General features: G+C 36.5%; 6 protein-coding genes and 1 long non-coding RNA gene across 12 annotated transcripts; 5 read left to right on the plus strand and 2 right to left on the minus strand.

Moving 5' to 3' along the window:
- The first annotated feature begins 6,474 nt into the window (after positions 1-6,474).
- LOC147548885 (meiosis-specific protein ASY1-like) lies at positions 6,475-8,877 on the plus strand. Of its 4 annotated transcripts, none has more exons than XM_086670138.1 (6): positions 6,554-6,892; positions 7,009-7,105; positions 7,657-7,781; positions 8,044-8,087; positions 8,217-8,341; positions 8,602-8,877. In XM_086670138.1, the coding sequence occupies exons 4-6, from the start codon at positions 8,072-8,074 to the stop codon at positions 8,734-8,736; spliced, it is 276 nt and encodes a 91-aa protein (XP_086526264.1). In that variant the 5' UTR covers positions 6,554-6,892; positions 7,009-7,105; positions 7,657-7,781; positions 8,044-8,071; the 3' UTR covers positions 8,737-8,877. The 4 variants fall into 3 exon arrangements, 3 of the variants coding, with proteins under 3 accessions (XP_086526263.1, XP_086526264.1, XP_086526266.1); XM_086670140.1 differs by having other exon boundaries at positions 6,595-6,892; positions 6,998-7,105; XM_086670137.1 differs by having other exon boundaries at positions 6,475-7,105.
- Positions 8,878-10,326: 1,449 nt separating this feature from the next.
- On the plus strand, positions 10,327-13,905 carry LOC147548886 (phosphoglycerate/bisphosphoglycerate mutase family protein). The gene is made up of 10 exons (XM_086669158.1): positions 10,327-10,535; positions 10,586-10,926; positions 11,014-11,119; positions 11,209-11,425; positions 11,712-11,830; positions 11,980-12,078; positions 12,266-12,319; positions 12,413-12,511; positions 12,614-12,721; positions 13,005-13,905. Exons 2-10 carry the CDS (start codon positions 10,601-10,603, stop codon positions 13,359-13,361), a joined length of 1,485 nt encoding a protein of 494 aa, XP_086525284.1. The 5' UTR covers positions 10,327-10,535; positions 10,586-10,600; the 3' UTR covers positions 13,362-13,905.
- Positions 13,906-14,878: 973 nt separating this feature from the next.
- LOC147548887 (uncharacterized) lies at positions 14,879-26,670 on the plus strand. 2 transcript variants are annotated; one of them, XR_015237605.1, is made up of 8 exons: positions 15,042-15,439; positions 21,244-21,398; positions 22,278-22,320; positions 22,403-22,496; positions 22,584-22,651; positions 22,853-23,004; positions 23,414-23,549; positions 26,511-26,670. It is a non-coding gene; the product is annotated as an uncharacterized LOC147548887 (long non-coding RNA). The 2 variants fall into 2 exon arrangements; XR_015237606.1 differs by lacking the exon at positions 26,511-26,670 and having other exon boundaries at positions 14,879-15,439; positions 22,845-23,004; positions 23,414-24,178.
- Positions 26,671-27,876: 1,206 nt separating this feature from the next.
- Positions 27,877-28,410, minus strand: LOC147548888 (uncharacterized). The gene has a single exon (XM_086668143.1). The coding sequence runs from the start codon at positions 28,408-28,410 to the stop codon at positions 27,877-27,879; it is 534 nt and encodes a 177-aa protein (XP_086524269.1).
- A 3,987-nt stretch (positions 28,411-32,397) lies between these two features.
- Positions 32,398-35,037, plus strand: LOC147548889 (uncharacterized). Its single transcript, XM_086671937.1, has 3 exons — positions 32,398-32,816; positions 33,346-33,842; positions 34,417-35,037. The coding sequence occupies exons 1-3, from the start codon at positions 32,652-32,654 to the stop codon at positions 34,853-34,855; spliced, it is 1,101 nt and encodes a 366-aa protein (XP_086528063.1). The 5' UTR covers positions 32,398-32,651; the 3' UTR covers positions 34,856-35,037.
- Positions 35,038-35,395: 358 nt separating this feature from the next.
- APE2 (Glucose-6-phosphate/phosphate translocator-like protein) lies at positions 35,396-40,144 on the minus strand. 2 transcript variants are annotated; one of them, XM_086671936.1, is made up of 12 exons: positions 38,877-40,144; positions 38,716-38,781; positions 37,969-38,034; positions 37,809-37,887; positions 37,117-37,237; positions 36,864-36,959; positions 36,593-36,705; positions 36,411-36,488; positions 36,211-36,327; positions 36,019-36,118; positions 35,838-35,938; positions 35,396-35,635 (listed from the first exon to the last, which is right to left on the minus strand). In XM_086671936.1, the coding sequence occupies exons 2-12, from the start codon at positions 38,718-38,720 to the stop codon at positions 35,618-35,620; spliced, it is 894 nt and encodes a 297-aa protein (XP_086528062.1). In that variant the 5' UTR covers positions 38,721-38,781; positions 38,877-40,144; the 3' UTR covers positions 35,396-35,617. The 2 variants fall into 2 exon arrangements, with proteins under 2 accessions (XP_086528062.1, XP_086528061.1); XM_086671935.1 differs by having other exon boundaries at positions 38,882-39,806.
- Positions 40,145-65,005: 24,861 nt separating this feature from the next.
- LOC147548891 (uncharacterized) lies at positions 65,006-68,923 on the plus strand. Its single transcript, XM_086668144.1, has 7 exons — positions 65,006-65,603; positions 65,891-66,198; positions 66,292-66,525; positions 67,633-67,768; positions 67,826-68,194; positions 68,371-68,603; positions 68,777-68,923. Exons 1-7 carry the CDS (start codon positions 65,006-65,008, stop codon positions 68,921-68,923), a joined length of 2,025 nt encoding a protein of 674 aa, XP_086524270.1.
- The last annotated feature ends 1,839 nt before the right edge of the window (positions 68,924-70,762 follow it).

Consider the following 70,762-nt stretch of genomic DNA (forward strand, 5'->3'; position numbering starts at 1 on the left):
CGGATGGTCCGGATTAACTTTGGAATTATTTGGTTGGAATCGGAAGAAAATTTGGCAAAAACTCCCAGTCGAATGATGATCTCTTTTTGTCGTACGAAAAGCCTTGAAAAAGTCTGGGACAAGTCTTAGACAAGTTCCGGCCAAAGCCCACAAAAGGGCTCAGACAAGGTCCGGACATGGCACGGCCCATAGGGGCGGCATGTCCTGGCCGAGGCCTACCAAGGTCTGGTCTCGTCCTGGCCGGAGCCAGACGCTAGTCCATGCACCGAACGTGTCTGGTGCTAGATCGGATCCGCACTAGGTGTCTCGGACCTAGTCCGAGACACCCAGACGCGTCTCCAAGAAACTTAGTTTCCAATTTTTTTTTTCTTTTGCAACTCTAAGTTGCTAAATTTCCAATTTTAAAACTCTTTCTAAATTTTTGAAATCTTTTTAGAACACTTCTAAAATTTTTCAAAACTTTTAGAAACTTAAAATTTTATAAATTTTGTTTTTGGGAGTTTCCTAAACTCAAAACAACTCCTTTTAGAGAACTTCTAAAATTCTAAATTTTTGTTTTTGGGAGTTTCTTCAACTCAAAACAACTCCTTTTAGAATACTTCTAAATTTCCAAATTTTGTTTTTTAAAAGTTTCCAAAAACTTAAAACAACTCTTTTAATCAAACCAATTTGGATCAAAATTTTAGGTTTTGAAACTCTTTTCAAGAACAAATTTTGAAATCTTTTGACAAATACTTGAATCCTATTCAAAATTAATCAAAAGTTTGTATTCAAAACACTTTTAAACACAATAATTTATCTAGAAAAGCATGGAATTGGTCCAAAACTTAGATAAGATAGGCTAATTGCAAGAGGCTCTGACGCCACTGTTGGGTTTTACACCCTTCTACTAGTGTTTATAGCGGAAATAAGACATCTAATGTCTACACTAGTATTCCCAGGATCACATGCATAAGCCCATAATAATACTAAGTAAAACTAGAAAGATAAAGAGTTAATTCTTATATGGCCCCCTACTTTGTGACCAGCTTCCTTTATGACCCCCTTTTTTTCGTAAATTCAAATATGGCCCCCTATTTTCAAGTAATTGTCAATACTACCCTTATTAATTCTAAATTTAAAACATTTAAAAAAACTTATTTCCACCTCACCCCTCTCCCTTTCTCCACCTCATCTCTCTCTACAACTCACCCCTCTCTCTCTCCAATTCACCTCTCTCTCTTTCCAACTCACTCCTCTCTCTCTCCAACTCACCTTCATCTTCTCCGATTATAGTCGCCGGCCGGAAAATTTTCCGGCCGGCGACCTCCAAAAAAAAAAAAAAAAATTTTTTTTTCCTCTCATCCCTCTCTCTCTCTAAAAACTCCAGCGAAGGGGGTTTCCCTTCGCCGGAGCCGTGAACAGACCGATCTGGTCTATTCACGGCAGACCTTCAAAGGTCTGCTCGTGAACAAACCAGATCTGGTCTGTTCACGAGCAGACCTTCAAAGGTCATAATGTATATCATGTTGCTCCGGAAAGTGATCTCCGGTAGAGATTATACTGAAAAGATTGATATATGGAGTGCCGGTGTCATAATGTATATCATGTTGGCCGGAATTCCTCCGTTTTACGGTGAATCTGCTACTGAGATTTTTGAAGCTGTTCTTAGAGGAAATCTTCGGTTTCCTACTCGGATCTTTCATTCTGTTTCTTCTTCGGCTAAAGATCTATTACGAAGAATGCTTTCTAAAGATGTTTCTAGAAGATTCTCGGCTGATCAAGTTCTAAGTAAGCAATCTCTTCATCTTCTATTTCCATTTTACTCTGTTTCAATTACATTTGCCCTAAAATTACACTCACAAATCATGTACTGATATGACCGTGGAGGAGAGACCAGATCCATGACTGATATGACCTGAACAAAGACTAGGGTTTTGCTACGAACAGTACTGTGTATGTGGGAGACTACTACTACTACAACAAATGGTTTTAGGTCCTGGTTTTTGTCTGGATTTTTGTAAATCACCATGACTAATGAGCAAGGAAGAAGGAAGCTTCACCACCACCACCACCACCACCATATCCACCACCATCAAGAGAGGTTGTTGGGTTTTGGTTTTCCTTTTCAATGAAGAAAAGGGTATGAGAGAGATTGTAAAAATAGTTACTACTACTACCCATAAATAGAGGGTTTATGATAGAGAGAGAAGATGATGGATCATCATCATATCTCATAAGTCTGACCCACTGTTTGTTTTTTTTGTTGATCCCTGTTTTTGAAGTGTTGTGGTCTCAGTTTGAGAAGCATTTTATGAATGGAAAAGTGGTTTATGTGTTTTTTCTTCTAAAATGGATCTGTTCACAGGCAGACCTTTGAAGGTCTGCTCATGAACAGACCAGATCAGTCTGTTCACGGCTCCGGCGAAGGGAAACCCCCTTCGCCGGAGTTTTTAGAGAGAGAGAGAGGGATGAGAGGAAAAAAAAATTTGTTTTTTTTTTTTTTGGAGGTCGCCAGCCGGAAAATTTTCCGGCCGGCGACTATAATCGGAGAAGATGAAGGTGAGTTGGAGTGAGTTGGAAAGAGAGAGAGGTGAATTGGAGAGAGAGAGGGGTGAGTTGTAGAGAGAGATGAGGTGGAGAAAGGGAGAGGGGTGAGGTGGAAATAAGTTTTTTTAAATGTTTTAAATTTAGAACTAATAAGGGTAGTATTGACATTTACTTGAAAATAGGGGGCCATATTTGAATTTACGAAAAAAAGGGGGCCATAAAGGAAGCTGGTCACAAAGTAGGGGGCCATATAGGAATTAACTCAAAGATAAATACCTTATTCGTTAGTTTTCCATCGAACCTTTCCAATTGCTTATGAGAATACCAAGAACTTCAAGCGTAGCTCCTCTACTTGGGACACGAGCAATCAACTTGATCTCCCACCTTGTTGTTTAGCTAGCACACCAATGGTGGTTTGAAGAACTCCTTTCTTCTTGACTAGATAGATAGTTATGGGAATTAACTCACTTTCTCTTCTCTACTTGATATGGTAGAGTAAGAAAGCTTAGAGAGAAATTCCACACCTTATTCTCTGCCCTAAAAATGTTTATATAGAACCCGAATGAGAATACACCTCCTCAAAGGTTTCCTAAACACCCTTTAGAATAGGTGGCCAATACGCGGACAACCGTTTTTCTTATATGGACAACGCAAAAAAATTAAATTTTTATATAGACATCAGTTTCTAAGGGGACAACTCTCTATTATTTTCACTCAAGTCCTCTTAGAATCAGATGTATTATTTGATGACATCTCTCTTTCTCCATAAACCCTAAGTTAGTTTAGTCTTCATCTCTTCTATTACTTGTTCTTCATCATCACCCAAATTTCTAGAGAGAGAAACTCCTTGGAGAAGCATTGGTGGTTATGGCATCAAACAAAGGCAATGGAGTTGTTGTAGAGTCTCCCCAAAGACAAAGGTTAGAACCCTAAAACTCTAAAACCAACCATTAAAAAGAAGATGGTACTGATGGTAGAGAAAATTAGAGAAGATGTGGAAGACGAAGATGGATCTGTTGGTTCCGACTCTGAAAACGATGGTGAAGAGGAAGATGAATCTGGTAATTCGTTGTGCAAAAATATGGCATAACAGAACATCACTTGCGACGAAAATCTTGCATAATCAGAAAACTTGCCAGATTTTCGTCGCAACTTAGCTTCTGTTATGCAATATTTTCGTCGGTTTTCTCCGAAAATACGGCATAACAGAAGCTAAGTTGCTACGAAAATCTGGAAAATTGTCTGATTTTGCCTGATTTTCGTCGCAAGTTATGTTCTGTTTTACCTCATCAATGTCATTAATGCCTATTATAGAAACGCCCGGAAAAACTTCTTCAGGTGCAGATTGAGGGATTTTGTCTTCTTCATCCATCTAGGGTTTGATAAAAAAAAATGGTAGAAACTACAGTTTACTTTTAGTAGAATTGAAGAAAGAAGAATAAGACTAAGAAGAGATTTTGTCTTCTTCATCCACCTAGGGTTTGATAAAAAAAAATGGTAGAAACTACTGTTTACTTTTAGTAGAAGTGAAGAAAGAAGAATAAGACTAAGAAGAAGGAAGAAGATGAAGAAGAAGACAGTTTAGGTTTTCAATCTTTAACTATTATTTTTGTTAGTAGTCCACAAGTTACTAATTATTAGTATTTAAGACTTTATGGAGTTGTCCCCTTATTAAATCAAAGTCAACTAAGTCAAGCATAGTTGACTTGCATCGGGCCCGAAAATAGTTGTCCATATAAGAAAAACGGGTGTCCGCGTATTGGTCACCTAAGAATAAGATTTAAGGAAATAGTCGAAAATAACATCTAATGATATTTTCTCAATTCCCTAATGAGGAGGTGTCCAAACACCACGAAATTTTTCATGCATACTACTGAATATGTCAGAAATATCCCCTCAAAATTTCAGCCCAATCCGAGCCTTAGAAGTGCCCGAATCGGCTAAGGCCCAAAAACCCTGTTTTTGGCCTTTTTGTACTATCTTTGCCTAATTCTTTTTTAGGCCTATGGGATATATTTATGGGACATTCTCATTGTTATATCTCCCTCCCAATAGTCATATCCTAGATCAATTTGACACTCTTATGTGTAACCCATTGTAGGATCCGATCGAAGTTAGCAGCGAATTACTTTGTAATTCGACGATCGTAGTTGGTCTCTAGCTACAACTCTACGATCTCTAAATCAATCGGACTTGATGATCTTCCACATCAATTGTCCTATCCGACAAATTGTTCGCATTGTCACCTTGGTCGAAGGACATCTCCTTCAACTCCTTTAGAGGTCCCAAGTTCGATTCCCACAAAAGTGGGAACCCATGATTTACTAACTTTGGTATAAATAAAGTAGAAGTAGGAATAAATTGGCTCTCATACCCCACGTCTCAATCTCATGACCTATTGAATGGTCTTCAAGGTTTTTACAAGATCCTTAAAGCCCAAGATGTCTTTGTAGTGGTATTTATTGAACTTATTGAATTTTATTCATGCGATGTAATCACTCTTGATTAAAGAAAATTTAAAAGAAAAAAATGGAGAGGTCCCGTACTTGACGACTTCATATGATATCTAATATAATTAGTAGATAAAAATAATTAAATTTCTGAAACAAAATGTTCACTTAACAATAACAATAAACTCATTATCAATGAATGATAATGATCATAAAAAATCAACAAAGTATAATTAAAACAAATCATAGGGGTGAACAAAAATAAACCGAACTAGTTGAACTCACCAAACCAAACTTCTTTTTCCAGTCGAGTCGAACTAGACTTCATGAATTTAGTTAGAATTTATCTTTAATAAACCAAACGTAGTGATTACATGTCATAAAACTAATGTAAAAAAATATTTTGACTAGGTTGTAACACTTTTACCTAATGAATTTCGGAAAGAAATAGATTATTTACGTATTCTAAGATATATCCATCTTTTAGTAATAACACCGACATATATTGACATAAAACTATGAAATATACAATAATGAAAATCATGGGACATCATATAAATTTAAAAAAGAAATTACGTTTTCAAATAATTAATATTTTAAATTGGCTGGACTGGACTAACTAAGCCAAACCAAACCAAACCAAATTAGACCGAACTAAGTCTATATTTCGTCCTAAGTCAACCCGAATTGGACTGAACCAAGTATATTACATCTGCTTTGTTATTTAAAAAAGACACAAGGACTTTTTATTTGTTGCAAAAGACACAAGGACTTGAAAAGATACCAAAAAGATATGGATACGACCGATGGAAAGATGGGAGGTAGAGCAGGGAAGCTTTGCTATGCTGAAATGGAATGGAGAGTTTAGATCATATATGTAGAGGCAGACATTTATATAGGAAGAGGGAGGATGGATGATCAATTCGGCCTTAATATTGGGGGCCATTAGCTTAGATTGAGGGAATCAGTTTTCTGGGCCCACTTGCTAAGATTGGAAGAACTAACGTGGGCGAGATCACCTTTGAACTCCTATTGCCTAGAGATGTTTTTATTCTTTGTGGGTTGGGCTTATCTACAATACAAAAATTTCTGATCGTGGCCCTTTATTTGTGGTGGCTCAAAGCGAGCAAACCATGGAAATGGGTTGTATAGTTAGGTTTAAATCTAAATAAATTCTTAGGCAAACTTACTGTCCCACACTTTGGAAAGTGATGCAGCTAAAGTTTCTTATTAACGATAGCTGTATCTTCTTGTCATCAAAGGCGACTTCAGAGGTATACTTGTAGCACCATGTATTTCCCCAACATGATATTTACATAATGCTAAAACATGCTAGCAATACTTCGATACCGTTACTTAAATAATGGGAATATGACTATTTGAGTTCAAAATATTATCATAATAATAAAAAAAGCCATCATTTTTTTCTATTAACTAAAAGTTGCCATAATAATATCGGGAATGATACATAAGGTTTCAAATAATATTAGTAATTATCAATCAAGTCATTTTCTATCATTTTATTTCCCAAAATACCCTTAACCTTAAAACTCTCTTGCTCCCGAGAAAAAATCGAGAACCATTTTAGGATTTATTGTTCTCCTCCTTAATCGCAGTCAGATCTATTTTTCTTCAAATCACCTTCTGTCCTTCTCCAATCTCCATTAAAATGTTTCATTCCTCTTCAATTTCCTAATCTTTCTCTCTCTAAGATCTTCTTCTCCTCTTCCAATCTTCCTTTCACATCCATAAACAATTGAATCAAGATGTATATGGCATACGGATAGCCTCAAGTTATCCCTCTCGAACCAGGACTTTGTCATGTTTCTCAGAAGATCGTCTACCTTAAACTCATTAATCGTCTCTTACTTGTTGTTGCTCCCTCTCACATTGAACTATGGAGCTCCTCTCAGGTTCTCTCTTCTCTCGATCGATCTGTTGTTATAATTCAGTTGTTTGATTTCAATTTGTTGTTTTTAAACTTGTTTTTTTTAGATTTATACTAAATTTTGACTCAGCATAAGATCAGATTAGGGAAGTACAAAAGAGATTCAGGTTCAGTACTACGAGAAGGAGCGTATTTGCAAGCTGTTTGGAGTCCTGACTCCAAATTGATCTTTGTTCTTGTAAGATTCCCTCTTTCAGTTTGTGCAATTTACTTTTTCCTAAGTAATTATACGTTTTCGTGATTGGGTTTTGGGTTTTAGGTTTCTGCTGTTAGTTGTTTGATATGGTTAACTAGTGGTATCTCTATATCAAGAACAAAAATCAGTGTTTTGTTTCCGTACAAGTAGAATGAAATCATCATTAATTTCATAAATTGCTCAATGTTAACTTGGTTAGTAATCAGTAAGGTTATGCAAAACCTCAGCTTGATTTGATTATTACACACATGGAATTATGCTTCCTGAATGTTGAAAACGACTCCGATTAGTTGTTTTAGTTTCGACAAGCCTTGAAATGTTGAAGTAAGGACTAAAATATCTGGTTTCTGCTACTTAAATATATTACTTACTGTTTGATTGAGATAGAATATGGAGGATTAAAGAAATAAGTAACTTGGTCGAATATATCACCTGTATTGGTATATCAGCTAAGATCCAATACAATCTCCCATAAGGCGTCTTACTAGAAAAAAACAGGTGTACTTAAGTAATTTAGGTTGTTCATTATGCAGGTTAAAACTGCCCTTGATCGGTTGATCCGTGTCAGAATGAAAACACTAACAACGAAGATGATCATGAAGTCAACTTGGGAGTTGATTCAATGCAAATGGATGATTCTTCAGATTCGGATAGCGAGGTACAATGTATTGTAATTTCTTTGTTACGAAAACTAAGATTGTGTATTCACGGTAATTCCGTCTCTATTTTTATACATTCTTATGAAAGCGTACATGAAGCTAAATAGCGTAACTCCAAAACTCTGACCAGGTTAACCATTCAATTGAGGAAGACCGATATATTGTGGCACCCGTTGATAATTATACCATTTTTAAGCTCTTCCCCGGCCACACTCTTTCCATTCCATCATTTTTCTTAACTAGAGATACTTATCGTGACAGGTAAAAAACTGCCTAATGAAGATAACGGATGGTTGATCATGAAGGTAACCATTAAATTCTGTATTACCCAAAATGAAGCTGGTAAAATTTGCTACTTCTCTTCGGGCAACGAAACAAGTTTCAAGACTCAAGCATAAATTTCACTTCGATTGAATGGTTTGATACCTTTGCAGATGATACTCAAGATGTCGAAGAGGACGAAAAACAATTGGCTCGAGTGAGGGATTGGATCGTCAGCCGCCATATTGACATTGTTGAGCTCACTGATGTCCTTTCAAACTTCCCAGACATCTCAATGGTAAATATAAACATCATCTCGTGTAGTCATTTAAATGCACTATATGGTTATACGAACTGCAAATCAGGATCTAGCCTGAAACATCTTTTTTTGAGGCTGACGCAAGTTCCTGCATCTAACATGAACTTGGGCTTGAATAAAATAGTTATGTAAGTAGTTTCCTTGTCAGGTCAACAAAATGGGTTATGAGATTTGGGTTTAAACAAAATACTTTTGTAAGTAGTTCTCTTATTAGGTGAACTCCATGATTTTTTTTTCAGGTTATGAGAGTTGGAGTGCTTGTACTCAGTCTGAATAGTGGACTTCAGGTTGTTATTCGAAACACAGAAAAATTGCTTGGGCTAGATTGCTTTTCAATGACACAGTTTATATCCAACAGATTACACATTTGCTAGTATTTTAAATGCTTGTGGGAGTCTTGCAATACTTTAAAATGGAAAACAAATTAATTCTTTGAATACAAAAACGGATTCGGATAGAAATGTATTTGTTGTTAGCTCTTTGCTTGATATGTATTTAAAGTGTGGTGAAATCGATGAAGCTCGTAAATATTTTTTATCAAAAGCTTGAAAAAATGATATGTTATGGACTTCCACGATTACATTTTGGTCTTAAAGTAGAAAACAATAAAATTTTTGAAAGTTTGATCTTGAAGTCGACCAAAAAATTTCTTCATGAGTTTTATATGATGAATGATGAAATCTATTCTAAACTCAAGATTTCGTAGACACGTATTCTTAGTTTATTTTCTCGATTTGCAAATCGAGTTTACAGGATATGCAACTCAAGATGATATTCTTCAGAGTTTGCAAGTTATGTGTTTGCAGAACAGATTGTTGCAAACACGTTTGCCGAACAGATTGTTGCAAACACGTTTGCAGAACAGATTGTTGCAAACACTTGTTTGCAGAACAACAACCACATGTGTTTTGTTACAATGGTCATTTTCTAATATTTTAGTTTTTCATAATTCGATTCTTGTACTTACACAGATAATGTGTACTTCGACAGATCTTTTTCTCCTTAAAGTGTGGTAATTAGATCTATCATCTGTCTCGAAGTTGTTTGAAACTCAACTTGTTCAAACATCGAAATAGTCAGAAATAACTTCGAGTGTTCAAATTAAACAAAAACAAGAATGCTCTAAAGAAAGATAGTCACCTCATTCAATAAATCCAATAGGTCTACATAGTAAGGCTTGTCTCGGAAGCACGTTTGCAGAACAGATTGTTGCAAACACGTTTGCAGATGAGATTGTTGCAAACACTTTTGCAAAACATGATTGTTGCAAACACTTTTGCAAAACATGATTGTTGCAAACACGTTTGCAGAACAGATTGTTGCAAACACGTTTGCATAACAGATTGTTGCAAACACGTTTGCGGAAAAACGTAAAGGAAAAAAACGCCGTTTTTTTCTGATTTTTTTTTTTGAAAAAAAAGTATTGAAAGTGGATCTTGTTAGAAAGCTAATGAAAAATCATTTCTAAATATATAATTTTTATAGAAATCCAACATCTCAAACAAAAGTTATATCGATTTAAAGTTTTAAAAAAAATAAAAAATTTAGTTACACAAAATGACAAAAAGAAGTATTTTAGTATTTGCACACTTTTTGACCTGAATAATAATTTCCAAATATTTTGTGTTTTTCTACTCATTTTCAATATTATTTTGACCTTTCTAGAAATTACCCCTTAAATAATAGTAACACATATCGTTTTTTTAGTTACCACTATAGTAAATGAAGCTGACGACCGAGGTATAGATGGTGTAAAATTTGATAAAAAATCCTCAAGGCAAATTCAACAACTAGCAATGCATTTGAGTTAAGATGGACTTGGACAAGTCAAAAGTCGTATGGGCCGCACGACCTAAGAATTATAGAGGCCCAAAGGCTTAACAACAGCCCGTGAGTAATTTAGGACAACCTGGAGTGTTGAGGATGGTAGTATTTAACTCGCCAATACGGCCGGGGTCTTCTTTACCCTCATTAGTTTTGGGTGTATAAAACTTCCGATTAGTACCCTGTTTGGATTTTTAAACCAACGGTAATCAGCGAGAGAAATATCATCCGAATTCTGAAAGACCAGCCGAAGCCGTTAATAATTAAGCGGGAGAGATAGAGAGAGAAATCTAGAGAGAGAAAGAGAGAGTTGGAGAGATTGGAAGTATCTTGAACTTAACTTCTTACAGTTTATACGACATGATTCATACTCTGATTCAATTCTAAAAGCGAAATCAGAATTGTTTCCCCAATATGATTTCTCTTACCTCGAGCCTAATTAGCCATGAATATTTACTCCAAATAAATCCAAGGTTTCATTTACCTACTAAAAGAAACCCTAGTTTTTTCATAGTTCATTCAAGCTTGGAAGAGAAAGAACTCAACTCTTCTATTCAACTCCCTCCGATAAAAACATCTAAAAGGGTAGTATTAGTCAGACACGGGCAGAGTACTTGGAATGAAGAAGGTCGGATTCAAGGGAGTTCTAATTTCTCGATTTTAACCAAGAAAGGTGAATCTCAAGCTCAAACTTCTCGTCAAATGCTCATCAATGACAATTTTGATGTCTGTTTTACCAGGTAGAAGAGAATCATTGTTTCAATTTGAAGTAGTTTTGGGAATTAAACCCTTTTTAAATAACTGGAAATTATGTTATTTTGTTTCAGCCCTCTAAATAGATCGAAGAGAACTGCTGAAATTATATGGGATTCGCGTCAGGAAGTGATGATTCCAGATTATGATCTAAGAGAAATCGATCTTTACTCATTCCAAGTTAGTTCAGCTTCTCATTAGTCCAGTTTTAGTCAAGATAGATCTCAATCTAGCTACTAGGTACTGAACCCTAGTTTATGAATTTTCAGGGCCTTTTGAAACGTGAAGGAAAAGAGAGATTTGGTGAAGCTTTCAAGCAATGGCAGAAAAATGCTCCAAATTTTAAAATTGATGGTCATTATCCAGTGAGAGAGTTATGGGATCGTGCTCGAAACTGCTGGGATAAAATCCTTGCTCATGAAGGAGAATCTGTGCTTGTTGTTGCTCATAATGCAGTTAATCAAGCTCTGGTAGCAACTGCCATGGGTACTTATCCTCTCTCAGTCTCTCTCAATGTGCCTCTGTAACGCCCCAAACTTTAGCAGTTATCGATATTGTCCTAGCTTTGAACACCCAAACCCAAGTCCAAGGGCCAGGGTTTTGTCCATGGTGAAGGCTCTATAAACTCACCCAAAAGGTCTCGACACTTACTAAGCTTGAACATGCACCTATTACCCAGGCTCCAGACGCTCCCCCAAGCGACGTGGGACTATCACAACCTCTATTTCTTTAGTTTGTGAATGTTCATTACGATTTGTTTTGTGTCAACTAGGATTGGGCACTGAGTATTTTCGGGTTTTACTTCAAAGCAATTGTGGTGTTAGTGTTCTTGATTTTACCCCACGGGCTGAAAACGAATCTCCATATATTAGCCTTAATCGCCTAAATCAGGTATACACTTGATCATATTTGTAAAAATTTCACCTCAATATATTGTTTATAAAGCCATTAGTGGTGTTTTAGTAGATATTTTAATCTTTAACATCGATATGTACTTAGCTTGATGAAAAAACGATGTTTAAATAATGGTTGTTATGCAGACCCCAGATTCACCTATAGCACCAACTAGTTCTGCAGGTAGAAAAAGTAGTAAAACGATTGTTCTTGTCTGTTATGGATCCACACTACAAAATGTTGAGGTATGAAACAAGTATTTATCATTCATAGGTTCGGCTTTTATGTTCTTTTCTAAGCATTGATATAATAAAAACTAAGTCATCTATTGCCGAAAGAGAGAGATCCTCTGTGAAAATTTTGATGTTATAAAATCCAACAATTTGAGTTTTAAATGTTCATTTTCATCTTAGACCTTGAAATTATCGACAGACTACTTTCTCCAATTCTTCAGGTGGACCACTAAACATGCTGGGGATCATACAGGTAACTTACCTCGTTATGAATTTTAGCTATTAAAACCAAGCACTTACTAGAATCTGATCCTGTTGTTTTGCTCACAACTCCCAAACATAACAGTCTCATAAAATCGCTGAGCTCCTTCTGGACTTAAAGTTAAGTTCTATAATATCTGCCCCTCAGATCGCCTCAATTGAGACTGCCACAGCCATATCCAAGGTAATTATCTCATTTATACCCATAATCCTACTGGTTATATATATATATATATCCTTTTCTCCACTTGAAAGTTCTTAATCAACTGTGAAGCTATGGATTTAGGTACAAGAAGCTGCAGATTGCTTGGGTGCTGACTCTGTGCCTCGCTATGTGGAGATGAAGAAACTTCAGGACCTTGAAGTTGAATCAATCCTTGAGAAATCAAAGAAGGTAAAGTCATAAATTAGCTCTGAAAGTAGCATTTCTCACAATCTCGAGGTTTCCTTCCAATTCATGGACTATTATCATACATGACTTAGATACATGAAGCCTGCCGTACCATGATCTTGTAATCTCTTATTGATAAGGGTCTGAACTAGGCCAATTTAGAGTTTCAAACGAATTTATCGAGTTTATAAATCCTTCAGGATTTTGGTCTCTGATTCCATGAATTGAAGTATGTTAGAGTTTGATTTAGTTCTTGAACCTCTTCTTTTTTCTTTCTTCCACACAGGATGAAATGGAACTTTTCCATCTTCAACCTGGTTGGTTGAACACTCTTGAAGATGGTGCTAGAGCAGAGCTTTGGAATCAATCAGAGAGAGTCTGGAAATCGTTATTAGACGATTTACGTAATGAACCCGAAGAGGAAGGAAATTTGGTAATCGTCGGACATCCCGCAGCAATCATTGGACTGGTAACACATTGTCTAAATTTATCAGAAGAATGGATGGGATCATTTCAACTGAATGCTGGTAGTATCAGTGTCATTGACTTCCCGGATGGACCTGTCGAGAGAGGTGTTGTTCGATGTTTGAATTACACTGCTCATTTGGGGAGGTGGTCGATACCTGTGACAAAATTACGGTAAATGCTTGAGTTCTAGGCTGTAACTGTAAATATGCTCATTTTCAGGGAAAACCCCCCGAGATATTGCGACTTAACCTACTTATTTGTACACTCTGATAACACCATGTTTGTAAGGCTTTGTATGGATCAAATAAATTATTCCATTTGAAGATGATCTTATTACCGAAAAACAAGGAATCCTATCAAAATAAACCTTGCAAGCTTGATAATTGTTAGTTGAAGTTTCATGACGGTTTATATTGATTGAAGATTGAGACGAGAAGCTTTGTACTTGAGCTCTTTACTACCTCTTCACAGCGCTACTGCATCTTCTTGCCTTGTTTCCGAACGAAGCTAGCACATCCACTGATGGTTAGTACAATTAAACCTCCTTATTTGTTAATTACTACCTATTTTAGCTCAAATTCTTCTGCTTCATTTTGGTCGAATTCGTGTTTCAAGTTAAGTGATTGTTATCTTACTGTTCCAGTAATTGTTACTATTGGTAAGATTTCTACGCTCAATAATACTGATTAGGCTGATATAACACATTAGAGTGTTTTCTGTATCTCTATTCTCATTTCTGACTGTCTAAGTATCTCTTTCAGTTTGTTAGAATCCATGTTGATTTCTACTCTGGATTTTCAATATCAGAATCGTCAGGTCAAGATATGATGCTTTTGGTGTCATATTGGTTGCCGCATTATGACATTTGCGTTGCAGAACTTTAGCATACTTTATACTTTGTTTTGAGCATTGCTTCCCAAATATAAATATAGTCTACGTAAGAAGTATTCGCCACCCAAGTATTGCCCCTACACCAGTAATAGAGGGTTCTTTTACTCCAGAAGATGATGGAGGAGTGGTATCCATGCTTGTCCTTAGAGGTTGCTTGATTCCTCCTCTTCCATGTACACCAAATGATGGCATGAGGGATAAGTCTGACCCCTTCCAATTGTTGGGTTTTCGTCCTAGTGGGGTTAAGGGTAAGTCTATAAATACTTTGGGTCGGTTACTTATGACGGTGGAATTAGGGTTAAGGGTAAGCCTATAAATACTTCCTTAATCTTAATTAGAAGTATGCAACACAATTAGAAACGCGAGAAGAAGGGAGAGAAGGAGGTTGCCGAGAAGAGAGGGGCAGAACTTTTTCAGCACGCGCAGTCTTCGTTGTTCAGAAAATCCGACGGTGAGTTCTTTTCGATTGAGCTGAAATTTGTCAGAACTGTTCTTGACATATTCATCTAGTATTTGTACGGTGGGATCGTTGATTGGTGGTCGGAATCCTAGTGAATTTAGGGTCGTTTTGGACTGCAAATTTCTGGGCTGTTTTGTTCTTGCTTGTGAGGATTTCTTCGTGTTTTAGAATTGAATCAGAGTATGGGCCGCACGACCTAAGAATTATAGAGGCCCAAAGGCTATACAAAAGCTCATTTAGCCCATCTCTTTTCAAGTTTTATGTGCTTTTTTGTTGCACATCAAAACGTGGGTCAATCAGAACAACCTGGACTGGTGAGAATGGTAGTATTTAACTTGCCAATACGTGCCGGGGTCTTCTTTACTCGCATTAGTTTTGGGTGTATAAAACTGCGATTAGTCCCTAGTTTGGAATTTTGAACCAACGGTAATCAGCCAGAGAAATATTATCTGAATTCTGAAAGACTAGCTGAAGCCGTTAATAATTAAGCGGGATAGAGATAAATCGAGAGAGAAAGAGAGAAAAAAATCTAGAAACAGAAAGAGAGAGTTGGAGAGATTGGAAGTATCTTGAACTTTTAACTTCTTACAGTTTATACGACATGATTCATACTCTGATTCAATTCTGAAAGTGAAATCAGAATTGTTTCCCCAATATGATTTCTCTTACCTCGAGCCTAATTAGCCATGAATATTTACTCCAAAGAAATCCAAGGTTTCATTTACCTACTAAAAGAACCTTAGTGGAGAACCCTCCACATCATTTGTCATGTCTTTCTCAATTCTGAGGCTTTCACTATTAATTTCCTTGTTTCTTCAGTATATATGTAATCAGATTAATGAACGGTGAGCTCCAATTTTTCGGTGAACATCCTCCACCAAGTAACTCATTGTTTCTTCAAGGTTTGCTTCTTTTTTATCTTTAATATATCAGGTTCAATTTTGTGAATTTGATCTGGTTTGATCTTCTGGATTGGGCTTCAGATTTCAATTTTTTAGTTTGGCTTACATTATTTGTTGATGGAAGAGAAGGAATCATTCCGTTTATTATTTATGTTATAGAAGCATTACTCTCAATCAAAATTTCTTGCCTCAGACATCAAATTTTTGCTCCCTCTATGTGGAGATATAAGTTTAGTTATATTCAAACTCATGTGAATGGAAATTTAAGTGTTACACATTTTGTAAGAGGAAGTTGCCAAAATAGGTGGCGGTTTAACAATGGCTTGTGTTAGGCGGTTTTGGTTTCCAAATTGGATTCAAATTGAAGTCCGTGGTGAGCATCCAATTTGGAGTCCGTCTCCAATTTGTGGCATAATGGGTCGGCTTATATTAATATATAAATAGGGGCTTAAGTGCTTTTGCAACAACATCAACAATCACCACAACAACTCAACAACAACTCTTCTTTAGAGAGAGCTAGTTAGTGAGAGCAAGAGTGAGAGAAATTTTGTTCATAGTTTTGAGCGGTATTTAATTTCTCGGTCGTTGAAGATTTAGTATAGAAGGTGAATTTTCTATACGGTGCCATCTTGGGACGAACTTGCGGGTTGTGTTAGTCGTCTTCATCTATCCTTCAATAAAGATTTCTTGTTCGCCCGAGGACGTAGGCTTTAAAGCCGAACCTCGTTAAATTCTGTTCCCATATTTGATTTTGGCTTAGCTTTTCGATTAATCTTCATAATCGGATCAATTTCTAGGATAGGTTCGATAGCTTCCGCGACTTTTAGTTCTAACAATTGGTATCAGAGCCTTGTTGAGATTGAACGAAGAGAAGATGGGATCGAGAAGTGGTACGGTCAAAGCAGGGAAATATGAGATAGAGAAGTTCAATGGGAAAAACGATTTTTCTTATTGCCGGATGCAGATGAAGAATCTGCTAATCTCGCAGAAATTACACAAGACGTTGACGGGAAAGAAACCAGGAGATATGTCAGATGAGGATTGGGAAGAGTTAGATCTCGAAGCACGGGCAACCATTATGTTGTGTCTTGAGAGGGACGTGGCGTTCCCAGTAGACAGAGAAACAACGGCGGCGAGTGTGTGGTTAAAGCTAGAAAGCAGTTTCATGACGAAAACTTTAACGAATCGGGTCTACTTAAAATCCAAATTATTCACATGTAGAATGGAAGAGGGTTCTTCTATTCAGGAATATGTGAATAGGTTTGATAGGATTATCTCAGATTTGAAGGATATTGATGTTAAGGTTGAGGATGAGGACCAAGCCCTCATATTGTTATTTTCATTACCTAAATCCTATGAGAACCTTGTTCAAACTTTGATGCTTGTTGGTGATAGTCTAAGCATGGAAGAGACGAGAAATTCGTTATTAGCGGATGACCTTCGTAAGGTTGCTACTAACAGTATGGCGTCAGGTGGAGTAGACAAGGAACAAGCACAATGGTTGTTTGTAACGAGGGGGAGGAGTAATGAAAGGGGAAAGGAAAAGGGCGGGAAATCTAGATCCAAATCTAGAGGCTCTTTCAAGAAAACGTGCTTTAGTTGTGGTGAGCTTGGCCACTTTAAAGCGGCTTGTCCAAAGAAAAAGTTGAAGCAAAAGAACGAAGGCTACAAGGGGAAACAAGAGATGCAAGAGGCGGGATATGTGTCAGAAGACCCTGACGAATGTTTTCGGTAACAGAGGTGTCTGAGAAGATCTCCGATAAGTGGATGCTTGATTCAGGGGCGTCACACCATATGTGTCCAAATAGGGAGTGGTTTACTACCTACAGGAGTATAGATGGTGGTACAGTTATACTGGGTGATGATAGTATATGTAAAACTTTGGGACTCCGAACAATACAAATCAAGATGCACGATGGAGTGGTGGGAACATTGACGGACGCAAGACACATACCCGATTTGCGGAAAAATCTAATTTCCCTTGGGGTGTTGGAGCGGAACGGCTGTAAGATAATTATAGAGAATGGCTCCATAAAAGTCGTTAAGGGTTCTTTGGTGGTAATGTGAGGTACTCGTTACGGTAATTTATACAAACTTTTGGGAACAACAATTACTGGAGATGTAGCAGTAGGAATCAGTGGAAGGGATCCAACGGCTAGTACGAGGCTTTGGCATATGCGCCTTGGGCATATGTCAGAAAAGGGTCTATCTTTGATGTGCGGGAAGGGTTTGTTGAAGGACATGAAGAAGCCTTGCATGGAGTTTTGTGAGCATTGTGTGTTCGGGAAGGCACACAGGGTGACGTTCTCTTCAAGCAAGCACAGGAGCAAAGAGGTATTAGACTACGTACATACCGATGTCTGGGGACCGGCAAAGTTACCTTCCAAGGGTGGTTCCAGGTATTTTGTTACATTCGTTGATGATCATTCGAGATTTGTCTGGCTTTATTTTCTGAATCATAAGAATGAGGTATTCAACACGTTCCTGATGTGGAAAGCAATGGTTGAGAACAAAACTGGCCGAAAGCTGAAGACGTTAAGATCGGATAATGGGACCGAGTACACGGATGGGGCATTCAAGGAGTTTTGTAATCAGGAAGGCATTGTGAGGCACTGGACAGAAGTAAACACACCTCAACAGAATGGAGTCGCAGAGAGATTGAACCGTACACTACTTGAGAAGGCTAGATGTATGCGCTCCAATTCGGGATTAGACGTAGAATGGTGGGCAGAATCTGTTGCTACAGCTTGTTATATTGTGAACAGGTCTCCACATTCTTCTTTAGATGGCGGCATACCTTACGAGGTGTGGTCAGGAGAACATGCAGATTACGGGAGACTTAGGGTTTTCGGTTGTACGGCCTATTACCATGTTAAAGGTAACAAACTTGACAATAGAGCAAAGAAGGCAATTTTCTTAGGATATGCTACAGGAGTCAAGGGTTATCGGCTATGGTGTACGGAAGACAAGAAGTTTGTAATCAGCAGAGATGTGGTGTTTGATGAGTCATCTATTGTAGCTATGGCGAAAGCTACGATGCCTAGTTGTGGTGATGTTGGGTCTACTAAAGCTCAAGTAGTGGAAGTAGAAGTCGAAGACCAACAGGTTTCTAGGAATCATGATCAGGTGGAGCATCAGGATAAAACTCAGGATGAGGAAATTGATGAACCCGATCATGAAGAGGTTCAAGGGGAAGGTACACAAGGTTTACAAGAACAACAGCAGGATGTTTCGGTACACACTAGGCCGAAACGGTTATATAAGCCGGTACAGAGGTTAGGGTCAGACAAACCTCTTAGGCATTACGGGCAGGCAAATGTGGTTGAATATGCACTCTCGGTGGAAGACGACGAGCCGATCACCTTCAAACAAGCTATTACCGCGGAGGAAAGAGAGAGTTGGTTGGTTGCTATGGAAGAAGAGATGGAGTCTCTTCACAAGAACAAGACATGGGAGGTTGTCCCATTGCCTGAAGGTAAGTCTGTTATTGGTTGTAAATGGGTGTACAAGAAGAAAGAGGATTCTTCCGAGATCAAGGGTACAAGGTATAAGGCAAGACTAGTGGCCAAGGGTTATGCACAGAAAGAAGGAGTCGACTACAATGAGATTTTCTCACCGGTCGTGAAACATATTTCTATTCGGGTGCTATTGAGTATTGTTGCTCACAGTGATCTTGAGCTGGAACAACTCGATGTTAAAACCGCCTTCTTGCACGGAGATTTGGAAGAAGAAATTTATATGGCTCAACCTGAGGGATACAAGGTTGAGGGTAAAGAAAATCAAGTATGTTGTTTGAGGAAGTCTCTTTACGGATTAAAACAATTCCCTCGCCAATGGTACAAACGATTTGATTTTTTCATGCTAAAGCATGGTTTTCGCAGAAGTGACTATGATTGTTGTGTATACATCAAGAAGCTTCGCGAAGGTGACTTTATTTATCTCCTTTTGTATGTGGATGACATGTTTATTGCTTCTCGAAGCATGGTGGAGATAGATAAGTTGAAATCTCAACTCAGTCAAGAGTTTGAGATGAAAGACATGGGCGCTGCAAAGAAGATACTGGGAATGTAGATTAAGAGAGAGCGGTCAAGTAAGAAATTGTACTTGAGTCAAAAAGGTTACATCGAACGAGTAGTTTCTCGATTCGGGATGCAGAATGCGAAGGCGGTGTCAACACCTTTGGCACCACACTTCAGGCTCTCGGGAAAACAATCTCCCACTACTACGGTGGAGAAGGATCATATGGATCGTGTACCGTATGCTAGTGCAGTTGCCAGTTTGATGTACGCTATGGTGTGTACTCATCCGGATATTTCACAGGCGGTCAGTGTGGTTAGTAGGTTTATGACAAACCCGGGGAAGACACATTGGGAAGCTGTGAAGTGGGTATTGAGGTTCTTGAAGGGTACTGTTGATACGGGTTTGTGCTTTGGTGGAGACACATGTCACGTAAGCGGTTATGTTAACTCGGATTATGCTGGCGATCTAGATAGAAGACGATCTACTACTGGTTATGTATTTAGGATACATGGTGCTCCAGTTAGTTGGCGATCGATGTTACAATCTACAGTTGCATTATCTACTACGGAGGCCGAGTATATGGCTATGGCCGAGGGTGTGAAGGAAGCATTGTGGTTGTGGGGTCTTCTGGATGATCTAGGGATTAAGCAGGAGAGCGTAGATGTATGGTGTGATAGTCAAAGTGCGATCCACTTGGCGAAGAATCAGGTTCATCATGCTCGCACTAAGCATATCGATGTCAGGTATCACTTTGTACGAGATGTCATAGAGGAAGGTGATGTTGCTCTCATGAAGGTACACACAGATGAGAATCCCGCAGACATGTTGACTAAAGTGGTGACATGTAGCAAGTTTCAACATTGCCTGGAATTGCTACAAATCGACTCGTGTTAAGTTGCCCAAAAGGGCGTAATGGCGACAAGATAATCTTTATGTGAAGGGTTGGTAGAACTACGGTAGGCTTGATCCTGTAAAAGGGTACGTAGGCAGTCATGGTCATATGGCGCAGTCGGATGAAGTTACAAAAAGCAGATATATCTTACAAGGAGTATCCTGGTGTTCGTCCAAAATTTGAAGAGTATCAAATTGTGTACGAGGTGGAGAATTGTAAGAGGAAGTTGCCAAAATAGGAGGCGGTTTAACAATGGCTTGTGTTAGGCGGTTTTGGTTTCCAAATTGGATTCAAATTGAAGTCCGTGGTGAGCATCCAATTTGGAGTCGGTCTCCAATTTGTGGCATAATGGGTCGGCTTATATTAATATATAAATAGGGGCTTAAGTGCTTTTGTAACAACATCAACAATCACCACAACAACTCAACCACAACTCTTCTTTAGAGAGAGCTAGTTAGTGAGAGCAAGAGTGAGAGAAATTTTGTTCATAATTTTGAGCGGTATTTAATTTCTCGGTCGTTGAAGATTTAGTATAGAAGGTGAATTTTCTATACGGTACCATCTTGGGACGAACTTGCGGGTTGTGTTAGTCGTCTTCATCTATCCTTCAATAAAGATTTCTTGTTCGCCCGAGGACGTAGGCTTTAAAGCCGAACCTCGTTAAATTCTGTTCGCATATTTGATTTTGGCTTAGCTTTTCGATTAATCTTCATAATCGGATCAATTTCTAGGATAGGTTCGATAGCTTCCGCGACTTTTAGTTCTAACACATTTTCTTTTTGGTTGGCTGTGAATCTGTGATAAAAGCTTCATTCATATTTGGAAATAGTAATGCAAGTAAATCCATGTTATAGTTGATGGATGGTTGTTTTGATGGTTTGATTTTTTGAAGGGGCGAAATATTGTATTAGAACAAACTTGAGTCGTCCAAAGTATAAAAAAGACGGTGTCACTGTTGCAAAGAGCCTAGAGTTCATGGATATAGTTAAGGACATGGGTGCAGCCTTGTAAAGCAGGTTACAAATGCAACCAATGATGTGGATGGCGGTAAGGCTTCGTTATGAGTTATATTATAAGTTTTCCATTATCATCTGTGAATGCAAACATATAATGGGCGGGTAATATTTTGCTTTGGTTGGCTGAATTTAGGTGTACAGATTCCCTTGATAAAAAATATAATTATTAGATATTATTTAAGGATGACGTGGTTGGAGGAGTTGGAAACCCGAATTGGTTACTGAAATCAATTCGGTACTTTTGAGTATTACAAATCTGTAATGGAGCAAGTTATATCTTTTACTATCGTTCTATGTCCAACTTATGCTTCGGTTTAGTGTCATATTTTTCACCTATAATTACATAAGCCTGCTTTTCGTTAGGCCACAAGAATTTGACCAAATAGTTGTTTGACTATTTGGTGTTGTCACACCCTATTTTCTTGTATTCATTAGGTAGGTTGGAAATTGTTCATCATATAGACAACACTTAAATAGAAACCAAATCGGAATAGTTATACCTTTGGAAACTATTCACCAAACTCTGTGAGATACCTAAGAATGAATATATTTTTGTTGTTTAGTTTGAACAATACATTTAACATACCAAGAACTAAAGCATTTGAGTTGGCCAAGTAACTATTCTATTGAAATGAGCGTAATACATGTGTTTTTTGTGGTTTCCATATAAAACTCCTCTTTTGTTTTTTTTTTGTTGAATTGAACTCCTCTTTTGTTCAACAAAAAAAAAACTCCTCTTGTCTTATATAGGGGTATGCTTTTTATAGTCTTACTACCTCTGATAGAGTTGATTTAGCTTGGCATACTTATTAATAAAAGTTTTTGTCTTCCTTAGAAAAATTGTATTTTGATAGGAAGCGATGTTCATATTATTAAGTTTATTGATACTTCTTTTTGTATTCCTTCGCAGATCAAAGTTTCAAAATCGGGTCTTATTACTGCCGTTATATCTGGTATATAATCTTTTGATTTTCGTAGCAATCGTTTTTTTTAGTTTCACTTTATTACGTCTAATTTTGTACACATTGTGATAAGGATCGTCTACAATTATCAACAAACCCATTCATCGAGTGAAATGTGGAGTTTTTTTATTGAATGCGTGGATGATTTTTCAATGTAACAACAGAAGGTTATTATTCTCCTTCCCTGGAATGTTTTAAACCCCTTTCATGATCATATCTTAAAACGAGTCTTCAAATGTTTTTCGTTCCTCCAGTTCCAATTCTACTACCGAAACCTCTCCAGGCAACAAGCTCAACAACAAGCCTGACTTCAATAGAGAAGGTAAAATATCATTTATGACCATCTATGGAGTACCCAACTATACATGTTATTTGTTCATCTGGTGGTTTCCTAAGAGATGTTTTCGGTTCCAAATGTTCGTTGCTGGTTATTATAACTACAAATTCTTACTCTCACAGTTTTATCACAAAATTCTTATTTGCATGTGCTTCTTGTATGACTTTCTTATTATTAGTTTTGTAGGGCAGAAACATGGCACGTAAGCCTGCAGGAGAAAAACCACTGCCTGAGAAGGATCCTTCAAATCCATTCTTTAAGCCAGCCACTGAGCCATCACGGTTGAATAGTTGGCTCATAAGTAATCAGATCTCTAACTACTACTACCAAATAAACGGGTAAGCTTCAAAAATAGACCAACGGGAGTATCAAATTAAAGATCGTTTTGTTCAAAATCCAATAATTTTTAAAGAAATCTGAAAACTATGACTAATCTACATTTGCCTAGCATTTTACATGATTACCATTAGGGATTCAAAATAATTACCATCAGATTGTTTGGTAATCAGTAATCTGTTCAAGATAAAATACGAAATTGAATCAGAAAAATCTCTATTTCACCATCTACAATAAATATTTTTGCAGGTAAAATTGTAAGGTAGATGAAAACAATATATTCTAATACATTGACCAATTTACTATGACCTCCAGTTGTTTGAAGAAAAGCTTCAACCATATTATTTACTCTTTCATGCTTTTGGACAGATGTATGGCACTCTCATGATTTTAGATTTGTTACTGTTGTAGAGCAACATGGAGTGGAAGATTCAATCATAGAGTTGCAATGGCATGGACTCATCGAGCTCAGTGAATGGTTTATTTTGGTTAGAAAGGCTCAGCCTAAGATGCGAGATTACAATGATTCGATGGACACTCGTCCTAGGTCAGTAAATGTCAATAGTCAGATCTTTTAAACCAGTAACTAATTTCTTCCCTCCCCATTTCGCCTTTCGATAAATTTACAACCTTAGTTTAAGAGGTATAAATCTCCTTAGTTTCTACATTGTGTTCTTGCCTTTTTGTTCCCGTCCGTGTCTAACCCTTCTTGGTTTCAGTAACAATACTCGTGTTCTACATCAAGTTGGTGATCTTTGGTCACCGAGAAATGGCTCACGCAACACCAAGTATTTTTTGGCTCACGCTACACCAAGTTATTTTTGGGTTATTTTGCGAAAGGGTCGTACATAAGTACCATGTTTTGCGAAAGGGGCATGACCATTTATTATTTTGTAAGGGGGTCATGGACTAGGATGGACCAGTTAAGTTTTAACGTCGTTAAGTTTTAACGTCGTTAAGTTTTAACATCGTTAAATATTAACGCAGTTAACTCTAACTACATTACTTACAAAGTTATGATTATTTTAAGTAAATTTTAAGATACAAAGTTATAAACCCTAAAGTACAAAGTAAAACGCAAAGTAAAAAACTTTTATTGTACTTACTGATTTCGGCCAAGAAAGATGCCGACATTTTTTTGAAGAAAGAAAATCAAGGGTCAAGCAAGTTATATCAATCGGCAACACCTCTTCATTATCAGGTGAAAATCAAAGGTTAAAGAAATAAAGAAGGAAGAAGATGAACTATATAAGGTATTTTCGTTTAAAACAAATGTCAGATTAGGCAAGTTTACTTAAATATAACAATAAGTTTTTAAGTAATGTAGTTAGAGTTAACGATGTTAATATTTACCCGTGTTAAAACTTAACGACGTTAAAATTTAACTGGTCAATCCTAGTCCACGATCATTTTACAAAATAATAGACAATCACGCCCCTTTCTCAAAACATGGTACTTACATGCGCCCCTTTCGCAAAATAACTTTTTTTTTTCTCCGGTGTATCTTTAAATTCACTTTATGATGAGAAGAATAGAATGCCTTTGTGCCATTCATTAATAAGCCTTTCTTAATGTAGAGCTGGTCATTCTTCGTGAAAAATCTATACTCCCTCCGTCTCAAATTAAGAGACCCAGACCTAAAATCCTTCAAAATTTTCACGTATTTTTTCTTCCACTTATACCCTCATTTAATGTTCAGATTTGCATGATTCTTTTTTTAGACTAAATCTAAAATGAATTTCTTTACCGAAAATAGGTGGAGGAAAATTATATTTCAATTTAATGGTCAAATTATTTTGGGTAACAATATAAATTGTTCCTAATATTAAATGGTATTTTACTTTTAAATTGGATGGTATTTTTTCTTCCAAGTTAGATTGTTACCAATAATCAAGCAAATACAAATAGACTTCTATAGAATTCCTCCATTGACACAAATATTTTCACAAAAAAATTGTTGAAACTTGAAATTTTTTTGGAGGTAAATTTAGATCCAACTTAAATTTAAGTTTGTTGGAGGTAAAATTTGGTTGAAACTTAAATTTTGTTTTTTAGAGTAAAATTAGATTTACTCAATCAAAAAGTATGCCGCCAAAACTTGATTTAGACAAAGAATACAAAAATTTGAGCTCTATATATGTCATGACTTTCATCTTCATACACAGTGTACCCTTTAGCTAGAGTAATTTTTTGTTTACCAAACTAGAAATTCAAGTTAGAAAATAATGGAAATTTTCCTTCTCAACTTGAATGTGATCGTGTTTTACTAGATAATGTCTTAGAATTTCTGCAGAATCAAGTTTGAAACAATGGTCTGACAAAGTTCTTACTTCCACGTATTTGTTAGTCAATTTTTAAACAATTGATGACATTGTCTTTAATTTGATTTGTTTGTTTCTTTTTAATTCGTGTGTGTATTAATCGAATAAAATTAAAGGAAAAAATATTCGTAGTAAAAAAAAAAAATTAAGTAAGTATTCTTAGTTAAGTAATTTTGATTTAGTTACCTTTTTGGTTGTTGACCAATATATATTTGAACACAAACGTGTAATATAGAGATAAAGGGTAATGTTGGAAATTTAATGAATTTTATATGATAAAAAGGAAAATGAGTCTCTTATTTTGAGACAAACCAAAAGGGAAACTGGGTCTCTTAATTTGAGACGGAGGGAGTATAATAAACAGAAGGAAAAAGGCTGTGACTGGGACAAGCATCCTTTTTTAATAAAGGATATTGTCTCAGCACCTTTCGTTATTATAATTAAGTCCTTTTATATTTTAACGGTCCATATTGAAATCTATTCACTTTCAAACAAGTCGTAGCCGTTATAGACAAAAGCTTCCTCCCCCAACTCTATTTTCTTTCCTCAAATCAACCAAAGATATGCTCATTCATCATCCTTCCATTGAAGAGTTCTGTTACAAAATCGCTCTCAAATAACTATTGTTCCAGTATACATTTTTTTTTCTTTGTTGGAGCCCAATTTCGAATTTCTAACTGCTCTCAATTATGGTTCTTCATCATTAGTTTTTCTGAGCTCCAATCTTTATGCGGTATGGAGATTACTTGTTCGATGAAATTCCTATGTAATTTTGTGGGTTGTAATCTCTCAGGTGTTTGGAGATTACTTGTTTGGTGAAATTCCTATGTTAATTTTAATAGATGATGTGTTACAATATTGCTCAACCATTACAAGACCTGAATTATTTTACCTACAGTTCCTCGGTAATTAGGGTATTCTTATTTGCGACTTTTGCAAGCTGAAAACGTTCCCCTCTCTTTCTCACACACATACACACACTAATATGTTAATATTTCCATTAAAAAATTTCAATCGTACTTATCTTAAATTTGCTCTAAAAATCTTGTTACAAATTTAAAAAAGGTGATCGTAATGGTTCAACTAATTTGTGGTTCAGAAGTATGAATGTGTGATCTTGCTTTGGCAGTTACAGGTATGATGCTCTGCATGGTTCTAAATTTTGATGTTGTGTTTGATTTTACCAGGTAAGACATGAGCTTTTTGCCGAAGCGGCATGTTTGATTTACCAAGAAGACTGAGATCACCATTACAGACAAATGCTTTGCTGCTCAATTCCAAGAAGAACATCATTGATCGATCAGTGATTCTCTCATGTGTTTATTTTTACTAAAATTTTGTTTATTATTTAAGTTGTAGTCTCTTGCTTCCTTCCTTCCGTATTTCTTTCAGCGAAGTTACAAATGGATTAGGAGGTGTTTACTAATTCAGCTTAAATATCACTTTACAATTTCACCCTCACCTTCAGTGGGAGGATGGGATTCTTCACGTCTACCAAAATTCAAGACTTTCTTATCACATAAAAAATGTTGTTAAGATTATCAGATTATGATGTAAGCTTCACTCATTTGAAGATTCATTGATGACCTAAAATTCATTATATGCCAAAGATGCTTAGCAGCTCAGGTAAATTGAAGTTTCTTACCAACTGAAATAAAAATGTTGTAGAGTTAAAGTTGTGGTTTACCAACATATATGGCCGAACAATTTGACATCCTGGGAATGCAAGTACCAATAAGCATCCTGGGAAGTACGAAATTCTTGAAAGCATCTAGCCGCCAACCAACTACATTTATTGGTCGGAAAAAGCAACGACGTATCCAGGGACGGATCCAGGATTTTCACTTAGGGGGTGCAGATTTATATACCTAAATAAATTATTTTTTGCAAACACAATAATTAATAAAATACTTAAATTCATTAATTATATTGATACATCAACGATTATACGCGCAATTGACCTCTACGAGACTTCATATTTTGAAATGTTCGCATAATCGACTCATTGTCAATTTCGCTAAAAACTTCTTTTTCAATAAAGACTACTAAACTATCATTTAGCCATGCATCACTCATCATGTTTCTTAAGCGTGTTTTAACTAGCTTCATAGCTGAAAAAGCTCTTTCGACAGAGGCAGTTGCAACCGGCAAAGTTAGAGCTAAAGTGATAAGCAAATAAACTAAATGATATGCTTTATCCCTCATAGTTTCCACTAATGTTCTAGCAAGAGCTCCAATTCCATCTAAACTTGAGAAATCATCATTTTGCCTCATATCGTAAATGTAATTGTCAAGCTGAGAACTAAGTAGCATAGTGTCAAGCCTACTGAAATCTGACGGATAAAATTCAGCAAGACGCATAAACTTACTTTTGTCGAAAAGGGAAAAATCTCTAAATGGACTCAAACATGCAATACAACGGAGCAACTCGGTATTCTTCTCAACGAAACGAGCATTTAATTCTTGAAGTTGCATATCGATAATGGTATTGAATATCTCCACTTGATAGTGATAAAAGTTTGTAATTTGTTGTGCATTCCTTCTGCTTCCCCCTTAAACTATGTACGAACCATTAAGATCAACAACTTCAATATTATGTTTTTCACAAAAAGTAGAAACATTCCAGACCAATGATGACCACTCATGGTCTCGTACATATTGAATAGATTTTGATGACTTAACAAAATCCATGGCAGTCACAATATCTTGGTCTTTTCTTTGTAGTACTTGTGACAATTCATTTGTTATTCCCAACAAAAGCTTCATAAAATGTAAACAAAATAGGAACTCAAAAGTTTGCATCTTGGATAACAAATCTATTGCTTCCCTATTTTGATCCGCTTTAACAGAATGTGTAGCAATAACTTCAAGGACATCTATCACAGAATCGAACATGAAAGGTTCCAACAAAGATGCCAAACTGTTATAGTGTGAACCCCAACGAGTAGTTCCAGATCGCCTAAGACTTGTTTCTTCATTTAAACCTTGTCCAGTTATAAGGTCTCCGAGTTCATTTGCCTCTATTTTTTTTTGTTTTTTGTATAATGTTAAGCATACTTTGTCGCTTGCACGATCCTCTAATAACATTAATCATTTGTCCGACTAAATGGAAAAGTAAGTTCATACTCACATGATTATCCGCTAGTCATACCAAACATAGTTGCAGTTGATGAGCAAAACAGTGGACATAATAAGCACATGGATTTTGCTCTAAAATAAGGGCTTTTAGACCATTATACTCTCCTTGCATGTTACTAGCTTCATCATATCCGTGGCCTCGCAAGCGAGTATACATAAATCATATCTGCACAAAAATGAATCTAATGCCATTTTCAAACTTTTAGCACAAGTATCTGTCACATGCTCAGCCCCTAAGAACTTCTCAATAATACGCCCTTCGATGTTCACATAACGAATCACAATAGCCATTTGCTCCTTTATAGAAATATCTGCTTCATCAATTAAAATATAGAAGGGAGCATCACCAAGATCACTAATAATCCACTTAATACTTTCATAGGCACATGAATAAGCAATATCTTTTTGAATATTAAGAGCAACCAATTTTAAATTTCCAACAGCATTATCAAATGTAACTGCATCAATTTCAAGCAAGAAGCTTTAGTAGTTTAATGAAATTATTTGGATTTTGTGAAGTTTCAGATTCACCATTTCTGCGAAATGCCAATCCTTGTTCCAATAGATACCGAGCAACCTCTATGGTAGCGTTTAAACCGGTGCGGTATGACACTTGAGTTTTCTCGGAATGTCTATCTAATGTCGTTGTAATATGTTGTTGTTGATTTATCAAATTTATACAACTAACCCGAGCATCATAATGTTGACTTCTCATTTTGCCAACATGTTTCATTAACCGGTCTGGTTTTCTCCAACTATTCCAACCTCCATTAACAAAGGTATCCCGACCAACTTTACCTTTTTCAGAAACATAACAAAACAAACAAAATGCAGCATCTTTTTCAACACTATATTCTAACCACTCTTTATGATCATTAAACCAAGACGGAATGAAACGCCTTTCATTATTGTCTTTTGGAAAATTATGGTCCTTTGGTTGAAATGGACCACGTTGTAAATATTGTCTACGAATTTCATCTCTATATTTGGATTCATAACTTGAAATTGGTAGTCTAAGCCCCGGATCAATTGGTAAAGATTATAAATTAAATTCGAGAGGACTTACCAATGTCGGAGTCGGTTCCGGTGGTGGATTCAGTTCTGGTGTTGGAATGGAAAATAACGTTGGAGTTGAGTCCGGATCTTCCGGTGTTGAACTTGATGAACCGTAGAAAATTTTCTTTTAAAAACCTTTCCATGGTTACTAGTTGAACTTCAATACTTGATTAGATGAATAAGAATAAGAAGTAATAGTAGAGGATAAGTGATTTTGGTGTGGTTTGAGATGAAGAAATGAGAGAGGGTCGAACCAACCACCAAAACTCATACAATCCTCCACCAACCCCATCACATACAAACAACCAAAAGTGATATTACAAGTTGGTTTCCACATCGTATAAGAGTGTGGTCCACAAGGCGCTCCTTGTGTTAGCGCCGACCCCGTACGCTCCTTACCTCGACCGCATCCGGTAGAGAGGGTCGAACCAACCACCAAAACTCGTACAAACCTCCACCAACACCAACACCATCACACACACACATAATCGCATCACACTACAAACATTGGGTCTTATAAATAATTACGAACAAGTTCACCAAATCATTCAAGCCAACAACACATGACAAGTCAAAAGGGATGATGCTCATAATAGATCCTCACGTGGATCACAACTTCAAACAAACAAATAACAATAATAGTTAACAAATATAGACTCACCAATATAAGGTATTATCTACCTAGGAAATGCATTACTTAAAGAATAGAAACCATGTGAATTATCTCAATAAATTCGTTCATTGAAAATTGTCTCGACACCTTACAAAAAAAAACTATCATAGCGCCTCACTCGGAACTCCGATCAATACAAGATTTGAAGCACAAGAAAGTAGATGAATACCTCTTTCCAACCATATAAGATACACACCCAAATTCATTACCTATCAATACCAGATTCAGTTTTAATATAGATCGAAATACAGTACGGACTGTTCTAACACCTCGTACAGAAACTATTATAACTCCTCACTCGAAACTCCAATTAATGCACCGTTTGAACCAATAGAAAGTAGACAAACTAAATTTTCCAATCATATAAGATACATACTGAGATTCACTATGTAGCAATACCAGATTCAATTTAAAGCTAGACCCGAAATATTGTCCTCTATAGATGTTTTATGGAATTCAAGATAGAACTAATATCTAAATAATTCAATCATTCTTTATAGAACTTATGTGATTAATAATACTTAAACTATCATGGAATAAATTGAAAAAGTCTACAAAAGAATTAGGAGATAAGAAATCTACCTCTTTTTGCCTTAGGTGACATCAAAACCACAATCATGCCTCTTTCTCTCTCTAGAGAACTCCATCTTTACCTCTTTTCTTCTTTATTCATTCTTCCTTCACTAAAGAGTGGCTTGTTGAAGATTAAGAAGATATACCAACTATATCATAAACAATACATAGATTTCTTCAATTAATTCATCAAAATCTTCTCCAAAGAATACCATTTCTCTTTCTCTCACTAAGTTTGTTCTAGATCTACAAAAAGAGCTCTACACCCCTTTTTATATAATCAACTGAAGCAACCATATTTTTCCTTCTAACCCACTTCTATTTTATGATACTCAAGCCCACACCAACTTACTCTTCATATTAGGTTCAAACCCAAATTGACCTAGAGTTTTGTTATTTCCACCTAATTTGATATATATAAGAAAATAGGGGTGTTACAATAAACTTGCAAAAATCAGAGATTTTATACAAAATAAACTAATGGCAGCAACCTAACTAATTTTTCTAAAAGTGTTATGAATATCCCCTAAAAGTGTTATGAACAAACCCCATAAATTCTATAATCAAATCCCTAATTTTTATGTATCAATTTGTTATGAGCAAACCCTAAATAAGTTATGAACAAACCCTAAAATTGTTTTAGCTCACTACAAAAGAAACCTATCATCTCTTGATCTAATTTGAAGCAACAACTCACCTTGAAAGATCACCAAACTCAAAGCTCCTGACTTCAATCTTTCTTCGGGTGTTAATGTTTTCGATTTAACCTAGCTTAAAGAGAGAGATACGAGGGTTATGGTTTTCATTTTGGCCTAGCTCAGAGAGAGAGATACGGGCGTTATGTTTCAATCACCATTGAAGCTAGGGTTTCGATTTGGTTTATGATATTGAGAGGGAGACGAGATTGAGAGGGAGAGGGAGACGAGATTGATAGGGAGACGAGAGGGAGGGAGAGACGAGAGAGAGGGAGCCCGAGTCTGTATGGTTATTTGGGGGTTTTGGTTTTTTTTTTTTAAATCCTGGCCGTTCAATCTTGAACTGCTAGGATCTTGGTCAACAAATTCAACAAGAATGCCACCTAGGAGGCTGACTGCACTAGGCATTTTGCTGGGCACAAAACTGGGCACAGTAACATTCCCGTAATAAATATATGATGTATCGACACTTTCTTTATGTTTTTTTATATTCTAGTTTATATATTATTTTTATATTCTTATTTATATACGAGTTCCACTGTGCGGAAGCACGAGTTATACATAGTATAAAAAAAATGAAAAATGTAAATGTTGGGACGGGCTTGGACGGGTCGGGTTGAGAAGCCCGTCCCAACAACCCGACGGGCTTTGTCAAATCTAGACTTTCTGTCAGTTCGGACGAAACTAATTTACTGGACTCAAAACAACCAGACGGGCTTTGTCAAACCTGGACCTTTTGTCTGTTTAGACGAAACTAGTTTGCTGGACTCAAAATCCAGCCAGAGACCGATAAGCAACAGTCTGTGGCAAAGACGACATATTGGTACAACACGACACACTGAAAAACACAGCCCGTTAAAGTGTCCCAACAAGCGTGGTGCAATTAGCGGCCCGGCCCATTTAGAACCCCTAACAGTAAAATAGAAAAATCCTGTTCTCGTAAAAATGCAAGAAGCACTGGAGGTGTCACATATTCTCGAACTTTCTACACCTTTCACTCCCTTCCTTCCAGACACATCTGTTTTTCTCTCTACCCTCTCTAAAATTCATTCCTTCAATTTCTTCAATCTAACACCTACCTACCAAATTCTCCAACAACAATTCCAAACACAGAAGTGAAAACTAGTACTCTTTTTTCTTTGTGGAATTAAAAGACAAGTTTTTTATTAGAAGAGAGAGAAGAAAAGAAAAGAATGGGAGTTGATTACTACAAGATCTTACAAGTAGATAAGAATGCTAAAGATGATGATCTTAAGAAAGCTTATAGAAAACTTGCTATGAAATGGCATCCTGATAAAAATCCCAACAATAAGAAAGAAGCTGAAGCAAAATTCAAAGAGATATCTGAAGCCTATGATGTAAATGTTCAATCTCTTATCCCCTCATATTTATATTTTAATTGAGTTGAGTTTATTTGCCTCTCTTTGTTTATTATATTATGATTTTCATTGGTTTTCTTATCTTATTATCTCTAGATGTAGTTCTTACTTTATTGATTGTTTTCTCATAATCCTATGTCAAGTGTTTCTATCCCATACCCAAATCTAAAAAAATGTCATCTTGGGATTTAGATTCTTGAATTAGGTCAGACTTATGTTATTTGTGTGGTACCCATGAAATCAAAATCACTTTGCACTCTCTGGGGTTGTTTTTTTTCATCTCCACATACCCTATTTAGAGCACTATTAATCACCCAAGTTACTTCTGACATGAATCAAATTTTATACTCTTCATGCCATATAAACAAATTTAGGGATGATGGGTGATCTTCATTTCTTCATGCATGACCTCTATTTGTTCCAAGTTCATGGTAGTGAAATCTCATATTGTTTGTTTCCCTTGTAGTGATTTGCTTTTTAAATTGTGTTTTTCTTTTGAAATGAATAGGTTCTAAGTGATCCTCAGAAGAGAGCTGTATATGATCAATATGGTGAAGAGGGACTAAAAGGTCAAGTGCCTCCTACGGGGGCTGGAGGTCCTGGTGGTGCTTCCTTCTATCCAAGTGGAGATGGTCCAACAGTTTTCAGATTCAATCCAAGAAATGCTGATGATATTTTTGCAGAGTTTTTCGGGTTTTCGAGCCCGTTTGGAGGGATGGGAGGTGGAAACACATTTGGAGGGATGGGAGGTGGAAACTCATTTGGAGGAATGGGAGGGGGAGGCCCATTTGGAGGCATGGGAGGTGGTAGTGGAGGAACTAGAGGAGCTTCAAGGTTTAGTGGTTTGTTTGGGGATGACACATTTAGTTCATTCAGTGAGGGATCGATGAATCAACCTCGTAAAGATCATCCAATCGAGAATACATTACCTTGTAGCTTGGAAGATCTTTACAAGGGAACCTCTAAGAAGATGAAGATCTCCCGTGAGATCGCCGATGCAAGTGGGTAAGTGGTCTTGCATCTGAATTACTTAGTGATGATTGCTTCGATCGATCCTGATGTTTTTAGTTTCTAAAATGGTGTTTTTTTTCCTATTTCAATTGAACCTAACTTAGACCAAAATTAAGTTGTCTTGAGTTTGACTTGTTTTGTTCAAGTCACCATAGCCATTTTAAGTTATGGCAGACAATGCACTCCTAGCTCAGACTTATCTAGTGTTTGTCTCAGGTAGACCTCAAATCAGTTTGAGTCAGGTATTCAAACACACGGGTCAGATAAAAATAACAGGCTCTTGGAATCTGACTTGTGTCAGTTTAGATATCAAGACAAATTTCAAATATGAAATCAAAAAAACACAAACAAAACCCCACCTTGATGTCAAAACGGTCTACTCAAGTAAACACAGTTGCTTCGTAAGTTTGTGTCGAGTGAATTGATAAGATTTGGTTTACTCCGGTAAGGAATAAGCTGTTCAAATCTGAGTATCCGATTCGTCAGAAAGTAGTAAACGGATGACTATGCTTGTAGTTAATGTTTGGTAATATGATTTAATTTTGTTTTGGTTTCTTTTTTCTACCAGGAAAACTATGCCCATTGAGGAGATTCTAACTATTGATATCAAACCCGGATGGAAAAAGGGGACAAAGATAACATTCCCAGAGAAAGGCAACGAGAAACCGAACATTATTCCTGCAGACTTGGTTTTTATTATTGACGAAAAGCCACACAGTACTTTTAAGAGGGATGGAAACGATCTCATTGTGACGCAGAAGATATCTTTAGTCGAAGCATTGACAGGGTACACTGTGAATCTCACAACACTTGATGGAAGGAGTCTGACTATACCTATAACAAATGTGATTCAGCCGAATCACGAGGAAGTTGTTCCAAGAGAAGGAATGCCATTTCCTAAAGACCCTTCAAGGAAAGGTAACTTGAGAATCAAGTTTAATGTCAAGTTCCCAGCGAGACTAACTTCAGAGCAGAAAGCAGGAATCAAGAGGTTGTTGGCTCCATGAACTCAACTTGGTACAATCTTTGATCATTTTGAGTGTGTGTATTATTTGTTCTGCAATGGGTTTGTAAACATTTTCCTTTAGGCTTTAATTAGAGTTGTAGCTTTTGGGGTTGATATAAGTTAAAACAAGTTTGTCTAAATTTAATGTACAAGAAATGTAAAATTTGTAGCCATTCTCAGTCATTGTTATGTGCAAGATAGTGCAGTTATTTTCTTGCAAATAGGTACCCATCTCTCTCTAGGTTTGTGGTGTCTTAACAGGGCATAGGAGCTGATGAGCAAGCACATATGCTTTAAGTTTTACTGCTAGTGATGGGCTGAAAGTTATTTGTGAGAGTTCCTAATACAAGAGTTGCAAGTGTTTGGTGATTTTAAACTCGAATCTAAGTAGTCTAATTCAATTTGATTTCAGAATGTATGTTTTTATCTGGCTCAGTCGATTTGATGTCCGTTGCAGGCTGATTAATCAGTGCATTTGATGCCGGATACGGGCTGTTTATCTATTCGATACTATTGCACTTCTAACCGAAACAAGATAGACTTCAAATAGTAACACAATGAACTCTCTTATTATCAACTACAATTGAGGGTGACAATCAACCCTTATTTGTGCTGTCAACCAAGAAGAAATGAGTACAAAGAAAAACAGAGCGAAAAATATTTAAGGAGCAACTTTTCAATCCATGAAGAAGCGCTGAAGAGCCACAAACTCGGCGAGATTGATGCATTTGAAACAGCTTTCTCAATACCATGCTCCTTTATCTCAAGCTGCTTTTGTTTGCTGCCACCATAGAAAAATAAAGAGGTAAAATATTAACTACACCCGTGAGTATCTTTTTATGTACTCTTTCTAACATTGCTTGTGAGAATGGTTCCACATAGACAAAGGAACCCAGCGTCTTTCTACTCATTGACCGTTTGTTTTGAGTAGGTGAATATAATTACATCAGAATACAAAGGGTATGGCTTTAAAGGTGACTTACTCGCTTCTCTTCTTCGATTTTCGCTTTGATGTACGAGTACATTGCTACTCCAGCGATGGCAATGCCTGTGCCAATTCCTGTTTGGGTTGAAATTTTGTTGCCTGTACATGGACTAACGTTATGAGTAGATCATTCAAGAAACACAAAAGAGTTCGAGAAAGGTGACGAAGCAGTAAATTACCGAAGATTACGATAGAGAAACCAATAACGAAGACACGTTTCAGCACATTTCCGACTGCGTGTGTAAGCGGTGCCACTCTCTCAAGTGTATTGGTAGCTAACTGAAAAATCGATAAAAAACTATATGATGTTCCTGACTGGAGCATAAAAGAAGAGACAAACGGAAGAAAAAACAAGAGGACATTCCGATTACCTGATTGTAGAGATGGTAAAACATTCCTACCCAAAAGAGATCTGTCACGAACTTGACCATACCCACTTTAGCGATTGCATCACTGAAGCCATGCTTCAATAATTGAGGTCCCTCGATCTGTAAGTAGAAGATGCAAGCATAAACATGACTGAATTTTACTTTCGAATTTAAAATGTTGATTGATTTCAAAGTAGACTCACAAGGATAGCCGGTGGAATGCAAACAATAAGAGCAATGATCGAGATATAGGCATAGAGGTTTGTACTATCCATGTCAGTCTGTCATGAACAAGATAAGTCAAGCACCAAAGAGATGAATCAACTTTCATGGGTTCTAAGAAAGATGATGATAAATTAGGTGTATATACAGATTAGAACATAACCATGGCTTTCTTTGAGTAGATGCTCCGGTATGTGAAGGAGATGTTGGAGATCATTGCACTAATGAATCCCAACCAGTTAAATGAGAGTTCAGTTAAGGATGCCATTGACACACCTGCATTTTTTGACGACAGAAACAAATAACCATAACGATGAATTATATTACACCAAGTGGCACAAGTTCTTTGAAATGATAGGACTCAGTCCCCTAGGTAGCCCTGATATTATCCCCAACCTAATCAGCAACCTACAAGTTAATAAATCATGACTTACCAAGGACAACAGGGGCTAGTGAGAGCCACAATGTAACAGGAATCGATTGTCCGAGTATGAATTGAGAAGCAGAAGCATTAAAGAAGGGTTCAAGAGCTGAAACAAATAAAAATCAAGTTAGAGTAGTAGAGAGCTGGAAGCAAGTAATGGCAACCTAAGTTTGTGTACTTCAATGGTATGAACATTGCCAAAATGGGTTTTCATCCTAAAGACCTAAACATGAAAGATTATACAGTAGGAGTGGCACTATTACCTTTGATTGTGTGAGTAAATGAGACTGCAACTGCAGCAAAAGAGACGTTACTGGTCACGTGACCTAGAGCATGACACGCCGCGACCGGGATGAGTAGTTTCAGCTGGTTAGAGTCCATTGGCTACATATAGAACAACGACAACTAGTTCAAGTGGTAGGTTATCTACAATTTTTTGACTGATTTGTAACTTTTCACAAGAGTAGTTATAGGATGATACTTCGTTCTTACGTCTTTCTAAGTTTTGGACACAGATATAAAGTTTTCCTGAGTAACACCTACTCGGAGTTGTGTGCTCAGATATCATCACAGTCTGTTTATTCGAGGATGTTGTTGGTCTTATTGTGTTTTCTCTTGTAAGCATTGATGCCACAATCTTTTTCATTTTTGTACTTTGTTGAGATTTTATTAAAAAACTGATAAAATTCGTGGTTAGAAAATAGTATTTTCCTTTTTGTTGAGAAAATTGGGGTTGGATCATTTTATAGTTCAAAAGGATAAATAATTGAAGTCAATCCTCATATGAGAAGTCAAGAGTTCATCCATTAGCGGGACCCATACAGAGGAATTTGGACCAATAATTAGGTAGTAATCTTATCCATCTGGATGACATCTAAGGATAAAGGGGACATCGGCATCTGACATAAGAAATAAACAAAATACACGTTGTCTGTCTTTTTTGTTTTGAACTTACAGCGCGTTTAGGAAGACCGACTGACCAGCTCACCAAACAATACACAACCCCAACCAACAAATGCACCACTGATACAAAACTGCGAACCCGAATGGCACACCATTAGCTAGCCATTCATTACTAAGCTAAACTTACGTCGTGACTAGTGAAAAATACTTACTAAGGGTAAGGAAAATAATTGTAGATCTTCTTGTTCAAGATATTGAAAATCACATTCAAGAAGTACCTGCACAAAAGGAGATTTTCGTAATATAATGCTTCCATATTATAAATTATATATAATACATATATATATGTGATGGACTTACCGAAACTGAATGAGACAATATTTTATTTTAGATTTGAGTTCAAGAAGACTTTCTTGTGTTCAAAAAAAAAAAAAAAAAAGAAGACTTTCTTGTCTAATATACTAAAATTTATTGGAATATCATATGAAACTTGAGAGATTCTTGATCTATTATTTTACTTGAGAAATACAATCGTTTTCAAGATCACTAATTCACAAAACTCCTAATAAATTTTGATATTCGTTGACTTTGTTGTGGATCACGAGTTGACTCATGACACGTTCAATTACAATTTTGGACCATAGATTTGGTCATGTAATTAGTGCCCCCATGGTTAGAAGTTGAAGCAAGGGTGCCTCCAAAGCACCCTTCCCTTTTCAAGACCCACGGAGCAGGCAGTCCGAAGGCATTCGGACTCGAAGAGAGAAAACGGAGTCCAAGGTCCACCAGTCCGAGCTCCGAGGGCACCTGGACAGGCCTCAGTCCGTGTTGTTCAAGTCCAGCACGGGTTAGGACTAGTCCGAATGCCTTGGACTGGAAGAGAGAAAACGGGTGCTCGTAAAAAAGGAGCGCCAATAGAAGGGCACCCTAAAAAGTTGAAGAAATAGTAATTCACTTACCACATGAAGAAGAAGAAACCAGTGACTAGAGCTGGATACTTCTCTAAAAACCCAACTTTAGCTTCCCTGAGTAAATGTAAAAACAAAAAAAAAAGTGGGTCAGAAATTTTAGCCGGAAACATTACCGGCGATAACAAATAGAAAACAGGAAGGAAACGGACCTCACCCGGCCGAATCGCTTCCTCCCGAAGGAGATGAACTAGCAGTTGCTGAGACAGGCTTCATCAAATTTTCTCTCTTCCCTGATGACATTTTAACCACCATTGGAGATTTTTCCAGAAGTGAAGTTAAACTGAGTTGTCTTCCCCAAATGAGATTTCCACCACCACTAACATCTCCGATGGGTTTCGCCGTCAAGAATGAAGCGGTTGTTGTCTCTCTTATGGGTCGTCTCAGTCGGATTAGACCGGCGGAAACTGCGGTGGTTCCGGCGGACAACACTCTAGACTCCATTTTTCTGAGTTATGGTTTTTTGGACAAGTGACAAGGAGTATTTGTTTGATGATGATGATGATGATTTTATCCTGCGCCAAAGAGGTTATTGTACGCCGGATGTCATATAAACCCCGTTTTTTTGGTTGAGAGTTGAGAAGAGCAATTGTTGTCACGGATGACAAGAGTTTGTTTTAGCTTCTGGGTTGAGATATTCTTGTGGGATATGTTATTGTGTATCGCGAGGTAAGTAGTATATAGTAATCCAACGGTGATGGAATAATCGTGTCTTTCCTAATACGAGTTGTGGTATTTTAGAGAGAGAAAGGAAACAATGATGAGTGTTTTTAGAGAGAGAGAGAGAAACAGAGGAGATGATGATCGTCAATTTCTTATCCAAAGTGAAAGGCTCAAGAGGAAGAGGATATCTTGTCCAATCGCTAAATAATCCACATGGAGTGCCCACACTTTTCTAACTCCCTTATCTCGTTATCCCTCTCCCTCCTTCAAGGTGGAAGGGTAAGAGGGTGAAAAGCAAATTGAGAAAAGCAATAAATTAATGGTATAAGCACAAAGGCATTTGATGCAGTCCTTTCTTCCTTCTCGCCTTGGTAGGCTCTTCCTCATCTAAGGAGGCTTCCTTCCATTATGAGCACCACTTTGTCCAGGGCCGGTCCTGGCCCAAAACGAGGCGTTGGACATTTGATGCAGTCCTTTCTTACTTCTCCACTTTGGTAGGCTCTTCCTCATCTAAAGAGGCTTCTCTCCATTGTGAGCACCATTTTGCGTCTTTACCATAAATCGAAAAGTCGTCCGATCCACCATCAAGTTCAATTTTGTCGAAAGATGTAATAAACAGGATAATCGTCGAATTAAACCTTAAAACAAACGGGTTTAAAGCCTAACTAAAGTACTGGCCTAAATCCAACAAAATGAATTGCCTAGAACCTATCTAACTACACTATTTGTACTTGCAACAAAAATAACAAAAAAAAAACTACATTATTTATACTTTTAATAACCCAAGTTCAACAAACCATAGATTTTACTTATTGTGGCAAGCAAACCTAAGACTTCCAGATTTTTGTAGTTTATGTCAACACTTTCAACCACTTGAGCAACCAAGTGTTGATGAAGTAAGTACAATTATTGTCATTGTTATAAGGGATGTGGCTGCCCATAGAATTATTGGTTTATCATATGTTTTTGGGTGCCTTTAAGATTATCTTCCTCTTGCCAAATTTATATCTATAACAGCCCACCATTCCTTTTATAACACCTTGATGTGGTGTCATCTTATGGAAGCTCCATATGAGAAGTGTCATTGCATGGGAGCTTCATATGAGAAGTGTCATCTTGTTGATGAGAACACACCATGCAAGTGACAACACATGGGTTGTGTCAACTTCCTATTACTTCTCCATCCTATAAATAGGTGTACATGGTGTAGTGTTGGTATGAGTTTGTAAGAGATGTTTTGGTAAGAGATGGAGAAAAGTTTGAAAGAAATATTTTATATAAAGCTTGGGTTAAGTTTATCTCTTTTGGTTTAGTATATCTTAATATTTCTATCTTTTTCTCTTCCTTTAATTCCATTAAGTTGCATGCAAATATCAAGACACATTGGAGAAAATAGATCGACAATTTACAACATGTTATCAGCACGAGTCTCTAGCCAACTGAAAGAAGCCGTTGGTTTTATTATAACTAACATATTTTAATTGCACAAAATAAGTCGAACAAAATAAGTGAAATATCGAACAAAATAAGTCATTACTTTGGCGACGCTATCAGCACGAGTCTGTAGCCAACTGAAAGAGATGTTTTGGCGACGCTAACATCGGTGAAATATCGAACAAAATAAGTCGTTACTTTGCCCAGTGAAAGGTATATATTTCAATTGTTGGTTTTATTATAACTAACATATTTTAATTGCATGTTGCAGATTTAGATTTATCCAAGAAGCGATATTGTTACAAATGAACAAGTGGTTAACTATATTAAATACCTTCCGCGCCTTGGTTATAGTCCTGCAGACTTAATACCAAATGTGTTATTTCTTCAAGAATTCTCATGTGCTTACTTGTTTCGTTTGAAACGAACAAAACAACCTGTTGTTGTAACATAACCATGAATATCGACTCACTTGGTTCATAATTGTGCCTGAAGCACATACAATATTGTCAAATGTTCATGGAAGGGAATAAAATTACATATGGAGAAGTGGTTCTAGAAGAAACCACCAATGTGTATCCCCCACAAGTAAATGAGAAAGAAATAGTAGACAAGCCCCTTACCACCAGAAGTGGAAAAAAGGATAAAACTCAAAATATAAAGTTGAACCTAAGAATGATAAGGTGAATAATCCACCCAAGGTTCAAGGAGATGCTTGTCACATATGCGGAATGGTTAGTAGTAAATTCCATACTTGCTGTACGGCAAAAATAATTTGTGGACTTATTTCCAACATCTTTGAAGCCTAAAGCTATAAAGATGAATCTCATAGGCTTGATCCACCATTGAGCATTAGAGATGATCTCCCCGAAGGAGTCAATCAATGTGATCATATATTTAGTTTTACTAATTAATATGCTAACATATCTAACTTTGACTTATTTATTTTAGTTATGGTATTGTAAATTTATTTACTTTCTTTTGCAATAGTGTTATTTTAATCTTATATTATATTATTTAATTTAATGAAAAGGTATGGATTCCAGAAGAAACATATCTAAAGGTGATGAAGATAGCTATCTAGCAGACAGTGGGACCACAAATTCGATACTTCGAAATACAAAATATTTCTCGACCTTAAAATTATGTGAGGCAAATGCGATTACTATCGCTGGCTCATCATGCCTTATAGAAGGCTCCGGAAGAGCTACTATAATATTGCCCCGTGGTACGAAAATAATTATTGAGGATGCTTTGTACTCGACCAGATCCCTGAAGAATCTATTGTTTTCAAAGACATCCGTCTGAATGGGTATCACGTCGAGACTTGGTCTGAGAATGATAAAGAATATTTATATATCACCTCGAGTATATCATGTCAGAAGCATGTTCTAGGAAGACTTGAAGCTCTTTCTTCTGGGTTATATCTTACAGAGATTAAAACAGTTGAATCTGTCGTTGTCAACCCGAAGTTGCACGATCCAAATACTTATAAAATTTGGCATGATCGACTGGGACACCCAGGATCTACCATGATGAGTAGAATAATACAAAACTCCTAGGGACACCCTCTTCGGAACCAGAAGTTTTTGATAGATAGGGATTTTACTAACACTAGTTGCTTTTGGGGAAAGTTTATTACTCGCCCAACCCTGACGAAAGTACATATCGAATCTCCCAAATTTTTGGAAAGGATTCAAGGTGATATATGTGGCTTTATACACCCGCAGTGTGGACCATTTAAATATTTTATGGTACTAATCGATGCATCAACTAGATGGTCTCATGTAAATCTACTCTCGACACGGAATCAGGCGTTTGCAAAGTTATTAGCTCAGATAATTCGTTTACGAGCTCACTTTCCTGATTATCCGATTAAGTCGATTCGTCTAGATGGAGTAAGAGAATTTACATCGTGTACTTTTGATTCCTGTTGTCTCTCAGTTGGAATTAATGTTGAACATCCTGTATCTCATGTTCATACTCAGAATGGTTTAGCGGAATCATTCATTAAGCATATCCAATTGATTGCGAGGCCAATGTTTATGAGGACTAAGATACCTGTTAATGCATGGGGACCTGCAGTCCTTCATGCTACAACCTTGATAAGGTTACGTCCCACTTCGAATAATCAATTATCACCTTTGCAATATGTTCAAGGCCAACAGCCAAACATATCTCATTTGCGTATTTTTGGATGTGCTATATATGTTCATATTACAACCGCACAACGCACAAAGTTTGGGCCTCATCGCCGACTAGGAATATATATTGGTTTTAATACACCATCTATTATTCGATATCTCGAACCCCTGACGGGTGAGACTTTCACTGCACGCTTCGTCGATTGTCACTTTGATGAGACCGTTTTCCCGCCATTAGGGGGAGTAAATTTGCCTGAAGCAAATATTACGAAAAATGAACTTTCTTGTTTTACTCCAAATTTGTCTCATTTTGATTCTCGTACTAATCAATCTGAAGTTGAAGAACAAAGGATAACAAATCTACAAGAGATTGCTAATAAAATGTCAAACGCATTTAATGATGCAGCGAGAGTAACAAAATCACATATACCTGCTGCAAATGTTCCAACAAGGATAGATGTTCCTGAAGGACACGATAAAAATATTGCAGCAAATGAATCGTCCAAAACACATCTGAAACGTGGACGACCAATCGGTTCTAAAGATATAGTTCCCCGAAAGAGGAAAAACCAAGCACAAGCAAGTAATGTTCCAGGAGAAACGACAAATACACCCCTAGAAGTAGGTAAAGCCCCAGAAGAGGTAGAAGCTCTTGAAGAACATGAGTTATCTCCAAATGAAGAGGTATCTATAAATTATGTTTGTAATGGTAAAGTGTTGAATCGAGATAACATAATCATCGATGATATATTTGCGCTTTCGGTAGCCACTGATATTATCACTGAAAATTATGATTATGAACCACATTCTATTGAGGAATGTCGGAAAAGGACTGATTCGGTAAAATGGAAAGAAGCAATCCAGACAGAGCTGCATTCACTGTCAAAACGTAACGTTTTTGGACCTGTAGTCCTGACACCCAATGATGTAAACCCTGTAGGTTTCAAATGGGTATTCGTTAGAAAACGAAATGAGAATAATGAAGTTGTTCGCTATAAAGCAAGACTTGTGGCACAAGGTTTCCTGCAGAAACCAAGGATCGATTATGAAGAAACATACTGTCCAGTTATGGATGGAATAACCTTTCGATATTTGATCAGTTTAGCAGTTCTAAAAGAACTCGAGATGAATTTAATGGACGTGGTCACTACTTATCTATATGGAAAATTAGATACTGACATTTATATGAAAGTCCTTGAAGGATTTAAATTGCCTGGAGGCAACCCACGTACCATGTATTCACTAAAGCTTAATCGAGCTTTATATGGATTGAAACAAGCTGGACGAATGTGGTACAATCGTCTTAGTGAATATCTGATCAAAGAAGGTTATGTAAATGATCTCATTTGCCCATGTTTATTTGTCAAGAAAGGAGATGTTGGATTCGCTATTCTTGCAGTATATGTTGATGATATCAAACCTTATAGGAACTCTAGAAGAGCTCTCTAAAGCAGCAGAATATTTGAAGAGAGAATTTGAGATGAAAGATCTCGGGATAACAAAATTCTGTCTTGGCTTACAAATTGAGAGAAGCACAAGTGACATACTTGTACATCAAACATTGTACACTGAAAAAGTTAAAGCGATTTAACATGGAGAATTCTTATCCTCTTAGTACTCCCATGTTTGTTAGGTCTCTCGATGCTCTGAAAGATCAATTTCGACCTAAAGAAGAAGACGAAACACTCCTTGGTCCAGAAGTACCATATCTGAGTGCTATTGGTGCATTATCATACTTAGCTCAATGCACTAGACCGGACATTTCTTTTACAGTAAATCTATTGGCCAGATATAGCTCTGTACCAACTAAGAGGCATTGGGTTGGAGTAAAGCAAATTCTAAGATATCTGAGAGGAACAACTGACATGGGATTGTTTTATTCAAAGGACTTATCTGGTAATTCTCAAGTAAAGGGATACACAGATGCCAGTTATATTTCTGATCCGCACAAATGGATTTCTCAAATAGGTTATGTATTCACAAGCGGAGGTACAACTTTTTCATGGCGATCTAGTAAACAAAGTATGCCCGCTACCTCATCTAATCATGCAGAAATTATTGCTCTCCATGAAACAACAAGAGAATGTGCATGGCTTAGATCCATTATTGAACACATTAGAAGCTCAATTGGTCTTGATTCAATCACAAATTCTCCCACAATCATTCACGAAGATAATTCAATATGCATCGCTCAGATCAGAGAACGATACATCAAAGGCGATAGAACTAAGAACATATCCCCTAAATTATTTTACTCACATCACCTCCAGAAGAATAATGAGATTGATATCCAGAAGATACAATCATGTGAGAATTATGCTGACTTGTTCACCAAGTCTCTGCCTACTACAACGTTCAAAAAACTGGTAGATGACATCGGAATGCGACGCTTGCATAGATCGGTCCAAGATATGATAGTCATCAGGGGAGTCCATTATCATGTGCAGGTTCATGTATCGCTATCTACGCTCTGTACTCTTTTTCCTTCGTCCAGTTTTTGTCCCAATGGGTTTTTCTGGCAAGGTTTTAACGAGGCAGTATTTAGTGTATCCAGCGTCACTCAGACTCTATTATTTGTACTCTTTTTCCTTCATCAGATGTGGCTGCCCATAGAATTACTGGTTTAGCATATGTTTTGGGTGCCTTTAAGATTATCTTCCTCTTGCCAAATTCGTATCTATAACAGCCCACCATTCCTTTTATAACACCTTGATGTGGTGTCATCTTATGGAAGCTCCATATGAGAAGTATCATGGCACGGGAGCTCCATATGAGAAGTGGCATTGCATGGGAGCTCCATATGAGAAGTGGCATTGCATGGGAGCTCCATATGAGAAGTGGCATTGCATGGGAGCTCCATATGAGAAGTGTCATCTTGTTGATGACAACACACCATGCAAGTGACAACACATGGGTTATGTGTCAACTTTCTATTACTTCTCCCACCCTATAAATAGGTGTACATGGTGTAGTGTTGGTATGAGTTTGTAAGAGATGTTTTGGTAAGATATGGAGAAAAGTTTGAAAGAATTATGTTATATAAAGATTGGGTTAAGTTTATCTCTTTTGGTTTAGTATATCTTAATATTTCTATATTTTTCTCTTCCTTTAATTCCATTAAGTTGCACGCGAATATCAAGATACATTGGAGAAAATAGACCGACAATTTACAACAGATATATATTTTTACAAGAAAAAGCACGATTTGGGCCAATATAATTTGGATTAATAAATAAAAGAACATAATAGTGTCACTAATTTTATAATTTGGTTTATGACATCGTTTCTGTATAAGGTACAATGTGATAACAAATAAATAACAAATAATTATAATCTTTTATATCATTACAAACTTGCAAGTATTCTACTTACACGTTTATATGGATATTTATAGAGTTAATTCCTATTTGGCCCCTACTTTGTGACCGGCTTTCTTTATGGTCCCCTATTTTATGTAAATTCAAATATGACCCCCTTTTTTGATGCAAATGTCCTAATTACCCTTCTTATAAATATTTTTTCAAAATAACATAAAAAAGAAAACATAAATTCCACCTAACTTCCCTCTCCACCACTTATCTCTCTCCACGTCACCTCTCTCTCCAACTCACTTCTCAAAATAAAATTAAAAAGAAAACAGAAAATAGGGGGCCAAATAGGAATTAACTCATATTTATAGCCAAATGAGTGAGGGATCCAAAAAATGGGGGGGGGGGGGGGGGGAGTTCGCGTGCAATCCAAAAACGCCTAAGAATACGTTTCTAGTCCTTTTCGCAGGGACATCTCCCATTTTCCTGTTTGTTTTTTCTCCCCTTTTTGCCCTTGGACGGGACATTTCCGTGTTTTCTGACAATCTGACGCGACGACAGATAAATAATTAATTTCCAGTACATTATTATATTTCTCTCTCTAAAATATTCAGATTTTTTTTTTCAAATTTTCAAAAATGGCGTCATTTTTGCCGAAATTTTGACCAATTTTTTTGTATCCCGCCATTATATTTTGTTTCAATTTCTTCTTCTTTCTTACTCATACATCCAGAAATCTTCTTCATCACTCTTATTTTGTTTCACATTTTATATCTTCACCTCTTTCAATCTCTAAAACATCAAAGTTTTTTGTTCTTTCTCCCTCTAAAAGTATTATGTTCTTATTTATTCTTCCTCTCTCTTTACAAATCTTCCAAAATTGATTATATTATTGCCCTCTCTATCTTTTTCTAAAGATTATCTACTAAAACAGAAAAATATGTTTAAAGAGAAAGAAATTTGTTGAGATTGGAGAGAGAAATCTGAAAATAAAAAAAGAAAAAAGAAATAAATCTGGAAAGTTGGAGAAAAAAATGCAAAATTGGTTCAATGTTGGAAAGGAAACAAAATTTGGAAACAAAATAAATAAATAAATAAAAGAAATTGGTTCAAAGTTGGAAACAAATTTTCCTATACATTCTTTCCAAAAAGTGTCTAGTACATAACGAAATGACCAGTACATAAAACAATTCCCGGCACACAAGCAAATTCCTAGTAAAAAAAGTGTCTAGTACATAACCAAATGATCAGTACATAAAACAGTTCCCGTTACACAAGAAAATTCCCAGTACAACAGTGTCTCGTACATAACCAAATGGCCAGTACACAGAACAATTCCCGGTACACAAAAATTCCCAGTACAAAAATGTCTAGTATATAACCAAATGACCAGTACACTGAAAAATTCCCGGTACACAAGAATTCCCAGTACAAAAGTGTCTAGTACATAACCAAATGGCCAACACAAAAAACAATTCCCGGTACACTAGAAAATTATCATTACAAAAATTTTTAGTACATAACCAAATGGCTAGTACACAGAACAATGCCTGGTACACAAGATAATTCACAGTACAAAAGTGTCTAGTACATAACCAAATGGCCATTACACAAGAAATCTACATCTTGTTATTTATAACCATATTATTTATTTTGTAGATTGGACAAACTACATTTCAAATGTTCAAACTATTTTTTCTTTTGACAACTAAATATTCCAACTGTTAATGTTGGGTGCTAATTGGGGGAGGGAATTGCTTAGATTTAACTTGGTCTCCCTATCCAATCTCCAAGTTAATTAATGGATTATTTCTCAAATAGCCCCCAACATTGTGACCGGCTTCCTGCCTAGCCCCACACTTTATCAAAAATACCTAGATGACCCCATTTTTTAAATTCCGTTATAACACCGTTAACCACTACAAAAACGAAGACCATTTATGAAGGATGGGATCCGTCACACATAAAGGAAAAGCCGTCGGAAAAGATTAATTCCGACGAGGCCAGACCGTCGCAAAGTGGTCGAAAATGGTGGCAACACAAATACTATTTCCGACGATGTCAATCGTCGAAAATAGATTTTTTTCGACGAGTTACTTAGAGAATCGCGTCGGAAAAAATTCTGGTAAATGTCAACCTAGCTCGGCCTATACCCGATGGTTTGTTTTTGTTAAGCCATCAGAAATAGTGGGAAGGTATTTCCGACGGCCCTGTTCTGACAAAAATATTAATTTTTTTTATTTTCTTTTTGCTTTTTCCGCTGCCGCTGCTGCTGCAGCAACAACAATATCAATTACATAAACGTGCTGACAAAAATAACATAAACCTGCTAACAATATAAAAACCAAACGTTCACAAGAATAACAAATTAAAAGTAGTGGATATTTCATTAAAGAAGTCACATACATGAAAAATAACGAAGTCGAAAACCAATAATATGCAAACAATACTATTGGTTTCATACAAGCATATATACCGTAAAATAACAAAGTCGCTAAGTAATGTAAACAGTAAAACCAACCGAGTCAAAATCGAGGTTGAGATTCAAAAATCCAATTGATATTCCATTCAACACCCCAAACGACTCGAGATATCATGGTAACTGCATTAACATACATACAAAATGAAATTAGTAAGTTTTTTTATGATTTGAAACTAGCAATTATGTGAAATTCGCTAACTAAATCCTTAAGTATCTTTACTAAACCTGAACTAAACATGAGACTCTGAAATTCGACCAAGGCAAACTAAAACCTTGAGTATCTTTGATCAGTATTATAATTCACTAAGCTTATTATGTAAACTCATAAATGGAAGCTATTTCAGAGGTTTACACTCTGAAATAAAGCCGGAAACTCTAACTAGAACCTCGAAGGCAAACTAAATCCTTGAGTATCTTTACTAAACATGAGACTCTGAAATAAGTAAATAGAAAAACAAATATTGTTTGCAAGCAATACGAGTTGTGAAAGCGATCAACAATAAGTTTAGACGAACCGAACATTCTCTCGTAAATGAGAATCCAATAGTTCATAAACAACCTTGTCCTCAACAGAAAAATGGGTCATCATACAACTTTCCTTTTCATTCTTCTTTTCCTTGTACTTCTTTTTATAAATATTCGCATTCTATTTCAGTGTCGATTGTATATATATGAATATGAATCTATGTCGGTATCCTAAGAGAAAGTAGCTAGGTTTAAGTCACCTATGATATAATTAACGTAATAAAAATTATAAGTTAATTATACCTGCGACGATGGACTTGCAGTGTGTGACTGCATGAATCTCTTAAATAACTCCATCTCTTCTTTCATAGCCTCAAATGCGTCCATCTTCACTTTCATAGCCTCAACTTCTGCCGTGATTGTTTTGTTTTTCTCCGTTAAATCCTTAATGACGTTCGAAGATGATTGTCGACCCCATAAGTCTTTTGGTTTTACCATTGGAAGACACCGAATATGCCCACCTCTCTAACGTCCCATGACGGTGCCAAATACGTCATTCGGGCTTGGCGAGTCGTCAAAATCTTCTAGATTACTCTGGACAATTCTACTTGCCTTTAATTCATCCATTTGTCTCTGCCAAGCAATACAAAGTTGATTAGCGTCCACGTATTTCGTATACATAATAAGATATTAAACATATCAAATGTTAATATGAAAACAAATTTACTGCTTTTTCCGCAGAGTCCTCATTTACAATCTCTTTAGCACCTTCAGGAGTTCGAGTGACTTTAAAAATTTTTGTTCGACTATTGATTGTGATGCCTTCTTCTGTTTTGACCTACAAAAATTAAAATAAACGAAAAATACTTCACAAGTAATGACATTACAACATAACAATAATGTAAGTTTGCCAAAGAATTTTAACAAACTTATCTTAAGTGAAAGAAGGAGCTTTACCTCCGATATGACTCATGAAAAGGATTTAGAACCCGTAGTCTGAAGACACTTCAAGGCAGCTCTATTTCCGACATTTCTTTCGGAAACCACCTATATTAAAAAAACAATAATACTTTAGAGAACACATCAAACTTTTACCTAAATGTGTAGGATTAAGGATTAACTCACTATCTAGTAGTTTATCATCTTTACTGTTACTCATGTCAAAAGTATCCCTTGGTCTATTCTTTACCACAATTTGCCGATCTGTTTCAGTTGGATCTTGAACATAGCGATGCCAACACATAAGGATCTTCATCTTGGGTCTACAATAGGTGGTTGAAATTGACAAGTGTAAAACCTAATGGATCAAGCTTTAGACCTCTGCTTTTTTTGACAACATCAACCCAATCACATTTGAATAACACAACTCGGTGACCTTGTCGATAGGTAATTTCAATTATGTTGTTTACATGCCCATAATATGATAACACTGCATCAACTGGATTTGAATCTTTTGCACTTGAGAAAAAAGTCTGATTTGCATCAATCGTGACGCCACTATTCTGTGTTTTCGCTCGAATCTCATCGGAATAAATACTGAAGTTGTAACCATTACTTGTATAACCTTTGAATCGTTCAACATATGGAAATGGACCATCGGCAGGGATTGAGTCCTTCAGCGTATTGTTGTTTCGCTTGCCTAAGCATTTTAAGGTGCTGTTTGAACCACTGAGCAAATTCTTGTATGTGTTTCTTCTCAATTGCAAGAGAAGTCAACTTCTTTTTGTACAACCTAAGTAACATTGCTTTGTGATGGCTGCAAATTGAAGCAACGATTTATTATTTTCAACAACTTTTGAAAATTAACATGAAAGTTATATATCATTTCTAAAATATTTCTTACTCAATATAGTAAGAGACATCGTTGTCATTTGACAAGATATAATAATGCACCAGATTAAGCTCAGCTAGGTCTAATATAAATTTGACACCGCTACGAATCTAAGTGTTGTCTTTGTATCTTGGTGATTTATTCGACCGCGTTTCAACATTCTCCATATATCTTGTCACAAATGAGACACACTCATCGGCAATATATCCTTCGACAATTGATCACTCCGGTTGGGCTCTGTTGCGAACGTATTTCTTTAGAGTACACAAGTATCTATTCACACAAGTGAATAATCATTAGAGAAGTAAACACAAATAAGAAGATTAATAATTAATGAATGAAATAACATGTTATATACCTTTCGATTGGTTACATCCATCTATAATTGTCTGAACCACCTATACGTACTTCTGATGCCAAATCGATAGACGAGTGGATCATTATTTCAGAAAAAGTTGGTGGAAATATCATCTCCAAATTGCATAGAATCAATGAAATTTTATCTTCGAGTCTTTGATAATCCTCAACTCGATTAAAGTTGGTGGAAAAGAACATTCTGAATTCGATTAAAATAGAGCAAACTTTCTTCGGTAAAGATTTTCGAATCGCCAAAGGTAACAATTGTTGCATTATTACATGGCAATCGTGACTCTTCAACCCAAGTATTTTTTGTTGTTTCACATTGACACAACGAGCAATATCTGAGGAATAACCATCTAGACACTTGAGATTTTTCAAGACATTGCAAAACAACTCTTTACGTGACTTGTCCATAGTATAACATGCCGCTGGAATGTAAAATTTTCCATTTTCCTTTTGTATTGGGTGCAACTCATATCTAATTCCCATTCTGACAAGGTCTAATCTTGCCATCAAATTGTCCTTTGTTTTTCCTTCAATGTCCATAATAGTACCCAAAATATTATCACAAATACTTTTCTCGATATGCAGAACATCTAAATTGTGTTTAAGCATGTTATGTTTCCAATATGGCAATTCATAAAAAATACTCAACTTTTTCCAGTTATCGGGCATATCTTCTGTATTCTTTGTAACCCTTCTTCTTTTTTTGCGACTAGTATCCCCTCTCAAACTCTCCTCAAATTTCTTACCAAATACATGTGGTAAGTCTCTTAACTTTTGCAAGATATCAGTACCCAAAAGAGGGTTAGGAGATGCTCTCTTATTAACTTCACCATCAAATTCTTTCCTTATTTTGCGAAATCTACGATCCATAGGCAAGAAGCGTCTATGACCCATATAACATGTCTTCCGCCAATTAGGCAATATAAATGACTTGTTTGCTCATAAAAAGTTGAACATATTTTAGTGCTCCAGCCAGATAACATAGCGAGCCACTAATGGTCCACAATAAAGCTGCATGCATTTTAAATTTTTCATTCCTAGAAGAATCGTAAGTATCTATCCTTTCTTCCCATAATTCTTTGATTTCATCAATCAACAGTCTCAAATATACGTCAATGTCGTTTCCCGGACTGCGAGGTCTAGATATTAACAATGATAATATAATGTTAGGTTGTTTCATGCACAACCATGGTGGTAAATTATATGGCACAAGTAGAACTGGCCACGTGCTATGAGAAGTACTCATTGTTCGAAAAGGACTAAACCCATCACTTGCCAATCCCAATCTCACATTTCTTGAATCAGCAGCAAATGTAGGATTCCTAAGATCAAAATGTTTCCAAACTTCAGAATCTACGGGATGTCTTAATACTCCGTCTTTATTACGTTCCTCATCATGCCATCTCATGTCAGTTGCACTCTTTGATGACATGAATAGTCGTTGTAATCTTGGTTTCAAGGGGAAGTAACGAAGAATTTTTGCAGATGTCTTTATCTCCTCATTTTTGTAGCGAGCCATGCCACAACGAGTACAATTTAGAAGCTGAGATGTTTCTTTGTAATACAACATATAGTCATTCAGGCATGCATCGATCTTTACATAGTTCAATCCTAAATCTGAAAGCAACTTCTTGCATTGGGTAAATTTTTCTGGTAAGGTACACCCATCAGGTAAAGCATCTCTCAGTAATTGAAGTAGTAATTTGAAAGAGTTATCGCTCCATCCACCAATGCACTTATAATTCCATAGTTTGATAAAAAAAGATAGCATAGTCATCTTATCACAACCAGGATATAACTCCTTCTTCGATTGTTCTAACAATCTACAAAACTTATTCGACTAAATAGAACTATCATTTTGTACTCCTTCGGTTGAACAATTTATATCTACTCCGACGCCATGAACTCCACATATGTCTCGCACCATACCCTCTAAGTCTTCGTCATTTTTTACCTCGTCGTCGGAGACTTGTTCATTTGTAGCTTCCATTGGTGCATTCATATGAGTACTTGTCGGTCTAGGTTCCCAAGAAAATACCAAGTTACATAACTTCTCATCATCCTATCCCATACCAAATGTCCTTTAATTGTGTCTCTATCATAATACTTAGTATTTAAGTATTTGACACATGGACATTTTATCTTATTTTCTTCGGTGACAAACCCGTGAGCAAATGCAAAATCTAAGAATGCATTTACATAATCTTCGTACTCTTTTGTAATCCTATTAGCACTCATCCAAGACTTGTCCATGTTCTACGCAAAAGACTTCAAAGATTCAAAGAATGAAAACTAAAATCAAATTAAAGAGGGTTGAATATCTTTAAGATGATAGATATGACATAAACATTCTAAAATCACAGGTTCAAATAAAACATAGAAACCAACAAATTATAAATAATATAACTTAAAGGATCAAGAAAAGAAAAAAAACTAATCTTTAGGTATATGCAGTTCCATCTAACATATAACTCAAAGGATTAAGAAAAGATTTTTTTTAAAATCTGTCCCCTCTCTCTCTCTCTAAAAACTCTGGCGAAGGGAAAGCCCTTCGTCGGAGAATCTGTTCACGAACAAATCTGTTGGTGAACAGGTCTTCACGAACAGATTTAGAGAGAGAGGAAAAATTTAAAAATTATTTTTTAGAGAGAGAGGAATGATAATTTTTTTTGTAATGTTTAAAGGTCGCCGACCGGAAAAATGGCCGGCCGGCGACCTTCGCCAGTGAGGATGATGAGGTGGCGAGAAGATGAGGTGGTAGAGAGAGGTGATGACTAGTTAACAGTCTTATAACGGAATCTAAAAAAGGGGGCCATCTGGGTATTTTTGATATAAGTAAGGGGCTAGGCAGGAAGCCGGTCACAAAGTTCGGGGCTATTTGGGAAATAACCCTTAATTAATTGGGTGGACTGCCGGCCCCAAATACTTGTGTCTTGTTTGTGATTAGGGGAAGCTTAACTTTTGATTAATTTATAGCCTGAGTTGCGACACCAAATGAGGTAAACTATTAGAACCCTTCAGTTATGTGGGATTTTGATAAATAAATGTACTTACTTTCATGATAATGTGATAGCAAAATGTGAATCTTATGATACATGATTCCATTAATTTTGTTTCAGAGCTAATTCTTGTACCTTACGGTGGTAAGTCACATTTATACGTTTCAAAGTGCAGTGGCACATACTTCTCCCTACTTTTTTATTTTGTTGAAATAATACTTGTCCCTAGCTACTTGGTATGAACACGTGAATGCGAGTTTCAATCTCAAACAAAAATCATATCAAAGTGTGGTGGCACGTACTTTTCCTTACTTGGTATGACTATGTATATGCGAGCTTCAATCTCAAACAAAAATCTTAATAGAAGATAAACAACTGAAAAAAATTGCTTGTTAAACTTAGTTGATGGTTGTGTTGCATTCTATGTGCTTTTATAAAGTTTAGTTTTGTGCAATACCGATCATTCTTATTTACTCCACCAAACTTAGTGCATGTGAAACAAAATTAAAAAAGGGATAAAATATAGTTGAAAAATGTGATTACATCTTTCTTAATTTATTGAAGTACCATTTTTCTTCATTAAATTTTTAAAGCTAGGGCATCAATCTTTTTCTTAAAAAAATCCTTCAGATCTTGTCTCACTGTCTCTCTCCTATAATCTTGTTTTCTCCAAAAAAAAAATTGCATGAAAGGTAATTATATATTTTGCAAACTTTTGTATATTCTCATAGCATTTTCTTGATTCTAACAGTATATTTACGTTTTATATTTATCTGACTTACCTAAAAAATTATTTACGTTTTGTAATTTTGAATGAACGAGTTTGTTTTTCAGTCCGCAACACCTTCAAATTTCTTGTAGCACTTCTTTGATTTTGCATAAATTCTGGAAATTTTACCAACATTTTCTGAACTCTGACAAAAAAGCATATTTTACAAACATAAGAACGTTACTCGCAAAATGACTTTATCGGTAGTAAAACTGTACAGATTTTTTGTAAAGTTTTACATTTCGATTCTTTTTACGTTTTAATATTCTATCATTCTATGAATTGCAAGAACTTGTTTGAACACTAATATATTTTACAAATTTACAGACGAGATTGTGGTTGTATGTATGTGATTTTGCACGTGGATAAACTTTTGATCGAATATAACTACAGGAGAATCAAAGAAATGCTAGAGAAATTTTACAAAATTGGTTAACATAATGTTAGTAAGTTAGAAAATATATGATACATTATTATGTTGTTGTTACGTCGATTCATCACCTAACTTGTTTCAAAAACTCTAAAGTATTTTTGAGTACGTAAGTATATAATTGTGCTTTTAAAATCAATAAAATACTAAATTTTTTTAAAAAAGTTTGTTATAGCTAGGGATGTTGTTAGAATAAATAAGATGCTAGATAAATAATCAAACTTTTATTCACATACTCTAACTAATTCAAAATATATGTTACGCATATTATGCTAATAGAATCAATAAAATGTTAGAAAAATACTGAAAATGTCAGCAAAATAAATATCTGTTTGTATTATGTTTTTTATGAAAACAAGACTGGAGTGATCGAAAATTCAACTTTTTTTTTTCGTAAAGAAAATCATAAAATGTGTTATATTTAAGTATGTTGTTAGAATTAAATAAATGTTTTAAGAAGATTCAAAATTTAATCAACATATATATAATTTTGATAATGATTTTCAAAACAAAATAATTTGTAGAGACAGAAATATTGTAAGAACATAGAGAAAAGGGAATCTCATTTTTAGGACAAGAAAGGCTGATTTGGTATGTTGGTCTTGGCAACTATAAACTTTAGAAATAAATATTGAGAATAAGTTTTGACTATAAATTTTCTCTCTTAAAATTTATGGCAAGAATATAGTTACTAACTCAACCACAAGCAACCTTTGGTTTACTACAGGTTAAAAGATATTTATAAAAGGGTAATATCCGGAGAAAATAAATGGCTTGAAGCATGGAGCCCACCAAAATGTACACTTTTGGACTTATTTTCCATTTCATGTTTTATTTTGGTCTTATAGTGTTTATTGATTTAGTAGTGGATATATGACTAATTACCCCCTATTTTTGGACTTTAGACTAAAAAAATTCTACTTTATATCCCTTATTTACAGAAAAAGTTGGAGATGCGAACCCATACAAGATTCTATTTGTTAATATATAATACGTTAAACTCTTCTATACATAGACATAGGTTAGTTTGGATTGTTTGCTTGATATATTATGCCCATATTTTGGTTAACTCAATTTGATAGATTTTTACTTTGATATATGTATGAAGGTTTTTAATAAATGAACGGATGAAACAGATTCTTGATATATGCCATTGAACGTCCATTTTAGTTATACTAGGTTTCCGTCGCGTCTTACAGACGCGACAGATCCCTCTTGGCTAACGCTGTCGTAATAGATAAAATGAAAAATTATATCTTGAAGATTAAGAGAAAGAAGAAAAATATACATGTAAAGTACAAGAAATATATTTGAGATATTAACTTCATTATGATTTTTTGCAGTTACTGTATAGTGATTGTGGTCGACAGAACTTGGTTAATTAACTTTGGTCAACCAGAAATCAAACAAAATATTGATTGATTTTACCATATTTTATGTTTTAAGTGGAATAACTACCAACAGAAAGAAATGAAACACATGCAGATGTAAGTATAAACATCACTATCTCTCTTTCTTTAATCTCAGTGTAGCCCCTTAGTTGTATTTTGAGATTTGATCATCTTGCTAGGATATGATAAGCTTTAATTTTAATCTCAGTATGGCCCCTTAGTTGTATTTGTCCTTGCAGGGAGGTGTTTGAAGAAATGCTGATAATTTTGTAAAAATTTTGTCAAGAAGTGTTTGAAGAAATGCTCACTAAAGTCTTTGGTTGTAAAGCTTGAGGTTGTAAAAGCAAGCTTAAGTTTACTAATATATAAAATAAATTATGTTTTTCTTTTCAACTTCATTGTTCTTTTAATGTATTTCTACGATAAAATATGTTATTAAATGTGTATGGAGAAAATATTGAGAAGAGTAGTTACTAAGTCTTTTCTGCATAAATGTTGATGAGTTTAATATATTTTTTTATGGCTTTGTTTGTGTTATATGTTGAAGAGTTTAATCATATGAAGTCTGGCGGTTTATAATTTTTTTTTTCTTTCTCTCTTTAGTAGTTACTAATTCGTTTCTGCATAAATGTTGATTAATTTAATGTATTTATTTTTTTTATGACGATAATGTATTTGTTTGTGTTATATGTTGAAGAGTTTAATCATATTAAGTTCGATGGTTTATAGTTTTTTTTATCTCTTTTTAGGTGTTTTTTTTCGTGTTTCTCATCAATCTTTCAAATTTTAGACAAACCTAAAAAAATTTCCCTTGCATTTAGAATGTGAAAAGGTGAAACCCCATCGAAGTGGCTAGATTAACACAACACAAATCAAACTGACGACACCAATGTATAATAAACTAGGTTCCCACCGCGCCCTACGGGCGCGAATGATCCCTCTTGGCTAACGCCGTCGAGATAGATCATGTGGTTTGACTTCCCGTGTCGCGATAGATCACGTGGTCTGACTTCCCGTGTCGAGCATACATCTACACGTGCATATCCCAATATGTCTATTTTCACATCATGTGGGGTCAAGCGAGTCGGTTATCTGAAATTATGTGCCGATTTCGTATGAAATCGTGTACTAATGTCATATCATAGGTATTCGTATGAAATCGTGCACTGTACCGAGGGCCCAAACGGAGTTTTTCCTTGACTCGATTTTAGAAATCATTAAGGAAGAAACATAACGTACCATTAGTTCATATTTTACGAAAATAAATCTAAAAGCCCGTTAGACATAGAGATGTCACAATTTCCCACAAATAGCGAACCTTGAAACGAATCTAGGATAAATACTTTATTTTATGAATGTCATATTTTGTATGTATGTATGTATATGTGAATGCGTAGAATAGTATTGCCTTTAGATAAGTAATCGACTCTTGTTTCTAAGCACAAGTAAGTATGTTCCCAAATAATACTTGGAGTATAGGGTCATAGGATCCATTGATGAATGACGTGACATGAAAATGTCAAATTTGATGCACCTAACTTAGACTAATTAGTTCTTTTCAGGTGTTAGTTCTAATAATTTATGTGTGTTTTCGTGTTAGGTACCGTATTTAGAGTTAGGTGTTTAATTCAGAATAAAAAGAGCGAATCATCACATCATCATATCATGTGGCCGAAGGGAAGAAAAGACCACCCAGGGGTACTTCGGTCTTTTATGAGAAGTAGAGTTGTAGAGACAATGATGTAGGCTCCCCCTGGTTCCAATTGAAAGCCCAACCCCAAAGTCCAAGAGTCTAAAGAAGAAGAACAAAGAGAAACTTTATAGGCACTCCTTTGTAGTCCAAGTTAAAATGGTTGAAATACTTAGTCAACCTTTGACCAAGTTTAGGGTTTTATTCAAGTTAGAGAAAGGGGGTCATCTTCTACATTGGTGGCTAACAAGTCTTAAACAAGGAAGAGAGAGAAGGAGGGTTTGGTTCTTCATCAAGGTTTCTAGGGGTTGAGAGCTAGAAAGAGAGCTTGAGGAGAGGCAAAGAGAGAAGGAGGTGAAGGGGGGCCGGCCAAGCTTAGGCCGGCCAGCACTAAGGCAGGCCAAAGCTTGGCCGGAACAGCAGCAACTCGGGTTACCAACTTCAAGAGAACGGGCTATAAGCAGCTTACGCCTGCACGGAAAAGCAACAACCCGAGCTATTTTGGAGCAGCTCGGGAGTGTTTCAAAGCACGGCTAACACTCACCTAGTGCTCGTTAGCTTCTTGAAGCATGGGACAACACGGTAGTGCACGGGACGGCTCGGGACAGGGTGTTATGGCCGGGATTGTTGCTATTTTGGACGGATTTCATGGTATTTGGTCGGAATCTTCACTTTCTTTTTGGCAGGATTTCTAAGGTTTGCGGCCACTTTCTTGGCCGAAAACCCTAAGGCTTTCACTCCCCATGTCATGGTTTTGCTTCCCATATGGTTTGATTTGATTTTAGTTGAATATTTCTAGAGAGAGAAAGCTAGAGTTAAGCTTTAATGGTGGTTGGTTATAAATGAACCGAACGATGAGATCATGGTTCAAGTGGGAGTAATCAATGGAGGTTAAGGACGTAAATCCAAACGAACCCTAGGCGAACAAGAGGTAACCTAAAAGATTAGATCTTGATATATGCCATTGAACGTCCATTTTAGTTATACTAGGTTTCCGTCGCGTCTTACAGACGCGACAGATCCCTCTTGTCTAACGCTGTCGTAATAGATAAAATGAAAAATTATATCTTGAAGATTAAGAGAAAGAAGAAAAATATACATGTAAAGTACAAGCAATATATTTGAGATATTAACTTCATTATGATTTTTTGCAGTTACTGTATAGTGATTGTGGTCGACCGAACTTGGTTAATTAACTTTGGTCAACCAGAAATCAAACAAAATATTGATTGATTTTACCATATTTTATGTTTTAAGTGGAATAACTACCAACAGAAAGAAATGAAACACATGCAGATGTAAGTATAAACATCACTATCTCTCTTTCTTTAATCTCAGTGTAGCCCCTTAGTTGTATTTTGAGATTTGATCATCTTGCTAGGATATGGTAAGCTTTAATTTTAATCTCAGTATGGCCCCTTAGTTGTATTTGTCCTTGCAGGGAGGTGTTTGAAGAAATGCTGATAATTTTGTAAAATTTTTGTCAAGAAGTGTTTGAAGAAATGCTCACTAAAGTCTTTGGTTGTAAAGCTTGAGGTTGTAAAAGCAAGCTTAAGTTTACTAATATATAAAATAAATTATGTTTTTCTTTTCAACTTCATTGTTCTTTTAATGTATTTCTACGATAAAATATGTTACTAAATGTGTTTGGAGAAAATATTGAGAAGAGTAGTTACTAAGTCTTTTCTGCATAAATGTTGATGAGTTTAATATATTTTTTTATGGCTTTGTTTGTGTTGTATGTTGAAGAGTTTAATCATATGAAGTCTGACGGTTTATAGTTTTTTTTTTCTTTCTCTCTTTAGTTGTTACTAATTCGTTTCTGCATAAATGTTGATTAATTTAATGTATTTATTTTTTTTATGACGATAATGTATTTGTTTGTGTTATATGTTGAAGAGTTTAATCATATTAAGTTCGATGGTTTATAGTTTTTTTTTATCTCTTTTTAGGTGTTTTTTTCGTGTTTCTCATCAATCTTTCAAATTTTAGACAAACCTAAAAAAATTTCCCTTGCATTTAGAATGCGAAAAGGTGAAACCCCATCGAAGTGGCTAGATTAACACAAACCAAATCAAACTGACGACACCAATGTATAATAAACTAGGTTTCCACCGCGCCCTACGGGCGCGAATGATCCCTCTTGGCTAACGCTGTCGAGATAGATCATGTGGTTTGACTTCCCGTGTCGCGATAGATCACGTGGTCCGACTTCCCGTGTCGAGCATACATCTACACGTGCATATCCCAATATGTCTATTTTCACATCATGTGGGGTCAAGCGAGTCGGTTATCTGAAATTATGTGCCGATTTCGTATGAAATCGTGTACTAATGTCATATCATAGGTATTCGTATGAAATCGTGTACTGTACCGAGGGCCCAAACGGAGTTTTTCCTTGACTCGATTTTAGAAATCATTAAGGAAGAAACATAACGTACCATTAGTTCATATTTTACGAAAATAAATCTAAAAGCCCGTTAGACATAGAGATGTCACAATTTCCCACAAATAGCGAACCTTGAAACGAATCTAGGATAAATACTTTATTTTATGAATGTCATATTTTGTATGTATGTATGTATATGTGAATGCGTAGAATAATATTGCCTTTAGATAAGTAATCGACTCTTGTTTCTATGCACAAGTAAGTATGTTCCCAAATAATACTTAGAGTTTAGGGTCATAGGATCCATTGATGAATGATGTGACATGAAAATGTCAAATTTGATGCACCTAACTTAGACTAATTAGTCCTTTTCAGGTGTTAGTTGTAATAATTTATGTGTGTTTTCGTGTTAGGTACCGTATTTAGAGTTAGGTGTTTAATTCAGAATAAAAAGAGCGAATCATCACATCATCATATCATGTGGCCGAAGGGAAGAAAAGACCACCCAGGGGTACTTCGGTCTTTTATGAGAAGTAGAGTTGTAGAGACAATGATGTAGGCTCCCCCTTGGTTCCAATTGAAAGCCCAACCCCAAAGTCCAAGAGTTTAAGGAAGAAGAACAAAGATAAACTTTACAGGCACTCCTTTGTAGTCCAAGTTAAAATGGTTGAAAGACTTAGTCAACCTTTGACCAAGTTTAGGGTTTTATTCAAGTTAGAGAAAGGGGGTCATCTTCTACATTGGTGGCTAACAAGTCTTAAACAAGGAAGAGAGAGAAGGGGGGTTTGGTTCTTCATCAAGGTTTCTAGGGGTTGAGAGCTAGAAAGAGAGCTTGAGGAGAGGCAAAGAGAGAAGGAGGTGAAGGGGGGCCGGCCAAGCTTAGGCCGGCCAGCACTAAGGCCGGCCAAAGCTTGGCCGGAACAGCAGCAACTCGGGAGATCGGGGCAGCACCTCCAAGTCTTCAACAACTCGGGTTACCAACTTCAAGAGAACGGGCTATAAGCAGCTTACGCCTGCACGGAAAAGCAACAACCCGAGCTATTTTGGAGCAGCTCGGGAGTGTTTCAAAGCACGGCTAACACTCACCTAGTGCTCGGGTAGCTTCTAGAAGCATGGGACAACACGGTAGTGCACGGGACGGCTCGGGACAGGGTGTTATGTTCGGGATTGTTGCTATTTTGGACGGATTTCATGGTATTTGGTCGGAATCTTCACTTTCTTTTTGGCAGGATTTCTAAGGTTTGCGGCCACTTTCTTGGCCGAAAACCCTAAGGCTTTCACTCCCCATGTCATGGTTTTGCTTCCCATATGGTTTGATTTGATTTTAGTTGAATATTTCTAGAGAGAGAAAGCTAGAGTTAAGCTTTAATGGTGGTTGGTTATAAATGAACCGAACGATGAGATCATGGTTCAAGTGGGAGTAATCAATGGAGGTTAAGGACGTAAATCCAAACGAACCCTAGGCGAACAAGAGGTAACCTAAAAGATTAGATCTTGTAGGGTTATACTAGGAACTAATTAATTCCGTAAGCAAACTCACATAAACTTTACGTATTAAAGTGAGGAATGGTTACGATAGAGTTCACAGTAACGCATACTTGATAAATTATGTAAAAGTCCCTAAAAAGAATTTTGAGTAAAGCCTACCCAGATTAAGACATCTTCTGAGCCCTTGTTTATCGATGGTGGGTCTGCCTCCGCAGGATGCCATCTTTAACCTCGGGACAGTACGGGTAGACCTATCAAGAAGTCTACATGTCTAAATGGTTATTCTCAACGAGTCAGCAAAAGGGTTATGGATTTCTAGGCAAAGGATGAATTTACACATAAAAGTGTTATTCATCAACCAAGAATCATAGGAGTATGACCAGTAAAGAGTTACTCACCCAGGACGATGGGGTTAAGGCCAGTGCCCTAGTACGCTTAACCTCAAAGAAATGGGGTCTTGGAATCGCATTATTCAACTGGGGACGGTTTTCATTGAATAATGTGGCAAAACTGTGTTTTGCTATGATAATAAGTTTTAAGATTTTACCTTTTCTTTTAGTGTAGAGTATATATGACTATTAGAAAATAATTTTCCAACCTTCGCTCATTCCTCAAGGAAACGAAACGAAGCTTATTTTCTTGATTGGATTAGAATTCGAGAAACACTCTCGAATTCGAAACAAAGAAAACGTCCAAGAATATCCCATTCCTAATGTTCGCTGTTACCTCAGTTTGTGAAGACAACTGAAAAGAACATTAAGGAACGTTTGAATCTAAGAAACAAGCTCATCAAATTCAGCAACCAAAGGAATATGAGAAGAGCTCTTATGATTCATAGGGACAAAGGGTCAAAGTTTTAAAAGCAATGGCTAGACCATTACAGGAAACTACCCTAAGTACCAGGAAGACAAAGAAATGGAATTGATAATTCCGGTTCTTGTATCTTTGTAAACAAAGTTAGTTTGGCAAGTATAGTAGACTCCCTTCATCAAGTGTTTAAAACTGGATGTGTAGCTCAGTAGGAGCTCAAGGGAATTACATACTTGACTAAAAGGAGAAAAGGTCCAAGAGGGAGCAGAAGCAAGTGATTGCTAAGGATGCTGAATTGGATCGAAGTCTTCTTTTGGACACTGATCTAGCTTAGAACTTAATAAGTGTCTTATGTTCTTATAGAAATATCTAATGTTTTAAACTAGTGTTAAATTAACAAAGTCGGTTCTAAGAACTCTGAAAGGTTAATAATGATACTACAGGCTACAATCAAAGGATTCAAACCGGTCAACTCTGGTTTTGTCATTGCGTCAAATTGACATAAGACACATGAGGAAGATCCAATGGTACGGATTTCTAAGTCTAATGATTTAGAATCATACGACACATGTGAATTTTGTTCAAAAGGACTATTTGACAAAGTCACCTTTTAGAAAGGAAGATAAGACAAATGAACTAATAGTCTTCATTCGTACGAATGTATGTAAAATTATTAATACACTAACTAGAATTAATTAGAATATACTTGAGCGAAAATATAATCATTCGACTGGATCGCGATGGTGAATATTTAAGTCAAGAATTTGATGACCATCAAAGAAGTTGAAAAATAGTCTCTCACCTTGCTCCAACAAACACATCATATGGGTAATGAGTCCAGTGGGAGTAATCGAACATGTTAGACATGTGTCAATTAATGATGGGTATAGGTCAATCTTCCAAACACTTTCTGGGATATATTCTCAAACAAGGTCGTTCTTCCTACCTAACCACATTCCGTCTAAAAGCTGAAAGACAAAGTATTTCTTTATGAATAAAGAAATATAGGGATTCTTCTACAACCCATCGTAGAACAAAGCATTTGTTGCTCGTGATGTGTCTTCCTTGAAATAATGGTTATTTCCAAGAAGACAAGTGGGAGAAATTTAAGATATCGAAGAAATTCGATAAGAGCAACAAACTGACAATGGTATTACAAACCAACGGTGGTATACGAATGTCAGAAATTGCGATTCCTATCTATTTTAGCCGATAGATATGGAAATAGAGGTAGAGATAGTAGATATCGGAGATCCTTCCACATAAGTCGAATTAGACTCGCAAGAGAGCCCTCAAGGAGTTGAGAGCGGCTCATAGATCTGTCTCAAAGAACTAAATCCTACTGAAGAAGAGATGAACTACCTACACAAAAGCTATGACGAAATTGATAATCAAGAGTGTACATAATTGTATTTCCATTCATTGCATAAGGGTATCATTGTACATATACATGATATATCTTCTATAAATACAAACCATACCCTACATTGAGGGTATCTTGCACAAATCCCTAACATGGTATCAAGAGCCGACATTCTCTAAATTTTTTTGGTTTTCAGTGCTAATCCTTCTTCTTCCTCCTTCTTCATCCTTTGTCTCATTCTTTGTTTTCTTCTTGCCTCATGGATCAATCAGCATCAAATGTATCTTCTCCCACTATCAATTCAAACACTCAATTCACTCACTCTTCAATCTCAACTCTTCCAACTCTTACCAATATCTCAAATGTTGTTTCTATTCGACTGGATACTAACAACTATCTCTTATGGAAAAGCCAATTGCTTTCAATCCTTCATTCGCAAGATCTCTTCAAGTTCATTGATGGCTCTTTTCCTCCTCCCCCAGAATTTCTTCCTGCCCTCTCTGAATCCTCCACACGTCAAATCAATCCAGACTACCTATATTGGTATCGTGTTGACCAGATGTTGCTTTCTTGGCTGAACGCCACTCTCGCGGAACCTATACTAACTCGGGTCCTTGGACTCACATCTTCTCGAGCTGTTTGGGATTCACTCGAGAAGACCTTTTCCTCCATCAACTCTACAAGGCTAATGAACTTGAAACTTCAACTACAAACTACTAAGAAAGGTAATCTTTCAATCACAGATTATCGTCTCAAGATTAAGCATCTCTCTGATTCTCTCGCAACTATTTCTCATTCAGTCTCTGATTCAGAGCTAGTTCTTATTGTTCTCTCTGGCTTAGGCCCAGCCTATGAAGGTTTTGTTACCTCCATAACTACCATAATCATTCCCCAACATACTCTGAACTTCATTCTCTTTTTCTCACTCATGAGTTTCGACTCGCCTTTCTTCAACCCCCTGTCCCACTACCACAAGCTATTTTCACAAACACTCAATCTCCCATTAGTCGACCTCCACAGCAAAACACAAGAGGAAACAAAGGTCGCACCTTTAATAGGGGTAACCCTAGAGGAGGATATCGTGGTTCATCTTCTAACAGAGGCTCCTTCTTTAGGAACACCTCTGTATTAAGTCCACCTCTAGAAAGGCAACAACTCATTTGCCAATATTGTGGTCGACCTGGCCATGGAGCTCGTCAATGTTTTCAGCTCTCCAGACAAAATGAACTTGCTCAATCATTTGCTTTAATTGGGCATGATTTGATCACACCTGATCCGCACTGGTATATGGATTCTGGATCCACAAATCATATCTCTCATGATGTTGCTTCTCTTGCCTCTCGATCGGATATTACAGTACCTGATAATGTGATGGTTGGTACAGGTCAGGTGGCTTATGTTGCTGGTGTTGGTAAAACTCTTCTTCCTTCCTTCAAACTTCATCTTCATAATGTTCTATTTGTTCCTTCTTTAAAAAAGAACTTGATTTCTGTCTCTCATCTCTTACTTGATTTTGACTGTGTTGTTATTTTTTTATCGTGGTAGTTTTTATGTAAAGGACCTCCAACAGGGAGGATCATTCTCACCGGAACGATGTCTAATGGTCTATTCCGGATCTCTTCTGCTCCAGCCTCTGATATTCCTCAGGTTTTGCTTGCTAATGCTCTTCCTACTGGTGTTCGAACTTCTTCGGCCATCTGGCATCTTCGCTTGGGACATCCCAACCTACAAGTTTTCAATAAATTAGTTTCAGTTTATGATTTACCTTTAACCAAAACTGTAATGAACAATCTTAAATGTGAAAGTTGCGTTGCAGGAAAACATCATAGACTTCCCTTTTCTTCTGTTACTCATTCCTTTAATTTTCCAAATGAAATTATACACTCCGATCTATGGGGTCCGTCACCAATTTTATCCAACATGGGTTTTCGTTATGTTTTGCTCTTGGTTGATGGTTACACCAGGTTTACATGGCTTTATTTTCTCAAACAAAAATCTGAAGTTTCTTATCACTTCAAGATGTTTAAAACCATGGTCGAAAAACATCTTTCAAACCCAATTAAAATTTTCCAGTCCGATGGAGGTGGGGAATTTGTGAACAACGATTTGAGTATGTTTTTTCAGCAAAATGGTATTCTTCATCGTCGTTCCTGCCCCCATACCCCCCCAACAGAATGGGGTTGCCGAAAGGAAAATTTGCCATCTCATTGAAACCTCATTATCTCTGCTACATCACAGCTCAGTTCCAAAATCTTATTGGCCAGATGTTTTTCAAACTGTAATTTATACAATAAATCGATTACCTTCCCCAACACTACATGGTAAATCACCCTTTTAAATGGTTTTTAATAAACCACCTGATTATTCATTGCTGCGTTCATTTGGCTGCAAGTGTTTTCCTCTTTTAGTTCCTTACAATAATTCAAAACTCGATTTCAAATCAATTACCTTGTGTTTTCCTTGGTTATTGCTCGAATAAAAAAGGGTATAAGTATTTGGATCCAATTTCATCTCGAATCTATGTTTCACGCCATGCTCATTTTGATGAATTACAGTTTCCCTTTCAATCTCTCTCTCTCTGAACCAATTTCAGAAAACCTAAATTCCAGTCCAATCTCACTGAATTGGACGATTCCAAAACCACGTGTTCCCTTATTGTCACGTGTCCATTCTCATCACACATCTGTGCCTCTTCCACTTCTACGTCCGCAGCCCCATATTTCACCTGTTCCTCCACGTGGAGATTTGCCTCTCTCGCCTCATCACTTTGCACCACCAAGTTCTCCATCAGAACCTTCCCATGTGTCCATCCACAATCGACAAGCAACTTAGAACCCTACATCGACATCTTTTGATCTTCGTACATCCTCCATCACTCCTCCTCAGGAGACGTCCTCACCTACCTTACCACCATCCCACTCAGTGACCGTTCTTCCACCACCACCACCACCACCACCACCACCACCACCAACTTCTATTCTGACATCTTCAGTTCATCCAATGATCACTCTTACGAAGGATGGTACTAGAAAACCAAAAGTTTTACTAACTTTATCTTCTGAGAATTTTACTCTTGTAGGTACTACAATTATTCATGAACCAACAACTTTTTTACAGGCTTCTAAAGACCCAAGATGGACTATTGCGATGCAAGAAGAAATCGATGCTCTTCACCGTAACAAAACGTGGGATCTCGTTCCTCCACTTCATGGTATGAATTTGGTTGACAACAAATGGATTTATAAAATAAAACAGCGGCAAGATGTATCAATTGAACGTTTCAAAGCTCGACTGGTCGCCCAAGGTTTCTCACAACAACATGGTATTGATTATTTAGAGACTTTTACTCCTGTTGTTCGTCCTGAAAGAGTTAGATATCTTCTCTCTCTAGCTGTGACAATGAGTTGGGATATTCGACAATTGGATGTCAAAAATGCATTTCTTCACGGTACATTACAGGAATAAGTCTACATGAGTCAACCAAAAGGATTTGTTGATTCAAAATTTCCTCATCATGTATGCAAATTGCGAAAAACAATCTGTGGATTGAAACAGGCCCCAAGAGCATGGCATCAACAATTTAGCAGCTGTTTGTTAAAATTTGGATTTCTGCATCTATATCAGATCCTTCTTTGTTCTATAAAAGACATCACAACAACTTCACTGGGGTATTGGTGTATGTTGATGATATAATTGTCACCGGAAATTCATCTGATCATATTCATACACTAATGGGAAATCTGAAACAACAATTTCATATGACGGATTTGGGGGACCTGGGATTCTTTCTTGGAATGGAGGCGACCAGAACTTCTCATTCTCTTACTTTAACACAACATAAGTATAAGGATCTCTTGGTTTGATTTGGGTTACAAATTTGCAAACCAGTCAGCACCCCTGTTCTACCTGGTTCAAAAATGTCCAAACATGGTGATGATGCATTACCTGATCCACATTCTTTTGAAGCTTAGTGGGGGATTTGCAATATCTTACGATGACATGACCTGATATTGTTTATGCTGTCAATCAGGTTTCCAAATTTATGGCCAAACCTTCCTCTCAACATATGATAGCAGCAAAAAGGATTCTTCGATTTGTTAAAGGGACTATCCATATTGGTCTCTGCTTTAGGAAAGCCACTTCGTTAACTTTAATGGGGTTTTCCGATGCTGACTGAGCCGGATCTCTGGATGATTTTCGATCTACGATAGATCCATGTATCTAAAACTCAACCGACCATTGCAAGATCTTCGACGGAGGCTAAATACAGGGCAGTAGCTCACACCTCAGTCGAACTAAAGTGGTTGCAATATCTCTTACATGAATTGGGATTCAATTAAGCCTCTTCACCAGTTATCTTCTGCGACAATATTAGAACTAGATATCTCGTCGTTAATCCTATACTACACTCTCGGACAAAACATGCTGCTATTGATTTTCATTATGTTTGTGAGCAAGTCACTCAAGGGAAGCTTCAAGGGCATTATCTTCCAGGAAAATCACAATTGGCAACATTTTCACCAAGGGTTTGCCTACATCAAGGTTTTTTGAACTTTAGTCCAGCTTTCGCTCCATTCAGGATGCTCAGCTTGAGGGGAGGGGGGGGGGGGGGTCATAATCAAGAGTGTACATAATTGTATTTCCACTCATTGCATAAGGGTATAATTGTACATATATATGATATATTTTCTATAAATACAAACCATACCCTACATTGGGGGTATCTTGCACCAATCCCTAACAGGAATCACTCCTAAATATGGCTTGGAGTCATAAGATCAGAATGAAATCCATGTCTGAAATCAAGTTTGGAACTTGATTTATTTTCTTAATGGAATAGTTCTTGTTAAGTGCAAATAGATTTTTCAAAGAATTTGCAAAACGCACAAGGATTGAAACATTAGTTTTTCCCAGAGCTAGACTAGAAAAGAAGGTCAAAGAGTTCTTGGTTTAGACCATGAAAAGACCATCTCTCATGTCGCGATGCTTAAGACCATAATGATCAATCACTCAGCAAAAGAATGTGCACATGACACATTCTGAAGGAGAGTTGACCCTCCTGAAAGCTAAGTGACAATTGCAAGCTTTAGGAATTCATCGAAGGATTGAAGCATGCAAGTAAGAGAAGGAATCTTCGATTCTGCAAAGTAATCAAAAGTTGGGTTCTTTAAGAATGAAGAGAAATCTTGAATTCAGAGAGTTCAAGAAGGTTAGTGGGAGTGACCCACTTTTCTTTGGTCCGGTATGTAGACGACATACTAGAGATTGAGATCAACATTCTGATGTTGAAAAATAGTTTAGAACTGACTCAATAAAAAGGACCATACACAAAGGTGAAAGGCTTTTGGGCATCAAAGATCTATAGGAATAGATCGAGAATATGATAAGACTTATCCAAGAAAAGTCTAATGTGAAAGACTCAAAAAAAGTAATTCTATCTAAGTCTCGGGAAACATAGCTTGGCAAGATTCAGAATTCGAGATATTCTGATGAACAAGCATGCATGAGAAAAGATGGTTATGCTGAAAGCATAAGATCGGTCATGTTAGACATGATTAGCGTTCACCTTGACGTCTTAAATACTTGGAGTATTTATGGTCATCACCAATCAAATTTAGATAGCTGATCCAGATTGCAACTGAGAAATATCATAAAGTACTTGAGAAAGACTTATGATAGATTCTCAGTACAATGCTAGGAAAATAAAATGGTTGAAAAGTCATATGTTGCAAACTTCAAGAATAAGATGAAAATCTTGACATGGAAGAACAGTAAGCTGGAAAGGTTCCAGGAAGAGACTGTTGCAAACTCTACGAACAAAAGAAAATAGTTAAAGCTTGAGAAACTTTAATTTAGTATTTAAATACTAAAGATTATCATCAGGATGATAACCAGCAAAATCCAAATAGATAAGGTATATTAACTAAACTGTCACGTTAGACTAAGTATAGAAGTCATACTACGGTCATAGGCATTGAGCTTTTCTGAAAAGTTCAGACATGTAAAATTGAGGGTG

This window comes from Eschscholzia californica, unplaced genomic scaffold (genome assembly GCF_041429995.1).
Source record: "Eschscholzia californica isolate CP2 unplaced genomic scaffold, dmEscCali1.0.p SCAF_3, whole genome shotgun sequence".
Classification (NCBI taxonomy): Eukaryota; Viridiplantae; Streptophyta; class Magnoliopsida; order Ranunculales; family Papaveraceae; genus Eschscholzia; species Eschscholzia californica.

Bases quoted from the DNA above. Each gene is read 5' to 3' on its own strand.
- LOC147548885 (XM_086670137.1), top strand. The intron at 8,342-8,601 runs GTAAATATAAAC...TTTTTTTTTCAG, and splicing joins ACTTCCCAGACATCTCAATG to GTTATGAGAGTTGGAGTGCT.
- LOC147548886 (XM_086669158.1), top strand. From the start codon at position 10,601: ATGATTTCTCTTACCTCGAGCCTAATTAGCCATGAATATTTACTCCAA. The intron at 12,079-12,265 runs GTATGAAACAAG...AATTATCGACAG, and splicing joins CCACACTACAAAATGTTGAG to ACTACTTTCTCCAATTCTTC. The intron at 12,320-12,412 runs GTAACTTACCTC...CAAACATAACAG, and splicing joins ACATGCTGGGGATCATACAG to TCTCATAAAATCGCTGAGCT.
- LOC147548888 (XM_086668143.1), bottom strand. From the start codon at position 28,410: ATGTTATTAGAGGATCGTGCAAGCGACAAAGTATGCTTAACATTATAC.
- LOC147548889 (XM_086671937.1), top strand. From the start codon at position 32,652: ATGGGAGTTGATTACTACAAGATCTTACAAGTAGATAAGAATGCTAAA. The intron at 32,817-33,345 runs GTAAATGTTCAA...TGAAATGAATAG, and splicing joins AGATATCTGAAGCCTATGAT to GTTCTAAGTGATCCTCAGAA. The intron at 33,843-34,416 runs GTAAGTGGTCTT...TTTTTCTACCAG, and splicing joins GAGATCGCCGATGCAAGTGG to GAAAACTATGCCCATTGAGG.
- APE2 (XM_086671935.1), bottom strand. From the start codon at position 39,168: ATGGAGTCTAGAGTGTTGTCCGCCGGAACCACCGCAGTTTCCGCCGGT. The intron at 38,035-38,715 runs GTAAGTGAATTA...CCTTTTGTGCAG, and splicing joins GGTTTCTTCTTCTTCATGTG to GTACTTCTTGAATGTGATTT. The intron at 36,328-36,410 runs GTGAGTCTACTT...TTCTACTTACAG, and splicing joins GCATTCCACCGGCTATCCTT to ATCGAGGGACCTCAATTATT.
- LOC147548891 (XM_086668144.1), top strand. From the start codon at position 65,006: ATGGATCAATCAGCATCAAATGTATCTTCTCCCACTATCAATTCAAAC. The intron at 66,199-66,291 runs GTTCTATTTGTT...TTATCGTGGTAG, and splicing joins TCAAACTTCATCTTCATAAT to TTTTTATGTAAAGGACCTCC. The intron at 67,769-67,825 runs GTACTAGAAAAC...TTACTCTTGTAG, and splicing joins GATCACTCTTACGAAGGATG to GTACTACAATTATTCATGAA.